Here is a 72,089-nt window from a genome sequence, read left to right on the forward strand (position 1 = left end):
GAGTCTCTCTCTGTCACCCATGCTGGAGTGCAGTGGCACAATCTCAGTTCACTGCAACCTTTGCCTCCTGGGTTCAAGTGATTCTCAGCCTTCCAAGTAGTTGACATTACAGACATGAGCCACGGCACCTGGCCAACAACACACTCTTGGACAACCGTTGAATCAAAGGAAAAAAAATTTGATTAGAAAATACCTCAAGACAAATGAAAAAGAAAACACAACATAGCACAAGTTATGGGATGCAGCAAAATAGTACAAACAGGGAAGCTCATATTAAACACCTACATTTTTTAAAAAAAGAAGATCTCAAATAAAAAACCAAACTAACTTTACATCTCAAGAAATGGGAGCCCAAAGTTAGCAGAAGGAAAGAATTACCAAAGATTAGAGCAGAAATAAATGAAATAGAACAGAGATTAAAAAAAAGATGAACAAAATTAAGAGTTTGTTTTTTGAAAAGAGAAAATAAATGGATAATTCTTAGGTAGGCTAACCAGGAGAAAGAGAAAAGACAAAAATAAATAAAATTAATAAAGGGGAGACATTACAACTAGTGCACACAAATAAAACATCATAAGAGGCTACTAGAAATAATCATACAACAACAAATTAATTATCTAGAATAAATGAATAAATTTCTAAAAACTATGCTCTACCAAGACTAAATCATGAAGAAATAGAAGAAAGGTTTTCTTTTAATTATTATACTTTAAGTTCTAGGGTACATGTGCACAACTTGCAGGTTTTTTACATAGGTTTACATGTTGGTTTGCTGTACCTGTCAACTCGTCATTTACATTAGGTATTTCTCCTAATGCTATCCCTCCCCCATCCCCCCACTCCCCAACAAGCCCCAGTGAGTGATGTCCCCCTCCCTGTGTCCATGTGTTCTCATTGTTCAACTCCCACTTATGAGTGAGAACATGTGGTGTTTGGTTTTCTGTTCTTGTGATATTTTGCTGAGAATGATGGTTTCCAGCTTCATCCTTGTCTCTGCAAAGGACACAAACTCATCCTTTTTTATGGCTGCATAGTATTCCATGGTGTATATGTGCCACATTTTCTTTATCCAGTCTATTATTGATGGACATTTGGGTTGGTTCCAAGTCTTTGCTACTGTGAATAGTGCCACAATAAACATTTATGTGCATGTGTCTTTATAGTAGCATGATTTATAATCCTTGGGGTATATACCCAGAAATGGGATTGCTGGATCAAATGGTATTGAAGAAATGGAAATTTTAAGCAGAGCTATAAGAACTACGTAGATTGGAAATATCAGGGGATCATGGCAGACAGGAGGCAGGACTAGATTGCAGCTCCAACTCGGACGGATAGAGCAGCATGTGGAGTCTTGCATCATAAATTTTTGCTCCAGAACGACTGCAGTAATAAATCAAGAAACTTGAAGGGACCCACAGACCCCCTGAAGAAAGCGGATTGCTCCTTCAGGACCCAGGAGACACCTCAAATACTCTGAGTACCCAAACTATGAAACTGGGAAAGGGAAATTGTCCACCCCCAAACACACACTCCCACTGGGGAAACTGAAGGCCTAGATTACAGAAGACGATTTTGACCTTACCTGGAGCTGAGTGAGTTTAGAGAGCCAAGAAACATACAGTGTTAGGAGAAGCAGCAGGAAAAGCACTGGGAGCTCACTGGGTCCCCTAACAAGCCGTTTTTGCCTGGCCTCACAGAGGTCTTTTGGGAGGGCAGACAGAGGCATTGGGAAAGGCTACAGGGAGAAGGAAATCTCCAGCTGAACTTTGTAACAATTTGAAGTGACTGAGAAGCCTCCTAGCCAGAACTCGAGGGAGGGCATGAATCTGGTGTGCAGACTCCACAGGTGGGAGAAGAAAAAAAAGCCATATTTGCTTTCACAGCTGGGAGGTGGGTAGCCTGGGGCAAGTTCTCAGACCTGCTCACCCACTACGTGGAAACAGACTCAGTGCTGTTGGGTGGAGGTCATGGTGGGAGTGAGACCGGCCCTTCAGATTGTGTGGGAGCTGGGTGAGGCCTGGGACTGCCGGCTTTCCCCCACTTCCCTGTCAACCTGCATGACACAGTAAAGAACATCATAATCCTCCTAAGAATGTAACCCTGTTGACCTGGGAACCTCACCCCCAACCCCCATAGCAGCTGCAGCAAGACCCACCCAAGGAGAGTGTGAGCTCAGACACACCTAACCCTGCCCCCACCCAATGTTTCTTACCTACTCACCCTGGTAACTGAACACAAAGGGCATATACTCTTGGGAGTTCTAGGTCCCTGCCCATCGCCTGTTCCTCCCCATAGTACCACAGCTGATGCACCCTGGAAAGCACCACCTACTGGTAGGAAGCCAAACAGCACAAAAATAGTGCATTAAATCACCAACACTAATAACCTTCACAGAGTCCATTTCACCCCCTGCCACCTCTACCAGAACAGGAGCTGATATCCACGGCTGAGAGACCCACAGATGGTTCACATCACAGAACTCTGTGCAGACAACCCCCAGTACCAGCCCAGAGCCTGACAGACTTGCTGGGTGGCTAGATCCAGAGAGAGATAACAATCACTACAGCTCGGCCCTCAGGAAGCCACATCCATAGGAAAAGGGGAAGAGTACTACATCAAAGGAACACCCCACGGGACAAAGGAATCTGAACAGGTTCTAGCCCTAGACCCTGTTCAGCCCCAGATCTTCCCTCTGACAGAGCCTACCCAAATGAGAAGGAAACAGAAAACTTACTCTGGTAATATGACAAAACAAGATTCTTTAACACTCCCCAAAAATTACACTAGCTCACCAGCAATGGACCCAAACCAAAAGGAAATCCCTGATTTACTTGCAAAAGAATTCAGAAGGTTACTTATTAAGCTAATCAGGGAGGCACCAGAGAAAGGTGAAGCCCAATGTAAGGAAATCCAAAAAACAATACAAGTAGTGAAGGCAGAAACATTCAAGAAAATAGATAGCATGAATAAAAAGTAATCAAAACTTTAGGAAAAATGGACACACTTATAGAAATGCAAAATTATCTGGAAAGTCTCAGCAATAGAACTGAACAAGAAGAAAGAAATTTAGAGCTTGAAGACAAGGTCTTCAATTAACCCAATCCAACAAAGACAAAGACAAAAGAATTTTAAAAATATGAACAAAGCCTCCAAGAAGTCTGGGATTATGTTCAATGACCAAACCTAAGAATGATCAGTGTTCCTGGGGAAGAAGAGAAATATAAAAGTTTGGAAAACATATATGGAGTAATAATCAAGGTAAAATTCCCTGGCCTTGCTAGAGACCGAGACATCCAAATACAAGAAGTACAAAGAACACTTGAAAATCTGTCATAAAAAGACCATCACCTAGGCATATTGTCATCAGGTTATCTAAAGTTAAGACAAATGAAAGAATCTTAAGAGCTGTGAGACAAAAGCAACAAGTAACCTATAAAGGAAAACCTATCAGATTCACAGCAGATTTCTCAGCAGAAACCCTACAAGCTAGAATGGATTGGGGGGCCAGATCTTCAGCCTTCTCAAACAAAACAATTGTCAGCCAAGAATTTTGTATCCAGCAAAACCAAGCTTCATCTATAAACAAAAGATACAGTCTTTTTCAGACAAAGAAATGCCGAGAGAATTTGCCACTACCAAGCCATCACTACAAAAACTGCTAAAAGGAGCCCTAAATCTTGAAACAAATCCTGTAAACACGTCAAAACTCTTTAAAGCACAAAACACATTCAAAACTCTCTAAAGCATAAATCACACAGGACCTATAATACATGATAAAAAGCAAAAACAAACAAAAAAACAAAGTACACAGGCAACAAAGAGCACAATGAATGCAATGGTACCTCACATTTCAATACTAACATTGAATGTAAATGCCCTAAATGCTCCACTTAAGAGATACAGAACCACAGAATGGATAAGAACTCACCAACCAACTATCTGCTGCCTTCAGGAGACTCACCTAACACATAAGGACTCACATAAACTTAAAGGGGTGGAAAAAGGCATTTCATGCAAACAGACACCAAAAGTGAGCAGGAGTAGCTATTCCTACATCAGACAAAAAAATTTCAAAGCAACAGCAGTTAAAAGAGACAAAGAGGGACATTATACAATGGTAAAAGGCCTTGTCCAACAGGAAAATACCACAATGCTAAACATATATGCACCTAACACTGGAGCTCCCAAATTTATTAAACAATTACAAATAGACCTAAGAAATGAGGTAGACAGCAACACAATAATAGTGAAGAACTTCAGTACTCCACTGACAGCACTAGACAGGTCATCAAGACAGAAAGTCAACAAAGAAAGAGTGGATTTAAACTATACCTTGGAACAAATGGACTTAACAGATGTATACAGAACATTTCATCCAACAACCACAGAAAACACATTCTATTCAACAGCACATGGAACTTTCTCCAAGATAGACCATATGATAGGCCATAAAACGAGCCTCAATAAATTTTTAAAAATTGAAATTAAATCAAGCAGTCTCTCAGACCACAGTGGAATAAAGCTGGAAATCAACTCCAAAAGGAAACTTCAGAACCATGCAAATATACGGCAATTAAATAATCTGCTCCTGAATGAGCATTGGGTCAAAAACAAAATCAAGAAGAAAATTTAAAAATTCTTCAAACTGAATGACAATAATGACACAACCTGTCAAAACCTTTCAGATACAGCAAAGGTGGTGCCAAGAGGAAAGTTCATAGCCCTAAGCACCTCCATCAAAAAGACTGAAAGAGCCCAAACTGACATTCTAAGGTCACACCTCAAGGAACTAGAGAAACAAGAACAAACCAAACCCAAACCCAATAGAAGAAAAGAAATTACCAAGATCAGAGCAGAACTAAATGAAATTGAAACCAAAAAAAATACAAAAGATAAATTAAACAAAAAGCTGGTCCTTTGAAAAGATAACTAAAATTGACAGACCATTAGCAGGATTAACCAAGAAGAGAGAAAATTCAAATAAGCTCGATAAATAGTGAAACGGGAGATATTACAACTGACACCACTGAAATACAAAAGACCATTTAAGGCTACTATGAACACCTTTACATGCATAAACTATAAAACCTAGAAGACATGGATACATTCCTGGAAAGATACAACCCTCCTAGCTTAAATTAGGAAGAATTAGATACCCTGAACAGAGCAATAACAAGCAGCGAGGTTGAAATGGTAATTTAAAAATTACAAAAAAAAAAAAAAAAAAAGGCCAGGACCAGACAGATTCACAGCAGAATTCTTCCAGACATTCAAAGAATTGGTACCAATTCTATTGACACTATTCCACAAGATGGGGAAAACGGAACCCTCCCTAAATCATTCTGTGAAGCCAGTATCACCCTAATACCGAAACCAGGAAAAGACATAACCAAAAACGAAAACTACAGACCAATATCCCTGATTAACATAGGCGCTAAAGTCCTTAACAAAATACTAGCTAACCAAATCCAACAACGTATCAAAAAATTAATTCACTATGATCAAGTGGGTTTCATAGAAGAGATGCAGGGATGGTTTAACATATGCAAGTCAATAAATGTGAAACACCACATAAACAGAATTAAAAACAAAAATCACATGACAATCTCAATACATGCAGAAAAAGCATCAGACAAAATCCAGCATCCCTTTATGATAAAAACTCTCAGCAAAATCGGCAAACAAGAGACATAACTCAATATAATTAAAAGTCATCTATGACAAACTCACAGTGAATATAATACTGAATGGGGAAAAGTTTAAAAGTATTCCCTCTGAGAACGGAACAAGACAAAGATGCCCACTCTCATCGCTTTTGTTCAACATAGTACTAGAAGGCCTAGCCAGAGCTATCAGAGGAGAGAAAGAAATTAAGGGCATCCAAATTGGTAAAGAGGAAGTCAAACTGTCACTGTTTGCTGATGATATAATTATTTACCTAGAAAATCCTTAAGATTCCTTCAGAAAGCTCCTAGAACTGATGAAAGAATTCAGCAACGTTTCCAGATAAAAAATTAATGCACGTAAATCATGTAGCTCTTCTATACACCAACAGCGACCAAGTGGAGAATCGAATCAAGATATCAAGGCCTTTTACAATAGCTGCAAAAAAAAGTAAAATACTTAGCAATATACCTAACCAAGGAGGTGAAAGACTTCTACAAGTAAAACTACAAAACACTACTAAAAGAAATCATAGGCAACACAAACAAATGGAAACACATCCCATGCTCATGGATGGGTAGAATCAATATTGTGAAAATGACCACACTGCTAAAAGCAATCTACAATTCAATTCCCATAAAAATATCAACATCAGGCTGGGCATGGTGGCTCAGGCCTGTAATCCCAGCACTTTGGGAGGCTGAGGTGCGTGGATCACTTGAGGTCAGGAGATCGAGACCAGCCTGGCCAACATGGCGAAACCCCATCTTTACTAAAAATATAAAAATTAGTAAGGCATGGTGGCACGTGCCTTTAGTCCCAGCTACTTGGGAGGCTGAGGCAGGAGAATCCCTTGAACCCAGGAGGCAGAGGTTGCAGTGAACCAAGATCATGCCACTGCATTCCAGCCTGGGAGACAGAGCAAGACTGTCAAAAAAAAAAAAAAATCATTCTTCACAGAATTAGAAAAAAACAATTCTAAAATTCATATGGAACCAAAAAGAGCCCACATAGCCAAAGCAAGACTAAGCAAAAAGAACAAATCTGGAGGCAACCCATTCCCTGATTTCAAACTATACTATAAGGCCATAGTCACCAAAACAGCATGGTACTGGAAAGAAAGAAATCAAGGGCATCCAAATTGGTAAAGAGGAAGTCAAACTGTCACTGTTTGCTGATAATATGATAGATGATATGATTGTTTACCTAGAAAATAGGCACATAGACCAATGGAACAGAATAGAGAACTTAAAAATAAACCCAACTACTTACAGCCAACTGCTCTTTGACAAAGCAAACAAAAACATAAAGTGGGGAAAGGACACCCTATTCAACAAATGGTGCTGGGATAATTTGCTAGCCACATGCAGAAGAATGAAACTGAATCCTCCTCTATCACCTTATACAAAAATCAACTCAAGGTGGACTAAGAACTTGAATCTAAGACCCGAAACTACAAAAATTCTAGAAGATAACGTTGAAAAAAAAACCTTCTAGACATTGGCCTAGGCAAGGATTTCATGACCAAGAACCCAAAAACAAATGCAATAAAAACAAAAATGGACAGATGGGACTTAACTAAACTAAAGAGGTTTTGCATGGCTAAAGGAACAGTCAGCAGAGTAAACAAACAACCCACACGGTGGGAGAAAATCTTCACAATCTAAACATCCGACAAAGGATTATATCCAGAATCTACAACAAACTCAAACAAATTAGCAAGAAAAAAACAAACAATCCCATCAAAAAGTGGGCTAAGGACATGAATAGACAATTCTCAAAAGAAGATATACAAATGGCCAACAAACATATGAAAAAATGCTCAACATCAGTAATGATCAAGGAAATGCAACTCAAAACCACAATGTGATACCACCTTACTCCTGCAAGAATGGCCATAATAAAAAAAAAATAGTAGATGTTGGTGTGGATGCAGTGAACAGGGAACACTTCTACACTGCTGGTGGAAATGTAAACTAGAAAAACCACTATGTAAAATAGTATAGAGATTTCTTAAAGAACCAAAAGTAGAACTACCATTTGATCCACCAATCCCACTACCGAGTATCTACCCAGAGGAAAAGAAGTAATTGTACAAAAAACATACGTGCACACACGTTTATAGCAGCACAATTCACAACTGCAAAAACGTGGAACCAACCGATATACCCATCAATCAACGAATGGATAAAGAAATTGTGATATATACATGTGATATATATATTTTATATATATAAAAAATATATATATATATGATGGAATACTACGCAGCCATAAGAAGGAATGAATTAATGGCATTCACAGCAACCTGGATGAGATTGGAGACTATTATTACTCATGAATGGAAAACCAAACATCCTATGTTCTCACTCATAAGTGGGAGCTAAGCTATAACGATGCAAAGGCATAAGAATGATACAATGGACTTTGGGGACTCAGAGGGAAAGGATGAGAAGGTGGTGAAGGATAAAAGACTACAAATAGGGTGCAGTGTATACTGCTCAGGTGATGGGTACACCAAAGTCTCACAAATCACCACTGAGAACTTATGTAACCAAATACCAACTGTTCCCCAATAACCTATGGAAATAAAAAAAAATTTATAAAGAAGTATGAAAATTGGCTCAGTAATAAAATATTCTCCATAAGGAAAAGCTTGATATTGGATAACTTCACTGATAATTTCTACCAAACATTTAAAGAAGCTATAATGCCAATTCTTTTCAAATTCTTCCCAAAAAACTGGAGAGGAAGGAACACTTCCAAAGTTTTTATGAGGCCAGCATAAAACACACAAAGATGCTATAACAAAAGAAAGCTACATGCCAATGTCCTTGAGGAATATAGAAGAAAAAGTCCTTGACAAAACACTAACAAACCAAATAAAAATATATTCAACACTACATTAAAATGATCATACAGTATGACCAAGTGGGATTTATCTCTGGTATGCAAGGACATTTCAACATACGCAAATCTATAAATGTGATATGCCACATTAACAGAAAAAACGATAAAAATTACGTGATTATCTCCATAGATGTGGAGAAAGCACTTGACAAAATCTGACACTTTCATAATAAAAACTCTCAATAAAATAGAAATAGAAGGAATTATCTTAAAATAATAAATTCCATATGTGAAAAGCAGCTAACATCATATTTAATGGCGAAAAAATTGAAAACTGTTCCTCTAAGATCAGGAACAAAGTAAGGATGCCCACTCTTTCCACTTTTGTGAAACACAGTATTTGGAATTTTGGCAGGAATAATTAGGTATTAAAAAGAAATAAAAGGCATACAAATGAGAAAGGAAGAAGTAAGACTGTTGCTGTTTGCAGATGGCATAACTGTAAAAACTCAAAAACAAACTACTAAAACATAAATGAATTTGTAAAATTGCAGGATATAAAATTAACAGACGAAAATCAGTTGTTTTTTGTTTTTTTGTTTGTTTGTTTTTTTGAGACCGAGTCTCACTCCGTCACCCGGGCTGGAGTGCAGTAGCGCGATCTCGGCTCACTGCAACCTACACCTCCCGGATTCAAGCGATTCTCCTGCCTCAGCGTCCTGAGCTGGGACTACAGACGTGCGCCACCACGCCAGGCTAATTTTTTGTATTTTTAGTAGAGACGTGGTTTCACGGTATTAGCTAGGATGGTCTCCATCTCCTGACCTCATGATCCGCCTGCCTCAGCCTCCCAAAGTGCTGGGATTACAGGCATGAGCCACCGCACCCAGCCTGTATTTTTATACACTAACAAGAAACTATCTAAAAAAAATTAAGAAACAATTCCATTTGTAATAGCACCCAAAAGAATAAAATAATTAGGGATAAACTTAACTAAGAGAGTGAAATACTTTTACACTGAAAACTACAAGACACAAATGGAAAGACATCTCGTGTTCATGGACTTGAAGATTTAATACTGTTAAAAATGCCTATATTACCCAAAACAATCTACAAATTCAATGCAATTTCTATCAAAATCCCATTAACATTTTTACAGATATATAAAAAAACAATTGATTCAAATAGAACCATAAAAGATCACAAATATCCAAAGCAATCCCAAGGAAAAAAAACAAATGTTAAGGCCTTGCACTTTCTGATTTCAAAATATATTACAAAACTACAGTGATTTTAAAAGTATGGTACTGGCATAAAGACAGACATATAGACCAATGGAACAGAATTGAGAGCTGAGAAATAAATTCACACATACACAGTACTGATCTTCAAAAAGGGTACCAAGAATACACAATGGGGAAAAAACAGTTTCTTCAACAAATGGTTTTGGGAAGACAATATATACTTGCAAAATATGAAATTGGACCTTTATCTTACACCCTATGCAAAAAATCAACTGAAAATTGATTAAAAACAAATATTAAGACCTGGAACTCTAAGACTCCTAGAAAAAAATATAGGGAGAAAGCTTTATGACACATTGTTCTTGGCAATGATTTCATGAATATGTCATCAAATGCACAGGCAACAGAACCAAAAATAAAGAAATGGGACTACATCAAACTAAAAAGCTGCTGCACAACAAAGAAAACAATCAACAGAGTGAAAAGGCAACTTAAGTATAATGGGAGAAAATATTTGTAAACCATATACCTTAATACAGCTTGGATCTGTGTCCCTACCAAATCTCATGTTGAAATGTTATCCCCAGTATTACAGGTAGGACCTGGTGGGAGGTGTCTGGATCATGCCAGTATTTCCCTTATGAATGGCGTAGTGCCCATCCCCTTAGTAATGAGTGAGTGAGTTCTTGTGAGATGTTTTTTTTTTTTTAAAGTCCACACTCTCTCACTTGTTCCTGCTTTTGGTTTGTAATGTGCCTGCACCCCCTTCACCTTCTATCATGATTGAAATCTCCCTGAGGCTTCACCAGAAACCAAACAGATGCCAGCACTATGCTTCGTGTTAAGCCTTCAGAACCACGCATGAGTCAATTAAGTCTCTTTTCTTTATAAATTACCCAGTCTCAGGTACTTCTTTATGGCAATGCAAGAATAGCCTAAGACACACCTAATAAAGGGTTAAACTCCAAAATATATAAGGAACCCTTACAATTTAGTAGTAAAAAAATAATAACCCGACTTAAAAATGGGCTAAGGACTTGAACAGACATTTCTCCAAAGAAGACATACAAGTGGCCCACAAGTATATGAAAAAAATATTCAACATCACTAATCATCAGAGAAATGCAAATCAAAGCCATCTCACACCTGTCGGGATGACTATTATTTTTTCAAAAAGACGTGAAGTATTAGTAAGGAAGTGGGGAAATTAGAACCCTTGTACACTGTTGGTAGGAATGCAAAATGGTACAGCTGCTATAGAAAATAGCATGGGGTTTTCTCCAAAAATTAAAAATAGAACTGCCATGTGATGCAGCAATTCCACTTTTTGGTACTTTTCCAAAAGAACTGAAATCAAGATCTTGAAGAGATATTAGTACTCCTATGTTCATTGCAGCACTGTTCACAAAAATCAATTGTGGAAACAAGCTCAATTGTCCATTGGAATATGAATGGATAAAGAAAATGTGGTGTATACACACATGAAATACTATTCAGATTCTTTTAAAAGAAATTCTAAAATGTGACAAGATGAATGAGCCTTGAGGACATTATGACAAGTGAAATAGGCCAGTCACAGAAAGACAAATACTGCATGATCTCACTTATATGAGGTATCTAAAATAGTCACATTCATAAAATCAAACTGTGGAATAGTGGTTTCCAGGGACTAGGGGCAGGGGGAAATGGCGAGTTACTAATCAACAGGCATGAAGTTTCAGTTAGGCAAGATGAATACATTCTAAAGATCAAAAGATGTACAACAACATAACTATAGTCACTGATACTGTATTGTACATTTAAAAATTTGTTGAGGGTAGATCTCATGTCATATGTTCTTATCACAATAAAATTAAAAAGAAAAAATAAAATAAAAACATTCTGGTAAGTGATTTGCTGTCTCCAGCTATACAATGAAATAGTAGGCAAATCTATCTGATAGACCCAGCCTCAAGATACAGGACTTAATATAATTGTATAGGACCACAGAATATCATGGAAGTTGTCACAGTAGGTCTAGAAAATGAGTGGTTTTTACCAGGGTTATCTGATGTAATGCTTAAAACGTCATTATGAGTCAGGTCTCATCACTCTCATAAAATAGATGAAGAAAAAGGCTCAGTAACTTATCCAAGATCATAAAAGATCTCTTTCCACTATACCACATGATATTTAATCAATGTTCAAATTAGCAATCATTGTCTAAGAAAAGACAATGACATAAAAAGAACCATATTTCAAAAATCTGCATAGATCTGACTATAGACAATATTCATGCTAAAACTGGCACAGCAGGGAAGGAAAAAAAGAAGAAGAAAAATTCTGCATAGTTAGTTGGGCCTAGAAGATTGGCAGTGCACCCCAGTGGGTAATCTTCTGTTACTAATAGAGATGCAAAGTGCTGGTATAGCAGAAGCAAGACACAGTTTGTTCTGTTTTCCAGCTCCAAAGCCATAAGCTTCTTCCTTGCTAAGGTGTGTATCTATCCTTGCCTCTTTCTCTCATCTGGTGCCAAGAGTGTTTTGTGTAAACATCTTTCTTCTTTCTATTCAGCACTATTTTTTTAAATATCGGAGTATATATAGTGGTAGAGTTTAGTTAAAAACATAGGTTTTCTATATCAATTTGAAAACAAATTGTATCTAATCATCTCTGTAACATTTCCTGCAAGGTAACAACTTTTAATGTTTAGATAAACACCGAAGAGCCTGTTTACTCTACCACCTAGTACCCAAGTGTCTTCTGACTTGTTTAAACCTGAACAACAGGGAGGACCATGAGTCAAGATCTGTAATTTTGTGTCCTTTTAAAATGATTAGAACCATTGCCAAATCTTTTAGCAGATTACCCTTAAAAGGACACAGTCCATACAGGTAATATATGTTTGTTGTAATCACCTTTTCCAAATCCATCTTTTTCAAATCAATTTATTCCATCCACCCACTCATTTATCTACTCACTCATGTGACTATCCATTTATTTGTTCGTTCATTCATTCATTAAAATATTATCTGTGAAGTCCTTACTTTATGTTAGGCAACATTGTTTAATTGTTCCCTACATTTCCCAGTCTATCCTCTGCCTTTCTGTCTCCTTTACTTTTTCCTTTTTCCACTCAAATTTCTGGATCCACCTCAAAAATTTCATACCTCTTTTTATCACCTCCAGTGCCTTGCATGAAATAGGCGCTCAGTATCTACTGGTTGATTGATAAGAAAAGTTTAGAGAACAAGAAGCAGGACATCATGGGTAAACAAACTGAGACAAAGATTAGAAAGCATTTAAGACATGACATGTGAAGAGGTTTACCTAACCTGATCAAATTTCTAGGAATACACATTTGAAAGAATAGTATGTAATTTAGAGTCCATGGAATAAGAGAGAAAGAAGGGGAACGTTAATTTTTTGGCAAGATTGGCAGCTTTCCAAAGGCTAAGTTGATGGTGATTACTTTGTTTTCTCAATAGATGCCTATTCAGAATGATAGAAGTTAGCAGCATGTAGTAACCCTTTGATATATGCCAAGTGACATGAATTTGTTAAAGTGGTCCCATCTAGATCCTTGCCAGGATTCACTAGATAGCATATACAGTTTTAGAATGAGATAGACCTAAGTTCAAGTCCAAACTCTAACACTTTCTACCTATGTGACCTTGGCAAGTTATTAATCTCTCCAAACCTTTGTTTCTCCATTAATTTAACACGAATAATTCTCTTCTCTACCAAGCTTCAAAAATTAAATGATACATGTTAAAAATTGTAACCCTGACCCAGTATATAGTAAATGTTTCATTGTAGTAGTTATATATAGTATCATCACATGGATTTTATATTTCTAATCAGCATTCCTAGGTGTTTCACCTTTTTCATATTTATACTTCTGCTTTTTTAATGCGAAGGGTAATCATCAATATAAAAAGATGTACTAGTGTCAGTTTGCAAGAATGTATAATTTAACAGATATATTTCACCTCTAAAAGAAATCCAAAACTGCTTGCTGTATTGATGATGAGTTCTAAATTTAGAAATAGTAGCCAGGGAGAACTAAAATACTCAAAGTAAATAGTATGAAAAATAGTTTATACTAGCATGATCTGCTTCTGACCAAGTCCATGGCATCCTTTATTAAATAATCACTTCTCCCTATCACCTTTACTGTACAACATGTCATAACCCTGCAGAAATTAATCTTTTATGTTTGAAAGATAAATTTTTAATGCACAGCTTTTGGCCAAAAGGTAATAAAATGTGAATCAAATAAGATTATGGAGGAGCTATGCTAATCATGAGAATAACGTTTTTAAAGTAATCTAGAAGCCAGCTAGGGTCACCCTACCTGTTAAAATCAAGACAAGAACTAAACCTCATGCCCTAGCAGTGGGAAGTTCAAACCTCTTCAAGATTCCTGCAAATAGCCTGGGAGCCTAGGTTCTTATGGTCATCTAGGTCTCCCATTATCTGCTTCTTCAAAAGTAGCTTAATTTATGAATAATTTTACCATGACACTCATATTCTTACCTTTTTCCAATATTGTATTGATCCAGACTTAAAACTTGGACTCTTCTCTTGATTTCTCCTGAAGAAAAAAAAAGTGTAGAACTGACTTTACTGAAGCTTTAGAGAGATGGGCAGAAAAGGAGGTATTTAAGTAGCACAGTAATACAAAAAAAGTTAAAATTGATTATAAGGAAAATCTTCCTAAAGTTCTTGTGTTGACTTTACTACTACAGATTGCTCACCCTCTGCCATTCTCCAGCTCATGCCCCAGCCTCTACCAATTTTTTAAACACCTCTCTTCTTAGTTCTCTTTCCTCAATCCTTCTTAAAATGCCCCTATAATCCAACAATTTTTCTTAGAGTATTTTACTTCTCTATTTACTTAACGTATTTTAGTTCTCTCTGGCTACTATTTCTAAATGTACTGCTAAGTCTACTTTATATTGGATGAATCCCTAATTGATCTTGAGTTAAACATAACAAACGGCAAGTCTGTTCTCTTGGCAGCATTAAGACTAGTAGAAACCTTAAGGTTTCCTCTACAATGATCCTCTCTCCTCAAAATTTCTCATTTTAAATAGTGATTTCTTCTCGTTAGGCAAGTATATAAATACATAAATTGGAAGTGAACCAAATAAACAAAAAAAGGCTAGGAACAGATAATATTATAATAGAATGATTCTTCAAAAGTTATTAGAATGATCACAGAACGTATTCAATGGAATCCTTCATTGAGACTAATGTGGAGAAATGTTTACGCCTTTCCCCAATCTGATATGTTATTTGCATAAACCAAGAATTGACTGAGACAGACCTTAATTGATTTAGAGGTTTATTTTGCCAAGGTTAAGGATACAAGTAGGAAAAATAAATACAAGTTACTGAAGGATCTGTGGCCTGTTTTTCAAAAGAGGGTTTTGAGGACTTTAATATTTAAAGGAGAAACAGCTGGCAGGAGGAAAAGGAGAGGGGAAAAAAGAATAGAGTGGAGTAGAAGGTGAGGCAAGTGTTACATTCATGTGACGCTTTGATTAGTGCCCACTGAATCCACATTTTACGTGTGAAAAGAGAGAAAAACTCAACATCTAAAATTTAATATACATAGATAAAGTAAACATGTGAAATTACAGCTATCTAGCAACAAAAGGAAGGCAGTTTTTGCAGATTCAGCTCCTACGCTTAATTTTCCCTTTGGCATAGTGAGTCTGGGGTCCTGATATTTTATTTTTCTTTCACACTTGAGATGTGGACATTTTATTGGCTTAAGATACATAAATTTGCTTTCAACTTCTGCTTATACCAATACAAAGTCCTGTGACTTTGAACAACCACCACCACCTCAAAACCTAATGGAAAAAGAAAAATCAGTTCCAGCTACATTCGTGAGCTGTTATGAGGAGCCAATGAGAGAATAAATGCTTAAGAGCTTTACAAACCTGGAGACATAATTGAAGTCCTTTCTTTAGCTTTTTAAAATATGGAGACCCATGAAAGTGAGAGATGACAGCGTGCTGGCAGCCCTTGCTCTCAGTGCCTCCTCGGCCTCGGTGCCCACTCCGCCCACGCTTGAGGAGGCCTTCAGCCCGCCGCTGCACTGTGGGAGCCCCTCACTGGGCTGGCGGAAGCCAGAGCCGGCTCCCTCTACTTGCGGGGAGGTGTAGACGGAGAGGCGCGGGAGGGAACCCGGGCTGCGCGCGGGTGCTCGCGGGCCAGCGCGAGTTCCGGGTGGGCGTGGGCTTGGCGGCCCGCACTCGGAGCGGCCGGCTGGCCGGCCCTGTGGAGGGTGCGCCGGCTTCCCCAGCAGTGCCGGAGCGCCGGCGCTGCGCTCAAATTCTCGCCGGGACTTAGCTGCCTCCCCGCGGGGCAGGGCTCGGGTCCTGCAGCCCGCCGTGCCCGAGCCTCCCTCCCGCCGCGGGCTTCTGCGCAGCCAGAGCCTCCCCTACGGGCACCGCCCCCTGCTCCGTGGCGCCCAGTCCCTTCGACCGCCCAAGGGCTGAGGAGTGCGCATGCACTGCGCGGGACTGGCGGGCACGTCCGCCTGCGGCCCTGGTGCAGGATCCACTAAGTGAAGCCAGCTGGGCTCCTGAGTCTAGTGGGGACTTGGAGAACCTTTATGACTAGCTAAGGGATTGTAAACACACCAAGCAGCACTCTGTGTCTAGCTCAAAGTTTGTAAATGCACCAATCAGCACTCTGTATCTAGCTAATCTAGTTGGGACTTGGAGAACCTTTATATCTAGCTAAAGGATTGTAAATACATCAATCAGCACTCTGTGTCTAGCTCAAGGTTTGTAAACACACCAGTCAGCACCCTGTGTCTAGTTTAAGGTTTGTAAATGCACCAACTCTGTGTCTAGCTAATCTAGTGGGGACTTAGAGAACCTTTATGTCTAGCTCAGGGATTGTTACCACACCAATCAGCACCCTGTCAAAACGGACCAATCAGCTCTCTGTAAAACAGACCAATCAGCTCTCTGTAAAATGGACCAATCAGCAAGATGTGAGTGGGGCCAGATAAGGGAATAAAAGCAGGCTGCCCGCGCCAGCTCTGACAACCCGCTTGGGTCCACTTCCACACTGTGGAAGCTTTGTTCTTTTGCTCTTCGCAATAAATTTTGCTGCTGCTCATTCTTTGGCTCCACACTGCCTTTATGAGCTGTAACACGTACTGCAAAAGTCTGCAGCTTCACTCCTGAGGCCAGCGAGACCACGAACCCACCAGAAGGAAGAAACTCCGAACACATCCAAACATCAGAAGGAACAAACTCCGGATACGCAGCCTTTCAGAACTGTAACAGTCACCAGGAGGGTCCGCGGCTTCCTTCTTTAAGTCAGTGAAACCAAGAACCCACCAATTCTGGACGCAAAAGGTACAACAAACTTTTTGAGAGGAACAGAATGGTCAGCTCTAAAAATGTGTACTGGATATATGGCAATTGCACACTAGTTTTTTGCATCAGGTTAATTCATGTTCAATGCTTCTTGGTACGTGACACAAAAACCAGAATGTAAAGGAAGGTAAATATCAAAGTAGAGTCAAAGAGAGTGGTGGACAAACAGGATATCAATTATTACATTTACAACAATGTGCATTATTTTTATTCAGCCTAGAATATCCAATACAGTATTCATATAATAAGCACATTTTCTTTCAATATGTAGAGTTCCAAGAAAAGGCAAGTCACAGACGATTTCTTGATGTGAGTGGGACCAAGGTAGAGAAATTAATTGTATGATTCTTTGGTTATTACCAAATTGTAATCCAAAGTGTCCATTTTTCACAAAAGGATCACACATACATTTGGTACCAAGTGGTCATGTTAGTTGCCAAGATACGGTGTTTTGTTTTTTTTTAACCCTAGAGATTATTTGCATGGATAGAGTACCTCTGGATTCCTCCTTTCCTAATTAACCAAGTTGACTGGCCACTTCTCTTTGTTACCTTTGTTGAAAATATGCGAACACTTTCAGTCAAGACTCATAACCTATGGGCTATTTAATTTTTTTTCTGTTTTTTTTGAGACAGAGTCTCACTTTGTCACTCAGGTTGGAGTGCAGTGGCTATCTCAGCTCACTGCAACCTCCAGGGTTCAAGCGATCCTCCCTCATCAGCCTCTGGAGTAGCTGGGATTACAGGTGCAGGCCACTATGCCTGGCTAATTTTTGAATTTTTAGTACAGATAGGGATTCACCATGTTAGCCAGGCTGGTCTCAAACTCCTGGCTTCAAATGATCTGCCTGCCTCGGCCTCCCAAAGTGCTGGAATTACAGGCGTGAGCCACCACCCCCAACCCATACAATTTTATTAAATTTATTTCACGAGGGATCCACTGAGTCACCATCCAAAGTTATCATTTTACTCTCCCAGGTCTATATATTAGTCCCTTTATTTCTATCTAAGTCATTTGAGAGGCACTTCACTGTTTTGACTCCCCTTCCCATCTCACAGACAAATAAATATGTTCAAAAAAGGAAATGTCAGTGCGCCTATTAAACCACCATCCACTTCCTCTCCAAGGTAGAAATTCACCTACACTTGTCTGTTGAAAAACCTGAGGGACCTCCCTCAGGCACTGAACAACAGCCTAAGAATAGCCTGTTTTAAAAAATCAGAAAGTCCCTCAGTAATAGCAAGGTATAAATCATAAAGATCTCTTAGAGGCTGGCCTCTGGAGGTTAAAAATAAAGTTTTAAGAAGTAGCAACAAAGAGACTATGTTTAGGTTTTTAAATTCTCCTTGTGCTCTACTTACTTTGCTCAAGATATTTCAAAATGGCAAAACTTTTAATGAACACTGTAGAAGTAGGAACATATTGACTAATGTATGTTTCTGAATGCCTGCTCCATGTCAGTTCTCATAACAGGCAAGCAAGATTAAGTTAAGGTCGTGGTGATGGCTTTCAAGAAATGTACATCCAGGATAGGGGACAGAAGAAACAAACTAACAATTGTGATAGACGGTGAAAACACTGGAAAGCAAAAAGTAGAGACTTCATCTTCTGCCTATCCTAATCCCTTGGGAAGGGTTTAACCCTCCTCAGTAGCAGAAAAGAATAAAGAATACAATCAAGGCAATGGACTTGATTCTTTCCCTGTTCTTATGTTTTCTCCCATCTAATGATGGCACAAGTTGGAACAGAAGAGACAATGAAAATTCACAAACATTTAATTTATTTATCCTGGTTATAACAACAGCAGGGAAAAAAAAGAGATCTGCAATATTTCTAAAATTTCCCAGTGCACACGCTTTATTCAACCATTTACTTAACACGCAAGAAATATTCCTCTTTGACTTATCCTTTGTGCATTGCATAAAACCCTCAAAAATTACTTCTGTAATTACATAGAGCTATTCAGAGCATTGCTTTTTCAGCCTCTTATTAGAGTTGTTTGCATTTCGCTTTTCTCAGTATATCACAAAATGAGGAGGACCTAGAACAACTAGGAGGGAAACCTATAAATTTCAGCCCCTTTTAGACTCTCTACCGCCTTAGGTTGAATGCAATGGTGCAGTTGGCTCATCTAATGTGTATGGCCACAAAATTGTAAGCACTCAATAATCTTACCCATATCATCTTTCTTTCTCCAAATGACCACCAAGAATTCACTGATTTAATATATTGTTTTGATATCAAATGCAATATGCTTTCTTCCTCTTATATAATAGGTTTCTTTTTTGATCAATTCTACCAATGGTAAGGGACTGTGGGGAGTGAAGGAAAGACATCTACCCCAGTCCAGAGAGGCTCCCAAAAGAGATGATAGCCAAAATGATTGTGGAAAGATGGGTGGAAGCTAGCTAGTTAAGGAGGAAGAGGAAGGGACATCAGACAGAAAGATGACAACAGAGACAAGAAGGATGAGAAACAGTTATTCCTTCAGGAAAGCACAAGTTTAGTAAAAATGGAGTATCTGGAACATGTGATAGAAGGTCAAAAGAAGAAGATATAAACAAACCTAGAAGCCAGTCAATGAAGAGAACTCAAAACACATGGTTATATTAATCACCATGAAAGCAATGACTATATACTGTTCACTGCTACAATCCCTAGGACGAGGCACAGCACATGGTAGGACCCATATGTGATGAATGTGTAAATGAATAAATGAACAAATTAACAAATGAATATAGGCTGTCCTTTATAAATAGCAGTCCTATATGTAACACTTCCAATATAGCAGTTCTATCAAGGGAAATGTGAGAGACAATGATAATGTATATTCATATAAAATACAGCACTTTCAATGGTCAAAATGCTTCTCACCTGGGCTGGGTAGGTAGTTAGATCGCAGGTCTACAACATTGGCTGAACACTGAAATCACTTGGGGAGCTTTCATAACTCTCAAAGCCCAATATCCAATTAAATCAGAATCTCTGGGGGTGGAATCCAGCATCAGTTTTCAAAGTTTCTAGATGGCTCCATTATGCAGACGCAGCTGAAAACTCCTGTTGTTTATGCAGCAACATCGTCCAAGGTTTATGCAGCATAAACCTTTATGCAGCATCATCTGTCCAAATCAACAGATGATTTTCTACTTTGGTATACATGGAAACCACCTGAAGACTTTTTCTCATAAGCCACATGCCTAACCCCAACTACTGATTCAGTAGGATAAAGAAGGACCCCTACTGTGTGTCCTGTGAAAAAGCTCACCAGGGGATTCTGATGGATGCCAAAGTTTAAGCACTGTATTTTTTTTATTATTATTATACCTTAAGTTCTGGGGTACATGTGCACAACGTGCAGGTTTTTTACATAAGTATACACGTGCCATGGTAGTTTGCTGCACCCATCAATCATTCATCTACATTAGATATTTCTCCTAATGCTATCCCTCCCCAAGCTCCCCCACACCCCGACAGGCCCTAGTGTGTGATGCCCCACCCCCTCCCTGTGTCTATGTGTTCCCATTGTTCAACTCCCAGTTATGAGTGAGAACATGCAGTGTTTGATTTTTTGTTCTTGTGTTAGTTTGCTGAGAATGATGGTTTCCAGCTTCATTCATGTCCCTGCAAAGGACATGAACTCATCCGTTTTTATGGCTGCATAGTATTCCCTGATGTATATGTGCCACATTTTCTTTATCCAGTCTATCATTGATGGGCAATTGGGTTGGTTCCAAGTCTTTGCTATTGTGAACAGTAAGCACTATATCTTTAGAAAAGGGATAGTGAGTCTTGGTCACCTAAAAGCAAAACTTAAAAAAAAAAACTTGCTCTTTTTTTCTTAAGTTTTCAATCGTTTTGATTTTTTTTTTTCGACTTCTAAGTTCAGGGATACATGTGCAGGATGTGCATGCAGGTTTGTTACATAGGTAAACATGCGCCATGGCGGTTTAGTGCACAGATTATTCCATCACCCAGGTATTAAGCCCAGCACCCATTAGCCATTCTGCTGTTTCTTTCGTCATGAGCCAGGCACTGTCAGAGGTGCAGTGATGAAGATAGAAGGTGACAGAAGACAAACGATTAAAAGTATCTCTTCATTCAGAGAAGTAGGTACGCTTATCTATGTATGTGACTTGTTTCCTGGGAAACACATCAGGAATTGAAGCCACCTGTTGAGCTTCATGTATAAGCCTAATACTTGATCAGCAACTTGACTATCTATATCTGTGCATAGTGGGTAGTGGTAAGAAGGGCCTCCAAGTCCTACAGTTAGTGTTCCTGGGCAGTATTATTCACATATTACACATCATCTGTTTCTGCATTGCTGACTGTGAGCATTGTACTTTCTTTAATTAAACCTCTTGGGTAAAAGGATCTTCCCAAACAGAACAAATTCTGGAATGCTCTGCAGAGGTAAGCACATTAAAGAGAACAAAAATAGGGTCAGCCAATTATTTGATAAGAAGTGGGAAGCAGGAGCTATCATGTACCTCTCTTAAAAATAGCATGAATCAGGGGAGTTTAAAAAAAATCTTAATAGTCATCTGCATTGTCTTCTCTATGAGGCAAAATTTTTTTACATTTTTTAAAAGCCTTTGAAGACAATCAATGAGCTTCATTGCAGCACAGAGACAAGACTTTCTCAGACTCTCAAAGAAAAGTTAGCATTCATTAGTATTAAACTGAGCATTTTCTCTCATCAAAGTCAGTATGCATTCACTTGTCTTTATAACACTGCACTTATTAGCTTGTCTACTTCTATTATTAACTAAATGGAAGTGCATACAGATTTAAACATTGTTTTATTTTTACACAATTTGTTCTTAATTTTTCACCTTTTCTCATAGAAAATGAGTCCGGGCCTGGCGTAGTGGCTCACGTCTGTAATCCCAGCAATTTGAGAGGTTAAGGCAGGTGGATCACTTGAGGCCAGGAGTTCAAGACCATCCTGGGCAACATGGCAAACCCAGTCTCTACTAAAAATACAAAAAATAGCTGGGTGTGGTGGTGCGTGCTTGTAATTCCCCCTACTCAGGAGGCTGAGGCACGAGAATTGCTTGAACCCAGGAGGCGGAGGTTGCAGTGAGCCAAGATCACACCAGTGCACTCCAGCCTGGGTGACAGAGTGACATTCTATCTCAAAAAAAAAATAAGAGAAGAAAAAGAAAAGAAAAGAAAATGAGTCTGGAGTTGAATTGTTCTTATTCATAATAATAATTATTAATGAAATTTACCTTTCACATCTGTGTATACAATACCATTTAATCAAGTTGTTTTGCCAATTTTAATACAAGTGTTTTCATGCTCAAGACCTGTGAGCCTGTCCCATATTAGAACAATTAATGAGTTTATGATACCTGTCATTTGCTCACATTTTCTCAGAAGAAAAAAACTGTATCATGCTAACTGCCCTAATATGCTCTTTTGTGTACTTCACAGCCCTTCTACTTCTAATGTCAGTAATTAATATTTGCCACGTTTAATGAGGATTCATTCAAAGAGGGGCAGCAGCCTTTTCAACCCTAAGAACCCCAGTGAAAGTGGCTATAGTTACTGTGCTATAGCAAAGTCATAAACAGGGAAAACAGGAAAGAGGCAAAAAAAAAAAAAAGATGCATACTGAATCTGATAATAAAAAATGCTCAATTTAATATTAATGAGTGCCAAATTATTTCCTTTTTAACAATTTGAAAAGAAAGTAATATAAGCAGTAAAAACTACTTATTAATAACAGATTGTCATATTTCTGTCCTTTACGTGGATTACCTTATTCTTAATCTTTTAACAATCTTATAAGGTAGATGTCTTAGTCCATTTGCAGTGCTATAACAGACTGTCATAGACTGGGTAATTTATGTAAATAACATATATTTATTCTCCCAGTTCTGGAGGCTGGGAAAGGCAAGATCAAGACACCAGGATCTGATGGCAGCCTTCTCTCTGTGTCCTCACATAGTGGAAGTCAGAAGGGCAAGACATAAATTCTGTGTCCTCCTATGGCAGAAGAGTGAAAGAGGGAAGACCTACTTACACAAGCTCCTATTATATCAGCATTAATCCATTTATGAAGGCAGAACCTCCATGACCTAAACACTTCCCAAAGGCCCCACCTCCCAGCACCGCTGCCCTGGGAATCAAATTTCCAACACATGAATTTGGGGGACACATTCAGATCATAGCAGTGTTACCTAGGTAACACAGAAAAGAAAACGGAGGCGTACAGAGAGTAAGTGGCTTGTCTAAGGTTGCACATGATGCAAATGGACAACCTGTAAGTAGAACCAGGGCTAACTCAAAATTTTCATGGTAATATCTTTAAAAATGTTCATGCCACTCATGGGGAGAGGGGCAGCACCCACTACAGAATGTACCTTCCCATGCCATATCTCATTTTGGAGAAAGTTAGTGCTGTTGCTAATTGCATTGTTCAAATATTGAATTTGTTAAGTGTTTTCTCTCTGACAAGTGAATTTTGATGTTTAGAAATCAACAAGCAATTGTCCCATATTGAAAGGTTCTGACATTTAACAGTGGAAACTACATTTTCTCAAAAGCTGACTTCTCTGGACTTACTGAGTGTCTGTAAACATTTGATTATTTTTCTCAATAGGAGTGATTGATCATCAGAAATAAGTTGCAACCATTCTCAGACATTCATGGACAAGCCCCTTTTAGTTGCCATGGACTATCACAGATACAGATTCTAATCATTTTCTAAACTTAGAGTTGATCTGCTTTTGAAGTGGTTAGGGGAAAAAAAATACTCAGCATCTGATGGCTAGGCTATATCAGTGGAGAATCAACAAAAGGTTTGCCAGATACCTGCTCTGTAATTTAAAATGTGATAAATGCCATGGGGAACACAAAGAAATATAAGCAAAGTCCTTCCCTTTGGAAATTTTACAATCTAATTGGTAAAATGAGACATGTATAGATGAAATGATTCATAAAGGAGAAAAGTATGTAATAAAATAATTATGTGGAAGAAATAATAGTGTGATGAAGGTGTTAAACAAGCATAGGCGGTATTGTGTATTTCTTCAATTATTGAATATTAATTTACTACTTTGGTCAGGTAATACGATATTTCAAAGACTAATTGGATATGAACTCTGTCCTCTAGACTAGAAGTTTATAATATAATTGGGAAAATAAGTACCTATAAACAAAAATAAAACTGTATTACAAAGCAAAATATAATGTGTCTTAAAATATCCAACATGAAAAATTAGAGAAACTCATCAAAAAGCTTCTGAAAGAGCTGATTTTGAGGGCTGAGGAGACTTTCAATGGGTGAAAAGTGGGTGGAGAGTTCCAGAACGGAATTATACATGTGAGTCTGCATGTATATACATGCATGAATGCATGCATAATTAAAAATTAAGAAAAGGCACAAAAATTTAACTGGTTATTTATGAGTTGGGAAACTATAGGGGCTTGTTTATTTTCTTAACCTGAGTTTTCTCTCAAAAAGCAGTCTGAGACAGGTAGTTATTTTGGGAAGTGATTCTAAGCAACAGAATTGAAGAAGACCCAGTGAGAGTGAAACAGAAAAGGAGAGAAAGTCAATGTAAGTGTGCAGTCTTGGCTTGGTCACTGCTGTGGGCACCTAGGCCTCAGTCCTGCTGAGATATTCTGAAAAGCCATGTGGAATATGCCTCAGAATTGAACACCTCAGGGACAGGAGACATTTATTCCCTGGCTACTATGCCCATTGATCAAGAGTTACCCCAGGGATGCTAACACCAGTGCATTTGCAGATTATCCTTATGCAAATACTAGGTGAACTCCCACAGCTTCACAGTTAACAAACAGAGTCAGAAAATTCTGCTGAGGTAAGGTTACACTGGCACAAGGCTGGTCACTCCAGGAACAGCTGGGGTAAATTGTGTGCCCAGGGGGTGTGAGGAAGGGTACAAGATATGTCAACTACACCTGTCAGCAAGCATTTCAACAGTAGTTCTCCTCTTCATTTTTATTTTCAAGAACTTGTTAAATAGTAAATTGTCAATTTGTATTGTTACATTTAAGATATCGCCCTATAAACAGGTCATTTACATTTTAACAGAAATTAAACCATAAAAAACCTAGGTAGATAAATTAGGTTTATATTGAGATAGTTAAAGAGGAAACTAAAGTGGTTTTTCTTTTTCTTTCCTCTGAAAGAAAGTTTAGGAAGAAAGAAAACTTACTTTTACTGATAAGTACTAAATGTCATGCCCTGTGCTAGATACTTTGGAATATTTTCTCTAACTATCAACTCTATGAGAAAAACATTGTAATCTAGATCTGACTTGAGCCTATTTGCACCTCAGAGATTTCAGTTTAGAGGCTTGAAACAGCTCTTTCACAGCCTATGCAAATCTTAATACACACTCCAAAACTCCTGTGACTCCCAACTCTACTTCAAAACCTTAGCTCCTTCATCTGGGAGTGACATCCTAATAAGATCTTTTCTTGTAGAGTAGATGCAACTTGTCCCTTTAGTAGTTAACACCAAAAAAATCCAGTCACACTCATGCTTTTGGAAGTTTAGCTTGGGCTTTTAAAGCTTGAGGAATAACGGAAAGAGATCACACCCGTCACCACCCAGGCTTCCTTCTTCTCTAAGTCGCCTCATACCCTACTCCTTTCCAAAAGCCTGCTCCACATTCACAACCATCCTGATTGCACACAGCCGGCCTCTGGGGCAGGGAGTGTTGTTTCTGGCTCTGGATGTGGCACTCATGGGGAGCTGCCTGATCCATCTTGTCAGCCCTCCTTATCTCCCTAGAGTTGAATAAAGTGACATCGTTTCCACAACACTATTTGTTTAGCCAAGAAAATGTGTACTGACTGTCTATTCTCTTACACATTAAGCTCTGTGCTAAAAACTACAAATTATAGGCACTGACCTTGCCCAGATGGTACTCAGAGTTTTGTGGAAGAGATAGACAATTAAAATCGTAATTCAGTGTGATAAGTTTAGTGGTAAACATTTTCAAGTAACAGAAGAGATGATTAACTCAGTCTAAGGCGATCAGCAAAGCTTCCAAAAGGAGTTGATACCTAAGACGTATTTTAAAGGATGAACAGGGGATTGTCCTATGGAGAAGGGAAGGAAGAGCATTCTAAGGGCCACATAATTTACAAAGGCACACAAGTAGGCAGCTCCATGCTATATTTGAGAGAAATTAACATAGTTTTAAATAAATAGATAATAAACATAATGGGAGGAAAGTGTGAAATGAATTTGGATAGGTAGATGAACACTAGATGATAAAGTCTGGAGTCATGCTAAGCACCTCAGACATCTCCTGTTGATGTTGAGGGCCAGAGAAAGATTTGAAACAGCAAAATAACACGGTAAATTTTCTGTCACTCTGGTTACCATGTGGAGGACCACAGATCAGTCATAATGGAAGCAGGAAGACCCATTAGACCAGTAGCCCAGGTAAATAACTATTACACCACAAACCCTGACGGTGACATTGAAGATGGGTATTTAAAAGAAAAAAAACAGGCTTTAGAACTAGTTAGAAAATGAAATTGACTGTATTTGGAGATTTGTGGGATGTAGAGAGTAAGGAAGATGTTAAAGTCAAGAATGATATCCTAATGTCTGGCTGAGTGATGAGTGGTGACTCCATCAACCATTAAAAGAAATACAGGACAAAGGAACAGGTTTATGGTGGGTGGTAGAAAGGGAGTTTAATTTCAGGCAAGTTAAGTTTTAGATGCTGTAAAACATTATATTGGCTAGCTATTGATGCAAAATAAACAATGCTAAAACTCCGTAGTTAAAAAAAGATTACTTATCGTCATTCACATACCTGTGGACTGACTGGAGTTTGGCTGATCCAGGCTGGGTTGAGATGGGCAACTCTGATTTAGAATTAATGAGTGGGTCTGCTTCTCACCACAAGTCTTGGGTTGGATGGTTGGATGGGAAGGTTCTGTTCTATGTTTTATTCATTTTCCTTGAACCAATGAGCTATTCAAGACATGTTTGGGTTTTTTTTTCCATAAATATAGCAGACGTGGGAGAGAGCAGGCAGAAACACACAAAGCCTCTTAAGGCCTAGGCTCAAAACTGGTATACTATCACTTCCCTCCATATTCCAATAGCCAAAGCAAGGCACATGGCCAAATTCAAAGTCAAAATACCTTTTACCCACAAAGAGACTATGGCACGGGTGTGGAAGCAGACAAGGGTGAAAAATTGAAGCCAATAATATGTTGGCTCAAATATCCAGGAGAAGATTTGGGTAAGGCAGTTGGATATGTATAAGACTAAAGCCTGCAGAAAAACTCAGGCATAAAAGTTATAGATTCTTGTTTAATTGGAGTATAGCTCATGAATAAAGTGATAAAAGGAGATTGTATGTAATACATATAGTAATAAGAGGCAGCCCAAAGACAGACTGCTAGGAACGACCAACATTTACAGAGTAAAAGATGGGATTCCTTGAAAGAAATTGAAAAAGAATTGGTCACTAGGGTTGTAGGAGGCACAGGAGGGTTTCCTCTTAGGGAAGCCAAGTAATTAGAGCCTTTCAAGAATAAAGTGGTTAAAATTACATCACACTACTAGAAAACTAAAATATTTATTGAGTTTCTACTAAAGGCTGAGTATTATACTAAATTCTTTTACATGAATTATTTCACTTAACCCTTATAAGGATGAAATGAAGTGTATAACATTATTATCCCCATTTATTGATATGGAAATTGAAGTGAATAGAAATTAAGAAATCAATGCAAATTCATACAGCAATTGAGGCAGTATGACTTCAGAACTTATTCTCTGGACCTTGATGAGAGACTGTGTCTTAAGAATGTTAAATGCCAACTTTTCACTCTGTAAGAAATAATACTAAAAATGGCCGATATTTACATTAAAAAAAATATTCAGAGGATCGATCTAATTTGTTTAAAATCATGCAATTTGCAAGTAGCAGAGGCAGGTTTTGAACCCTGATCATTCAAACTCCAGGGTTCTTATACTGATCACAGTACCATCAACGTAGTAGTAATTCTTCTACACCTTTATTTCACCCACAGCTCTTCTCCAAGAACATGGGCTTTTCACCAAGGCTTCACCTAGCAACATTGCTTTTGTTCTATCATTTAGTGAATGACAGCTTAAGAAAGCAACAAAAAAGTAAAATATATGGATCATGTACAACTTTTCTTTCTGATTGATGTGAATTTCAAATAAGACTCAACAAGTAGAAATCAAAATCTGGTAAATATCAGTCAAACTACTGTTACTTTTAGGAGCCTAGGCTTGCTCGAATAGATAACAAATTGAACATACGTTTATCTACTAAATACAGTTCAATTGTACTCTTTATGGATAAGGATAGATCTCTTCACAAAACCAAAGCATTTGACAAATTCATAAATTGAATCTACATGATATGAGATCTTTGAACGTATTACTTGGCAAGATATTATACCTTTCCAAGATACTATAGAGAAAGAAAGAAATTATATCCTATTCTACAGTTAAAACCACATAAATGACACCATATAAATGGGCAAAAGTGATAGAAATGATAGAAATTATTGAAAATAAAGATCATTTGTTGAAGAGAATTTTTCTTTTATAAAATTTCCATTATTTAATTATAATAATGTTCATTCAGTAAATTATTTTCTTTTTTCTGAAAGGTTTTGAATCTACCCTATGACCCCTCCTTCCTTTTGAAATGAAAAAAAAAAAAAGAAAAACAACAACCAAAAAAAAAAACCTTCTTTTTTTTTTGTCACTTGATTTATTGTCGTTCTTAGAGGCAGGGTCTCACTCTTGCTCATAGTTCACTGCAGCCTCAACCTCCTGGGCTTAAGCGATTCCCCCACCTCAGCCTTCCAAGAAGCTGGGAATACAGATACGTGCCTCTAATCCTGGCTAATTTTTCATTTTTTGTAGAGATGGGGTCTCACTATGTTGCCTAGGCTGGTCTCTTACTCCTGGCCTCAAGCGTTCATCCCACCTCCGCCTCCCAAGTGCTATGATTACACGCAGGTCGACCACACCTGGCCTTGAAAAAAAACTTCTAAACATAAGAAATGTTCTTATGATTCATTGACATCATGTAAGAAAATTTTGCCTAAAATATTCCTCAATGTCTTTTTAAAACAGAAAATAATTTATTTAATAAATAAACTGAATTAACGGAATCCACTACTCAGGTCCCCTCCCCAAATTTTACTTGGATCTCAAGGACACACATTCACAGATCAATCCAATTACTTACCCAGCCTTTTGGGTTTAAGAATAAGCCATTCAACCCAAATTAAAGCTTCTTATAAATCTCTTTCTGTATCAAGTTTGGGAGAAACGCATATATAATTCCAAACCTTAAAGAAAAGAGAATATCCTTTGATGATGAGGCTATGACTTCATGCACAGCGTGAACAGGGCATTCTTTCACTCATTTACCCTTCTGTCCTAGCAAGTCTGAACCTTACAGGTTTTTTGCTCAGTGGGGGCAAGTTCCCACTTTACACACTTCCTTCACCCAAACCCATAATTTGGTGGAAAAGAACATGATGCAGTCCCCCCATACTCTTACTTTATACCTTAGAACACAATCAGCTATGTCATATTAAAATTTATTGTACATGATCCCATTTCTACTGCAAAACAGAGAGTAATTTGAGAGAAGGAACTTCTTGTATTCATCATTATACCCACGATGTCTAGAGCAGTGCCTGCTGTTATCAATAGAGGTTGTTAAATGGGCATAGGTAATTGCCAATAGAAACCGTGTGTTGCTAAGGCCCAATCCAAGTGACTGGTGATAATAATAAATGCTAATATTTACAGTCTTCCAAGAATAATGTTAAAAATCTTTTATGTGTACCACTTTCTTTAATCATCACTGGAACTCTATGGAGTTGGCACTATTGTTTCCTTCATTTTGCATATAAGAAAACTGATTCAGAAGTAAATAATTTGTGTAATGCCCTATGAATAGTAAATTGGAAGGTCTAGATTCAAACTCAGACATTTTGACTCCGTTCTTTCCCAGTGTTATAAGCTTCCTATCTTCGGTACTAAGGACAGCATTCTCAAGTGAGAACATGGAATGTTCTCTTTCTTCTGTATCTAGAAGAGGCACACAAAGCACAAGGAGAAAATATAGTTTCTTTCAGTTCCTGGACTATAACTTTGAGTTCTCTGGGCTTGTCCCATCTTGAGGTCATGGAAAATAGAAAAGAAAGGCCCTCCCTGCAGCTTTGAGTTCAGGAAATTCCTCCCTCTTTTATCTTCTTTTCTCCTGCTCTTTGCCAGAATATATATTGACTCTCCATTCTGACCCATACTTTGCCTATTGCTCCCAATTTAGGCTCAATAATACAGTTCCATAGTGCCCCTTTACTGATTTAGAAACCCCATCACCAAGTGCTACTGCCACAGACCCTAGACTGAGGGCCCTATTAAGGCCAGGGCCCTATAAATCACCCCCTCTCCCAAACCAGACAGAAAATACTTCCAGAAAGGGACACCAGCCACTCAGAGTGAGTTAGTTTTCTTTGAGAATATTCATTCATATTTTCTTTGACTCTCTCCAAATTTTCTCACCTTTAAAATGAATAATAATAATTCTTAAACACTAAGCCAATCATAAAATTTGCATACACTTGATCTTTATTATACCAAGTATAATCTCCAGACCAGGAACTTGGAATGTGGATTCTTAAGCCCCACCTCAAAAATATGGAATCAGAGACCTCATTTAGCAAGATCCATAAGTGATTTCTCACACATTTACATTTTGTGAAGCATTACAGTAGATGACAACCACTCTGTATTGAAATTCTAAAATATTTTCTACTCTTTATTCTTACAAAGTACATAATTCCTGCAGTTCATTCCAACATATTCCATATGTTTCTCTGTGTAACTAGAGGAAAGATGCAGCAACACAAAGCAAGGGCAATATCATTATTCTAGATACTGACTTGGGCCTATCTTGAAATGTTTATTGATTTGAGGTTGTTATTCAGAGTGTTCTCTGTTACTTTAGAGTTATCATTTTACTTTTCCTTGCAGAGAATGCCTTTATATATCAAGGCAGGGCATTGATATATAATAATATTACATAATAATATTATTATAATAATAATACATAATAATATTATTATATTATAATAATAATACATAATAATATTATTATATTATAATAATAATATTGCATTAATCTAACCCTAGAGGCTACCACATTTGGTACACAGTAGGTAACAAATAGTATGCTGAATAAATAAATGAGACCATTTTGTATTGCACATATTTGTTTTTCTAAATTAACTCCACTGTGAGATTGTAGAACCCTTGGAGGTAGGTGGCGTGTCTTACTCATCTTTGCATTTTCTTCCAACATCCAGCAGAGTACCTTACATGTAGTATTTGGTGCATAAATGTTTATTAAATTGAACTAAATTGGTCATTGGGCATGAAAAACAAGAGGTCATTTACCAAATTGGAGGATTTAATCTGAGAGTGAAGTTCAACCTGTTGTCAAGGAAGCAGGATGGAGAAACCATTAACAAGAAAAAAGTAATTATTACCATTAAAATATAATAGGATAAAATCTTACCTAAGGGAAAAGAAAAAAAGGACGTTAATTTTCTGGTGACTTAGTGAACATTAATTTTTTAGTGACTTACTGAGTTTGGGATTACTTCTTGACTCAGATGTTTTTTGATGCTTATGCAAATGGGAGAAATAACTACTTTAAAAAACATTGTGATGTCATGGAAATGCCACAGGCACTTTCCTTGTGTGTAAAATGGGAACAATGGAAAAACATCTGTTTTACAGATTGTTGTGAGGGTCAAACAAAACTCTGTAGGTAACGGGCTCAACACAATTCTTGACACTTACTAGATACTGAATAAATGATAGTTTCCTTCTTATTGTAGTAAATCAAATGCGTTTACTATACCCTGTTCCTTCATTTATTCATTACACATTTAGTGGATATCTACTCTGGAATCCAGAGAGGTTTCATAGTATAATGGCACTTGTTTCAAGCCTTGAAAGATAAAAATGTTAATAAACAGAGAAAAAAAAAAGAGAATTCAGATTGAAAAACAACATGGATAATAGCACAGTTAGGTGTGTTTAGAATACAAGGTAAGTTGAGGAATAGTAATAGAATTTGAAACTGAAAAACCGCAAGAAAATGGATGTCTTTAAATGCCAAGATAAATATTTGGATTTGCATTCTGTAGGCTTTTGGAAGCCACTCAAGACTTTTGGCATCACTCATGGCTAACTTTTTATCCTCTTCTCATCTCATTCTACACAGTCTTCTCTAGATGACCTCTATTCCTATGGCACTAGACAACTTAGATTACCCAAATCTACATCTCCAGCCCAGCTTGTCTGAGTTCACACCCATACATGCAACTGCCTAAGAACATCTCCATATGGAAAGCTCACAGATACCTTTCAGCTAACCATGTAAAGTTGAACTCATTATTTGTCCCAATTGTTCCCTATGTCAGATTAATTCCATCTTCATCCACCCAGTTCTTCCAGATTAATAATTATGATCCATCATTACTTTTCTTTCTCCCTTATCTTCTATATCCAATCATAACATTCTCTAGAATCAAACTTGTAAACATCTCTTGAATTTTTCTATTTCTCTCATTTTAACTGAACCCATACTTGCCCAAGCCAATGTGGTATCTCACTTAAATGGGTATAATAGTCTCCTAACTGGTCTTCTGCTTCAGCTTTTGCCCCTCTCCAATTCATTCTCAACACAGAAACAAAGATTTTTTTTATAATGTCAACCTGAGCACATTGTTGCCTTGCTTGAAACCCTTCACTGGCTTCCCCATTACACATGAAGCGAAATTCCAACTCCTTAAAATGGTTTGCAAAGCCCTACACAATTTGGACCATATTCATCTTCATCTTTATTTCCTTCTACTTTCCCCCATGATTGCCACACTTCAGTTAGGCTCTTCTAAATCAGGGTCTTTACACATGCAGTCTCCTGTTCTTAAAAAGCTCACCTTTTCTTTCTCCAATTGATGTGACTAACAACACCCCTTGTGCATCAAGTGTACAGTGCATTGTGCAATGTCTGCCCTCCTGGGAAGAATGCACAAAACCAATCTTAACTCTCTGTGCCGTGGTGCCTAGGCAATGCCTGGCAAATGGTAGCTGCTCGATAAAGGCACAAATAAAAGGAGTGATATAACCAGAACTGTGTAGAATCCAGAATCCATTTGATGTCAGATGATAGGTTGTCTTGGACAAGTCAGAAACCAAATTCAGCAAGCTATTGACAAATTAGATGAGAGCCAGGCCTGAGTTAGATAAATAAGGGGAAAAAAGATAGATACAGTAAAAACTACTGATGTCCACAACAATATTCTAGAACTGAAATAAAAACTCACCACATGATGTCTACACAAAGACATGAAATGAGACCAAAAGTATCACCGTATATCTGGACTGCTTAGAAGAAATCTATTACTCTAACAGCTCTTCTTCCTGATTCTATAGCCTTTGCCATTCTCCCTCAGAAAGTGGCCTCAAAATGCAGCCTACGTTTTAGGACTTTACAAACCTATTCAATCTATAATAACTGCTTATAAGTCTATTTCCACTGCCTTAGAAAACAGCTTAGACAGATTTTCAAAGGCATTTTAATCTACCTCAAGAGAGAAACTGTTTACATATCCTTCTAGAACCACTACATTATTTCCTGTATTATATTTGATGTGAATAAAACTAGAGGGAAATATCTAGTAATGTAAAATAAACCCAACAATATTGTTCAGTATAACTACTGGTTAATATCTAATTTTGAAAGTGTATTTTTGGCTGGGCACTATGGATCACACCTGTAATCCCAGAACTTTAGGAGGTGAAGGTGGGAGGATTGCTTGAGCCCAGGAGGTCGAGGCTACAGTGACCATGATCATGCCACTGCACTCCAGCCTGGGTGACAGACTGAGCAAGACCCTTTAAAAGATGAAGGAACGAAGGAAGGAGGGAAGGAAGGAGGGAGGGAGGGAAGGAAGGAAGGACGGAAGGAAAGAAGGAAGGAAAAGAAAGAGAGAGAGAAAGTAAGTTTATTTTTTGCAGGAACATTTTTTGCTTGGTATCTCTATAACTATGGGCATTGATCACTCAGTGAAAATATCATTAGGATGTTTAACGGAAAAGGCGTATCATTGAATATGCTTTCAGTCAAACCCCAGCAAACTAAGAATCTGCCAATAAGCTGTTTTAAAGTCAATTTTAGAACTTTGACTTCTATGGTTAAATGTATTTCCAAGAAGCCAACTAACCTAAATATCAGAGTAAATAATAGGTCTTTATTCCTATCCACTACTCTGGACCCATCAACACCACTAAAGGAATGATTTTTTTTCTTAATCCAGGAAAAAGATAAACAATAACTTTTTAGTTTCTGTGAGTTAGGTTTGAAGGAAGCAGCGGTGTTGAACAAAGATTTATGCAATGACCTTGAACAAGTGCCTTCCCTGCCTTAGTTGTCCCATATTTCAAAAGAGAAAGGACAACCAGATGATTATTAAGTCTTCTGCTCTTGGAAAAATGTCTTATAGTCCAAGAGAGAGTCAAAGTGTCATATGATGGGATGTGTGCAACAATAATATTCAGGGGTAACTAGGCACTGCCTCTCCCTGGAGCTATTGAGAAAGAAAGTCTTCAAAGGAAAAAAGAAAGGCTCTTGAGCTGAAGCCTCCAATGATAAACAAGAGTTGAATCAATGACAAAAGGAGAGAAAGGCAAGCCAGGCAAAAGAGGCAGTTTGGACAAAGTCCTCAAGGTCTGAGAAAGCATGTGGTTACAGGAATCAGCAAGTGTTTTGTGATAGCTAGTGCACAGTATGCCAGAGACAGAACTGCAGGAGGTGAGCTTGGAGATGCAGGCTGGAACCAGAAGAGTTGATGTACATTGGGTAGACAACTGGGGAAGGGAAGGTGGGTGTTAAGGGATTTTAAGGAAGGATAAAGTGTGAAAAATTTTTTATCATACAAAAATTACTCTGGAGTAACAACAGAGGATGTAAAGAAAGTAGGAGATACCAGATACAGGAAGACCAACTAAGGCTATTATTGTGAAGTTGTAAAGTAATGAGTGGCAGTGAGGATGGAAAGGAATTTTTTTTTTTTGAGACAGAGTCTCACTCTGTCTCCCAGGCTGGACTGCAGTGGTGCAATCTCGGCTCACTGCAGCCTTCCCCTCCCGGGTTCAAGCAATTCTCCTGCTTCAGCCTCCTGAGTAGCTGGGACTGCAGGCATGCACCATCACGCCTGGCTAATTTTTGTATTTTTAGTAGAAACAGGGTTTCACCATGTTGGCCAGGATGGTCTCGATCTCCTGGCCTCGTGATCTGCCCACCTCAGCCTCCCAGAGTGCTGGGATTATAGGCGTGAGCCCCTGTGCCTGGCTGCGAATTTTTAACACACATCAAAGAAACCCTATATTGTGAGGGGCTAGATAGCTTGATAAATGATTGGATGTAGAGATAGGGTAAGCTGATGCTTTTATCAGGTGAAAGTACAACAGAAGTGCTAACATACACTGCTGGTAAGAATGTAAAATGGTGCAACCACTATGAAAAAGTTTGGCAGTTTTTCAAAAGATTAAATATAGTTACCAAATAACCCAACAATTTCACTCCTAGCTATATACCTGTTAAAGTGAACTAAATATGGCCTGAGAAGGACTCCATACTTCTATATTTGAGTCCTTGTGGACAAACTGCAACCTACCTTAATAGGTAGACAAGATTGAAAACCTAACTTTGGAGTATGCATCTGTAACAATAGCTAAGACTTGGCCAATCCTAGTGGCCATACTTCAACCATTCATACACTACTGAGTGTTCAAACTGTGTTCAAATAAGGCAAATGCTGAGCTGTATCCAATCCAGCCATTCTGTACCTCACTTCTGATTTCTATATGTCATTTCCCTTTTTTGTGTCTATAAATCTTCTTCCACCATGTGGCTGCACTGGAGTCTCTATGAATCTGTGTGATTCTGGGGGCTGCTCGATTCATGAATCATTCATTGCTCAGTTAAACTCCTTTAAATGTAATTTGGCTAAAGTTTTTGGTTTTTTATCAGATGGTGCCAGAAGTGGGATCTCAAGTAGAGCTTCCCATGACCCCCAGAAGTGCTGAATGAACACACAAGGTACCGGGTGCAGGACCACTTGTGTCCAAGGATTTCCCAGAGTGGCTCAGGATCTTGGGTAAGCTCCCTTTCAGATTTTGGTGCTCCACGAATTTGTGTTTTGAGATTCCCCAAGTTTCTTTGAGCAAATTCCTGACCCAAACTGGGTTTGGAAGTCATGACAGAAACTGGACTGGGTCCAGGAATGGATTTGATCCAGGAATTAATGGGCTTGGATCCAAGTAGAGGCCTCTTACATCTGACTGGGTCAGAAATGAACTGAGAGTAAGCAGTAATATTGCAGGGGTTATAAAAGTTGGCTTTTGAAAATTCACAGGGATTTTTGTGTTTATTTCATTTTTCTTGTGCACTTAGGTAGGAAAAAAAAAGATCATTGGCAAAGTTTATCAAGAGAACCTGAGAGTAAAGTCATTATTTTAAGACAGAGGGATCCTTATTTCTGGAAAACTGAGTTCCTTGTGGCTTATACATTAGGCCTGGAGGCAGCAAAGTCTTACAGAAATGGCAAAATCTTACTAAAGATAACTTACTGTGGAGCATTCCAAATAAACAACACCTTGAAGCGCATTTTAAAATGAGGGCTCTCAGTAAAGTCCCTTTCAGCTAAGAACACAGTTTGGCACTATGGGATGTTAACTGCTATTCTCTTTGCAATAATCTGCCTTGCACACTTTGCTGACAGCTATGGGTGACAGGATTAGGCATGTATAAGGGACCATGGGACATGGGGAGCTTTTTCCTCCCCAAAAGGGGAAACTTGAGAGCTGATGGGACTGCTGGAAAAGGTCCCTTCGTTACTGACAAGCGGCTACCTGAAATTTTCAGTGTTGCTGTAATGAGTGGGTGGATCTTTCTCTGGCCTCCATGAGCTCTTTGCCTTCAACACCCTGCCATAGGCAATGCTTTTCCCTCTCTCTTTTCCCTCTCTGATCTTTTCTACCACTCAGAGCGGCCATCTTGCCCAGAGACCACATAATGAAACTCCTATTTGGAGGTTGGACTAAAAATGATGGAGCCTATCTAAGGGCAAATTTAAGCCTTGCCAGTTCAATATTGGATGTTAAGCAGAGTGGTTAATGTCTATGTTTTGTCACTTGTATTTTACTCTGGCCGGAACAGAAAAAGATAATTTTCTTTTGTGTTGTGGCTTAGCCCCCAGGGCTACAGTGCAGTGAGCTGGGTCACAAGGGCCACTCAGGGAAAGGAAATCCAGAAGCCTGGCATGCTGGCAAGAGGGTAAGAATTTCTTACCAGTCAGACTTCTGGCCTCTCTCTCTCTCTGTGTGTGAACTGGTTAAATGAATGGTAAAAATCCCTGTTTATCTCCTTTGTAGAGTTTTGATTAATGGGAAAAAGGACTCACGAGGCTAATCTTAAGCTGTAGTGAATGTAGTGTGCTTTGTGTGTCTTTCTGTGTCCTATAATGGAGAAGGGTATACCTTAGGATAGAACATGGGCTTAGAATACCTGTAAGCCCACTGTTCAAGATGATCCAGCAAACTGGTTAGTTATAAACTTTGCTGCAGGTCCCTGAAAAAAAAAACTGGATGAGGTTTCCCTCTTGTCTTGTGTGTCCTTGGGAGCTTGACCTTGTGACCACATGACCATGCTTTCTCTTTTCACAAGAGAAAAGGTTGCTCAGGTTCAGGGTTCAATTCCCAGCTTGGAAAATGAGTCCTTTATCTTTTGCTGTCTATGTATTTATATATATTATATGTGTGATGTTTATATATGAAAGAGCTTTAATTGGTTTAAAAATAAAAGCTTAAATATTTTGTCAGAAAAGTAAAAAGTGTAATGCCTTTTTTTAGTTCATGTGACTTAAATAATCTTTGGGAAATCAAGACAGTTTTAAAGATTATTGGTAAAATAAAAATTTCTTCAAAAGTGTAAACATTTGGTCTAAATTATGCAGGTCAGATATTAAGTTTGCTAAATGCTTTAAGGTCATAAACTGCTTCTTTGACTTTTAAAAATTGTTCAATTACTTTTTGGAGCATTAAATTCTAGATAAGACATGAGGACATGTGAAATTAGCCATGCCCCCTAGCTATGCAAAAGTATTAAATAAAAGAGATTTTATACAAGAAAGGATCTTGTATGGTAAATTCTCATCCTAAGCTAAAGTAAAATGACTGGTTGTTTAAAAAAAGGATGTTTAGGACAAGTCAGAGAATCTAAGCATGCCGTAGGTGGTCTACGTAAGCCATGAAAGAATTCATGAAAGGGAATGTATGCAAGAAATGTTGTACAATTTAAAGGTGATTAGGCCTCCTAAATACTTTGTAAAATGCCACTGTGACTCTTAATGGTACAACTTGCTTGCTTTACAGTTAGGTAAGGCCTGGGACACGTGGAGTGAGATGCTAGAAAGAGTCAGACCTTATTTGCATTTTTGTCTGGGTCCTAGGCTCCACACCTACTATCTAATTAAAATCCTGAACTTACCAAGGTTTTTCACCAAAAGCAAAAGTTGCTAAGGCTTAACAGTGTAACATGTATTTGAAACTACTGAAAAAACAGTTTTACATGTGAAGTATATAAAGAAAGTGAAATGTGTTTTTGGTAAAAGATTATTAAAAGTCATAGGAACGTGAATTTTTTTGCCTAAGTTTAGAGGGTTAAAAGGATTGTTTTAAGTGAGATAGGAAAAAACTAAAGGTCTAAACAGGTTGTGGAAGGTTTGTAAAAATTAACCTTGTAAAAGAAATATCTATGTGTGAAAATATTGACTAAATTTAAAGGGGTATTATTCAGTTTTTCCATAAGTTGAACATAGAAATAAAACCACAACAGGGATTTCTTAAAGTAATAATCTGCTCTTTAACAAAAATTTGTAAAGAGTTATAAAAGGTTTATAAAAATCTTGCCTTACAGTCAAACTGATTAAGATTGGATATATTTGTCTATGAGGTTTTATTAAAAATTGGGGTTGACATTAATAGTTTACTAATGTAAGGGGTAAATTTGGCTTTCTCTCTTGAACAAGATTTTTGTGTAATATTAAAAGATAATGAAAATTTTTTGTTTGCCTTTTAAATACAGTACCAAAAAAAAAGAAGGGAAAGACAAAAGACAGATTGTTTGGAAAGCTAAGTTTTCTCTTTATCAATGAGCAAAGGTTTTTGCCTTTTTAAAAATTTTTGAGTCATCATTTTGGCTAAATGAATGATTTATATAATCTGGAATTCTAGTTCATAATATCAAGTGTTTTAAACCTTTAACATACTTAGTAGGCTTCCCAAAATCAAATTTCAGCTTCAAAATAGTCTTTTCTGACCTCTAACTTTGAAATGCTACAGAGGGTCCTTGAAGCATTCAAAAGAGAGGTAAATAGAATTATTTAACATGTTAAGTTAAATGGGAAGCATTGTCAAAATAAAGATAATGTTTAATCTTCAGGCTATATTTTAGTGAATATTAATATATATTCCAAAATTGTATAGGATTTCTAAAATTCTAATATGTCTAAGTATATGCTATCAATAATAATTACGGTTGCTATGTTAAGGTATTGTATACCACAGAAATAGCCAAATTTCCTTGTATAAAATTGCTAACCCAAGTAGAACAAAAAAATTAATTAAATACCAAGAAAATACTTTGCCAGAGTTTCATGTTAAACCAGCCAATAATGAAATTGTTTGGATATACAATTTGAACTCCATGATCTAAGTCAAATACCTATAATAACCCATTAGTTATTAGTGCTATGCACCTAAACTGAAGAAACAATTGGTATTCGAGAGGACGTAAGTCCAATGGTAAGCATAGACTCATGGAAAATCAAAACAGCCACCTTGTCCTTCCTGAGTCCTTAAAGCTTTTGTTATTAAAGTTTCTGCATTCCATGACTCATCATGGAAAAGATAAGATGATCCAAATTGAATATATTGATGTGGTGACTTATAAATTGCAAAAACAGTTTAACACCAATGTTTGTTTCCATATTCCTGGGAAGACAATCAAACCTTCAGGTACCTTTGGTTACCTGATGGGTCATTTACACATCTATAAAGGGATTTAATTCAATTGTCATTTTCAATGCATGTTTTATAACAGTTAATTATTATGCCTCAGTATATTTTCACCAGGTAAAGAAAGCATTTATGATTCACTAAGGACAGTTAACCCCTTCACAATCTAGAATCTGAAGATTGGATCTTCTGAAAACATCAGAGAAAGACTCTCCTTGCCATCCACACTGCAACAAAACTTTGGAACCTTGAACCTTGGATACATAATCTCACAACTGAGAAGGATCCCTCCACATTCTTGGAACTGTACACCCATTGGAACCCTTAAAGTAAAACTAACCAGGAAAGTTTCTCCCCAGAAGATGGCATCCTTGATGTGAACAGCTTTTCCCAAGATCACAGATCAACACTTCTACTATCATGAGACTCTTACCTTTGAATATTTTCCTTGTTTATGCCTCTGTGAACAATAGAAATGAAAAGGGGTCTATTATGTGCACTTACAGGGTATACTTTTATTTGTTAAGAACTTTGCAGCCAGTATTATACATGAATAACCTTATACTTAGATAGATTAAAAAATGAAGTCCCAAGGTAGGGGAGAAACTTTAATGGTACATACATTGCCTCATAATCCGTCAAAACTCCTTTTAACCTACATCATGGGTTAAAGAGAACATTGCCAGGAGGCCTTCACTCTTCCACAAGGACATCATTTGTTAGGTCTTTTTTCCATGATTTAGAATAAATAGGCAATAATTAGAAATGTATCCCTCATAATAGGCTTTATAGCAGATTCTACTGTGAAGGTTAAGGTTACACAACAGACTTTAAATTCTCATGTGAAAGTTACGTTAAATAATAGAATTGGCTAAACAGAACAGTAACTTTGCAGCTGCCAACACTTGTGGCCTATAGAGAAATACATCAAATGTAGATTATAAAAATTGAGTTGTAGGGGATTAACGAAAAGACTACTCAGTCAAGCAAGTAGATCTTCATCTAGTTCATTCTTTAATCTACTTAATTTTAAGTGGTTTGGTTTATGGGAACCCTGGGTAAGGAGCATACTCCAAACTCTTGGTATTATCCTCCCAATAGTGATAATAATAATCTCCTTGGTGCACTGTATTCTCTCAAAGGTTTTAAATGTTTGCATGCAGCCATCTCTAGAATGTCAAATGGTCTCTCCAACAGGAATGACAAAAGCTGAAAGAAATGAGTGACCATAAGGATACTGTAACCTACAAATGACGTGCTGAGACCAGAAACCCAAAATGATGGTAACAGAGAGTGACACTAAGGCCCTAAGTTTTGGTCACACTCTCACCTAAGTGAGAACCTGACCTGAAAGGGGGAATTTTTTAAACAAAATTATGGAAGGCCATTGTTTTGAACTAAGCTCTTGCACTAGGCCCCAACAGGCCAAACCAAACTAAAATGGAGTTACTCATGCTAAATGTGACATAAACAAACTAAGACTTGAAGAAAACACATAGATCATAAAACAGACCAGGTTTTGTTTTTCTCCTGTAAACAGGATGTTCCCGCATAAGGAGGTACCCTCTACTCAATCCCTGTGCCTACCTTTGTAAAACTCGCCGTTCTACTGTTTCCCAGTGGGTTTCAAGACCAAATAAGTACATTTACAATGGTGATAGTGACATCAATAGCTAAAGTTTTGGTCATTCTCTCGAAATTGAGAGAATGACCAAAAGTGGGGAATTGTTAAAGCAAACTAAATACGGCCTGAGAAGGACTGCATACTTCTATATTTGAGTCCTTGTGGATGAACTGCAACCTAGCTTAATAGGTACAAGATTGAAAACCTAACTTAGGAGTGTGCACTTCTAACAATAGCTAAGTCTTGCCCAATGCCAATGGCCATATGTCAACCATTCATACACTGCTGAGTGTTCAAACTGTGTTCAAATAGGGCAAATGTCAAGCTGTGACCTATCCAGCTGTTCTGTAACTCACTTCCAATTTCTGTACATCATTTCCGTGTTTTTTTTTTTTTTTTTTTTTTGTCTATAAATCTTCTTCCACCACATGGCTACGCTGGAGTCTCTGTGAATCTGCTGTGATTTCCCGTCATGAATCGTTCATTGCTCAAACTCCTTTAAATTTAATTGGACCAAAGTTTTTCTTTTATCATACCCCAGAGAAATGAAAACTTATGCCTACACAAAAATTTGTACAACAAATCAACATAATGAAATATTATTTGTCAATAAAAAGGAATGAAGTACTGTTACATGCTACAACATAGATGAACCTTGAAAACATTACACTAAGTAAAAGAAGCCAAGCATGAATTATACATTGTATGATTCCATTTATATGACATGTCCAGAATAGGCAAATCCAGGGACAGAAAGTACATCTATCACTGGTTTCATAGTGCTGGTAGGTTGAGGAGAAATGGAAAGTGACTGCTAAAGGATATAGGGTTTTTCTTTGAAATGATGAAAGTATTCTAAAATTGATTGTGGTGATGGTTGCATAACTCTGTGGATACACTGAAAACCACTGTGTTGTCACTTTAAAATGGGTAAATTGTATCGTATGTGAATTATATCTCAACAAAATTGTTATTTAAAAAGTGTTAGGAGCACCCACTCCCAGCTATAAGCCCCTCAAGGACAATGATCATACCTCGGACATAGTAGAAACTCAGGAAAACATTTATTGAAATGAAAATCACTTAAGTAGATCAGAATGCAGGCAACAGCTATTTATTACAACTCCACAGATTGCAACATCTTCTAGACCTTGGACATGCAGCTAGAATTAAGAACTACCAAAAAAATACAAAAATGGTGATATTTGTTCTGTCTTCCATTTCTCAGGTGTCAGCCAGCATCAGAATGTCCATGACTCCTCTCATTTAATTATACATGGAGAATGTTTCTCCAAACCTGCCTTTTTAGGTGAAACTAATGACTAAAATAAATTTCTCCCACTTAGATGTGTTACTCTAGAGAACTGAACTGAGAGGTAAGGAAAAGGTATAGAAATTAAAATCGGGCCAGGCGTGGTGGCTCACGCCTGTAATCCCAGCACTTTGGGAGGCCGAGGCGGGTGGATCACGAGGTCAGGAGATCAAGACCATCCTGGCTAACACAGTGAAACCCCGTCTCTACTAAAAATACAAAAAAATTAGCCAGGCGTGGTGGCGGGCGCCTGTGGTCCCAGCTGCTCGGGAGGCTGAGGCAGGAGAATGGCGTGAACCCAGGAGGAGGAGCTTGCAGTGAGCAGCGATCCCGCCACTGCACTCCAGCCTGGGCGACCGAGCGAGACTCCATCTCAAAAAAAAAAAAAAAAGAAACTAAAATTGGACATTTTTGTTTGTTTATTAACTGGTTGGTTGGTGTTTGGTTTGGCTTAAATTGGTTTGACTTGGCTTGGTTTTTGGAGGCAACAAAAACCATAAGGGAAGATTTTAACTTTATAAGAATGTAGTTCACCCTTCCAAATACTGATCAGCCCAGACAGTTTTGGTTTGGTTGATTTCTTTGCAGGTTGTGCTCTTTTGGTTCTGCTTGGCCTGGCCTGGCCTGGCCTGGCTTAACTTTGCTTTACTTTGTGCGCATTTACCTTTGTTATCCAGAAGTTTTATCAAGCCAGGCATTAGAATACTGAGTCCAGTCGTTATAGGAAAACAAACTAAGACCAAATTTAGCCATTCTGTTAACAACTGATGGGTAAGACCTGAGAGGAAAGATGACTACTCCCAGACATTCAAGGCATCATTTTAAGAAAATACCGAAGATCAAAAAATTACTAAAATAATATGGAAGTAAATCTAACCCCCTACACCCCCATATCAGTTCATGTCACTCTTGGCATTCTTTTATTTCACCAGAAAATTTGGGAATGTAAACAAGCTCAGGATAGTCTAAACGGGAAGGGCCTTATTATAGCCTCCAACCCTGGACCCCAGAATAGAGATATGGGAAGAAACAAGGTTGAAAGTGATCATTTTCATCACACTTTATCCCTTGGCAGAATTATGCAGATTTATTCTCCTTGCTACCATTCAGCACTAGTGGATATTTTCCCTTTAGGTTGTCATCTGTTCCTAGAGAAATGTGGCTAACAGAACATCAAGCCTTCCACATGTCAACCGTATAGGTAGAATGCTTTAGAACTCACTGCCAGTTTTATCATTTAGATCTCCAGGAACACAGTGGAAAGTATCAAACAGTAAAAGATGAGAGACTGAAAACAAGTGTCTGTGCAACCTAGCAGGAAGCATATGCTTCAAGAGGAAGATCATAAATGTGGCGAATTACATCCTATGTGTCTACATACTGAATCCAAACAGATTCCTTCTATACAACAGAAATATGTTTTATCTTTTCCCAGGAAGATGCAACATTGTGAAGGTGTGAATATACATTGTTTTAAATTTCATCTTGCAAATGTATATTTAAGCCCATGAAAAAAAAATGTCAATTTATTGAGTTCTAACCCTAGGTCTCCATTGTTTCACTGTTGTAAAGCATACCAGGAATCTCTGCCATGCAAAATAACAGCAGTAATGCAAAAATTTGCTTTTATTAGGTGCCTTGACAAGCCCTCTAAGGCTGCATACTGTTTAGAAGAGTAATAGCAACAACAATAATAATAATAGCAAATACTTATTAATGTGTACTCTATGTCAGGCACTACACCAAGTTCTATGAACACATTAGCTTATTTAATTCTTACAATAACCCTATTTAATAAATTATTGTACCCATTTCATGCTAAAGAACTATATCAAAGAGACAGTGAGTGACTTGTCCAACTCATTTTTGTACCTTTAACCATTACACAATACTATCTCAAAGTCGAAGGAAGTATATACAAGTGTCTAGGACTTGGATTAATAATGGTATCTTTGGAGTTTAAATACTTTAATTCTAAAACAACTCAATAACGCATAAAATATGCCTTTAAGAATGTAGAATAGATGTTACATTCATAAAAGTAATATTTTATAAGTATTACTTGTAAAGTGCTTAACAAAGTGCCTGATACAATTGAAAAATTCAATAAATGGTAGATAATAACCTCTGTTTTACAGATGAAGAAATGTAACAAGGGTCAAATAATTTACCCAAAATTGCTAGTTAGCAAGTGGCAGAAGCTAGATTGAATGAAAAGTCCATACTGAAGTTTCAATAAGAAATAAGCAAGTTTAAAATGTGTATATTTAGCTTACAAAATCTTTCATTCAATATAAATCTGTTAAACAAATGAAGTGAAATATATATCAAATATTTGTAATTTCCCATCAATCAAAACTCAGAGTTCATCTGAAAATGAGGTGAAAGTGTGACATATTATATAAAATGTTCATTGAATGAATACATTACCAATCAATTTTTGCACTAAAAATCAAAGTTGGCGATGCACACTTATTTCTTTACCTCACCCCACCCCCCACCCAACACACACATAAATATCATGGACTAACATGAACAAATAAATGATCAGGAAATTCCTAATGATTTGTGGTATCAGCATCCGTGGAAACCGGAAAAGGAGATGATGCATCCACACATCAATAAGATTAATGAGTGCTATCAGATTGCTCTTGCATCCTCTTTTTCAAATTTCTTTCAGCTTGTACATCTAGAGTATCTTCTGCTCTGTATAAATGGCCTTTGTTTCATAAAATCCATGAGATTTTTACAACTTGAAATAACTTCTGAATCCTGTGTGAATCCTATGCCCCCTTGATGTCTATAGATTGGATCACCACAATAATGGCAGTAGGTGTCAGTAGCACCAGGGCTCCAAGCATCTGGAGGTTTCCAGATGCCACACATGTAGCAAATCACTGTTCAGTTATTACAATGAGATGATGTTTTAAATGCATAGTTGTTTAAAAGTTTCCTTGAGAACTAATTCCCTTATTTAAATACTTTAGTATTTAGAGTTCCAAATAAACGATCTTCTACCAAATTAGTTACATTTTAAATAATAGAAACTCAGATAGTGCCCCAAGTAGCCTTCCAGCATGTTCACAGAAGACAGTCACCATTTTCAAACTATCATGTTGGAGAAAGAGAACTGTATTTAAAACAAAAAGGTCCTGGACTTGAGTTCAAGGGTCATGAACAGTTTATTTAAGCTCGCTCAGTCTCAGTTTTTTATCTGTCAAAATAATCATTTACAGGGTTAGTGAAATAATTATATGAGATAACATGATCTATAAGCTATAATGTTCTTTCTAGATATTTATTGTTGTTATTGACAAGATACATTGATCCAGGAAGTCTTCCTTGAGTCTTCAAGACTGGATTAGGTCTTCCTACATGTTCCTGTATCACCCTGTGCTTATTTTATATAGAAGATCCATTGTAACCCAACCTGCATCCCCTTTGCAGCTTCAGTTTCCATACACAGCCCCTGCAACTCTCTGTCTAGAGCTCTCTTTGTCCACAGGAAATGTTGATTAGCTCAAACACAGGAAAGGTTGAGAATTGCCAGGTGGTTATCCCAGGAGTAGCCCTCACCCAGTGACTGACTAAAGGTGGTAGATAAATATATTAGCTCCCTCCCTACTGAAAAAACTCTGAGTGTATTCTTCAGTTTCCAGGAGGAAATCAGGATTCAACCCCAGTTGATTTGAATGGAGATCTGCCCTTAATATGGGTGAGCACTATACAACTGGCTGGGGCCCCAAGATTGAACAAAAAGGCAAAGGAAAGGTGAATTTTCTCTCTTTCCAGGAACAACTTCTGCTGGAAGTAGTTCCAGCAGAACTTCTTCTCCTGCCCTTGAACATCAGAACTTCAGTAATGATCTCTCCCAGTGGTAATAAGGTGTTCACAGGTGTTAAATCAGGAGAGGCCTCACAAAGATGCAGTCATTAGAGGACTTCAGGGTATGGTTGCTGATAATAGATATGTATATCCCAGATCTGGATATGCATGGTTAAAATATTCTGTAAGCCTCAGAAAATTAGGAAGCCAGTTAAAGCCACAGTTCCCCTTTGACAGCAGTGATGGATGAGCTGCCAGACGACTGTGAGAGTGCCAAAGAGAGATCATAGTATCAAGCATCAAAAGTTATTAGCAAGCATCAATGTGCATTATCTCCTTTCATTTTAGGGCTAGATGTATCAAAATATGCTATGTTGGCAAACGTGGTGTTTTTAATATATATCATCTGTCTACCTTTCTATAATACTTGGCAGAGAAGGCTATTTTTCATAGTGAGTGAAATTATAGGTTGGGAACTAGACCAATAAATGTAAATGCCAATTTTCCTTCTTACTAAAGCAAGTCATTCAGTCTATTTCTTTTCCTATCTGTAAAATGAGGTTTATATTCCTTCAGTAGATGTTGAAATAATTAAACTATACATATGTGTATATATGTATATACATGTATATATATATATATGTCTGTAGTTTACAATTAAAATATATATATATATAATGTTTGCATGTGTACACAGTGTTTAGTAGAATACCTAATAGTTCTAAGTGTACTGAAAACATATGTGGTGGTTTTGGCACAGTTTCAACTCAGTGGAACTAGAATTTTGCCTCCCAGAATTCCCTCCTGTGTATGGTTCTAAGCTAGGATTGGCCACAAGAGAAATTCTCACGAGATTTGGAAGATGGGAGTGAAGCAGCAGCCATTGCCCTTGCAGGCGCTGTGGCAGCCCACACACATCATCACTGACCTCTGCCCCATTTGGCTGGCGTGGAGAAGTGCGTAGATCTGGAGCTCCTCCGGCTCCCACTATATCTCCTCCTTTAGCTTCTCCAGGACCTGGGCCAGATGCATGTGCAGCTCCACAGTGAAGGGTGTCAACTTCTCCTACAGTCACCCACATTGTCAAAATTGGTGGTGGGTGAGAAACAGTCGTGGGTTCTAGTTCATCTTTATGAATTCCCATTTGTCCTTGCTGTCATTCACATCCAGCCTTTCTTCCTGATCATAGGTCTAGCTGAACCATAGCAACATACAGATAAAGATCAGATGCAAAACAACAGCCTGCATAGCCTGTCCCACCAGCTCCCACAATTACTTAAGGTCTAACCCCAAGATAGATTTCTTATTCTATGTCAAGAGCTGACTGATACAACATGGTAGCTTTGTGACAAGATGTGAAAATGAAATTATTTCAGATTCAGTTGTACCTAAGTGGTGCCATACACAAACCTTAAGAGAATAAATAATGTGAGGTATCCTGAGATAAATGACAGCAAAAATGATTGTCATTCTTCTGTTTATAATCTTTCAGACCTTTCCCCCTGCACCCGAGATAAAGTTTAAACTTGTTTACATAGCACAGAAGAACCTTCATGGTCAAAGTCCACTCTCCAGCCAAACCGGAGCCTCCTTCAATTACTCAACTCTTTTTCTCTCTTCTCCTCCCTCCCTCCCCCTCTTTCTCCCTCCCTCACTTCCTCCTTTCAAACCTTCTCATAAGCTCTCTCGTCTATAATACCCCACTCTCCTACTCACCCCAAACACATACACACTCCTTTCACCTGACTAGCTTTGCTGATTCCTCATATCTCAGCTTATACCTTACTTCTTTTAGAATATCTAACCATACTTTAAGAATCCGGTTTGGAAGTTGTTCCCTAAGCATTACCTACTTTCTAACCTCCTAGCTTTCCAATCTCCCCTCTTCATTCACATTTGTCTCTCTAATTCCCAGTAATCTTTCAGAATTTATCTGCTGCTCCTTTCTCCTCTCTAAACTACATTAAATTCCCCTGTATGAGACACTCACTCTTATTGTAGTCCTTATCACACAACATTGGAATTAGATTTTTACTCATCATCTCTACTAGACACTTAATTTTCTGGCCACCATTTGTGGTGGATGCTGTGATATGCTCCCCAGATCTCCCTTTAAGAATAAAGGACTTATCCTGGGACTTGGCAGAATTTGAGGGAAAAAAAGAATAAGAAACTTAGTACTGTAGTTTCTGGGAGAGCTGCTGGAGGAGAGCCCTCGGCTACCAGCGGCTTTGGGGACTGCAAAAAACTGAAAACTGAAAAAAGTCATTTTGCCAAGGTTGTACCCCCTCCTAGGAGTGGCCAGTATTGATGCAGATGTATAAAGGGCCAGCCCTTCTTGCCCCAGTGCAGAACATATCTGAAAGGTCATTCTTCATTCTTCTAAACTCCTCATATGGTTGCCTGAGGCTTCCATTGAAACTGCATCACAGTTTAACCTCTCCATCTACCCCATCCAGCTTCTTTACCTTCCCTTCCACAGGTGCTGATCCCATGAGCACCCTCCAATATACCTCCTACACACTAATATCTGTCTCAGAGTTTGCTTGCCAGGGAACCTAATCTGTGACACCCTTGTCCCCACCACCCTCAGCACAGGGCCTGGAATAGATAGGGTAGTATTCAGTAAATACTGGTTGACTTAAAAGGGGAAGACCTCAACAGTCCAAGGAAGGAACACAGCTGGGGGACTACTAGTCAGCTATCTTAAATACTTCAAGTGATCTCTAGAAGGCTTATACACTTACCTACCACTTACAAACCTTCTGGATGTTGCTACAACCTCAGCCACTGGCTCCTTTGAGATAATTTAATTATGTAGGGAATTCAGCCACTGGCTGAAGGAAACAAACTCTGGCCTAGGTAATTCATGTTACTAGAAAATTACTAGCAAATTAATTCTCTAAATTATTAGTGTGTGTACACAGTGTTTGGTAGAATACCTAATAGTACTAAGTGCACTGAAAACGTGTAGTGGTTTTGGCACAGTTTCATCTCCATGGAGCTAGATTTAGAATTCCCTTCGGTATATGGTTCTAGGTTAGCATTGGCCACGAGAAATTCTCACAAGATTTGGAAGGTGGATGGATTCTGTATGAGAATCCATTCCTAAATTACAACAAAAGAATAGGACATTCAAGGAAGAAAAAGATAAGAATGTATTCTTTACATTATAGAAGAAATAAAAAGTTCAATCTGTCTGAAGTTCACAGTGAAAAGTGATAGAGAATGAGGTAAGAGTCATATGGGCTATAGAGAGAGCGGTTATTTGTAAAAAAAAAATTGTATCAAAATACTTTAAATTTTTACTGAAGCTAACAATGGTATTTATTTACTAGTCACAATGGATACTTTTAAATTTTTATTCCATTTTCCAATAAAATCATTAAATTTATGTTTTTTAATTACTCCCTCTAAATCTAATCTACTCCCAAAGATTGAGTTATCTTCACAGCACTTCAGGCTCAGATACTTTCTTACTTGTCACTTAACAGAAGAAATTAGTTCTGTTAATAAGGGGAAGGTAGGAAATATGATAGATGAGTGAAGACAAAATTTTGTTGTGCTGTCTAAGAGAAACCAATATGAAATAGTCTGATTCTAAATATTGTGAATCCTGTTGAAAGATAAGTGCTTGCAAGATAACTTGACATTCTTCTAAGAATGTATAGACGCTTACTTTGAAAATTTTAGCCATGTAGTTGCATCCAGTTAGATAAACAGCATTCATGTTATCTACATCGTAGCAGTTACCACAATCTGAAATTATTTTATTACTATGGGATAGGGGGTGAGATTGGGGAGATGTTGATAAAGGACACAAAATTTCACTTAGAAATAAGTTCAAGAGATCTGTAGTACAAGATGATGGCTAAAGTGTATTATATTCTTGAAAACTGCTAAGAAAGTAGATTTTAAGTATTCTCACTACAAAAAAAGATAAGTATGTGAGGTAATATGTATGTTAATTACATCAATTTGGCCAGTCCAGAATGTATACATATTTTAAAACAACTTTCTGTGCACAATAAATATGTACAATTTTTATTAGTCAATTTAAAAATGAAATAAAATTATCTTGTGATTATTTAATTATTTATATTTGTCTCCCTTCCTAGAATGTTAATTCCATGGGGGCAGAAATCACGTTTTTATTGTTGTTGTAGCTGATGTTGTTACCCCATTTTATCTCCAGCACTTAGCATAGCACCTCTCTCACAGTTGGCACTAAATCATTAATTGGGGAATAAAAATGAATAAGTGATGAATAATTGTGAAGTGAAAAAAAGCCATTCTGGAGTATTTGAATTACATTGGTAGCAACCTTAGAGATACTGATAAAACTGAGCTAGAGCCATTGAAGCCCTGGTTTAAACCACTGAGCACTCCTTATCTGGTAGAATGGCGAAAAGTAACATTTGTTTACTTCTCTTATGCTATTTGTGTGCCTGTATCAAAATGCTATCCCATCAACAGGATAGGGTTGAGGAAAGAGAGAATAAACTATAAATTAAACAATTTTGTGAGTTAGGGTTCTTTGGTGACAATTAACAGAAAAACTTCTTGACTAACTTAAGTAAAGGGAAATTAGATTACCAAAACAAAATTGCAACAAAACCAAACCAACAAAAAGCACTGTTGGGATTTTGACTGGAACACGTTGAATATATAGACCAATTTGAGAAAAGCAAACATGTTGACTATACTGAAACCCTAATCTTTGAAAAGGTATCTCTTCATTAAGAAGTCCTCTATAATGTATTTCAATAAATTTTTATATATTTCTCCTTAAAGGTGCTGCATGTCTTTTGTTAAATTTATTTCTAGATTTTTCTACACACACATACATACATGCACGTGTGTGTCAATATTTAATATTGTTTTAAAATTACATCTTTTACTGGTTATTTGCTGGACACATGAAAATTAAGTTGAACAAGGTATATTGATTTTATGGCATATATTATGCAGGCTTAGGTGTGTAAAAAGCCACCCCAGATTCAATGGCTTGTGTTCTTGTGCCTCTGTTATGAGAGGAAGATACATACAATCTTCCACATCCATGAGACATGAGTTTGTTTGTTCACTGTCTTGTACAGAGTATAAATCTGAGTAACTGGTGGGTGGATATGACTCTCCAGGCAAGTTGTAACACTGATTCCTAAGCCCTGCTCTAAGTAAACAGAAACATAGACAATTGCATTTTTGAAACTGGCCACAATAATATCTCCCATTTCTCATGCTCTTCCACATTGTAACCTTACCACAAACTCATTAAAAGGTGGTGCCTATGTTCCTTCCTCTCAAATTTCGGTGGCCTATGACTGCTTTGATGAATAACAGATGGCAGCAGTGACACTCTGTGACTTCTGAGGATAGGTCATAAAAGATGACACAGTTTCTGCCTTGTTCAGCAAAACACTCACATTTAAAGCTCTGAGCCAGCCTATAAAAAGTCCAGCTACCCCAAGGCCTCCATGCTTAGCAGGAAGGCAAGCTCTGCTCCATGGAAAATCTGCACACAGATGCTCAAGTTGAGCTGCATAGCCAAGGTTCCAGCCAGAAGCCAGCACCAACATCCAGACGTGCAAGGGAAGAAGCCATCTTTGGAAGTAGATTGTCCAGCTCCCAGCCATTTGAGTTTTCCCAGCTGAATGTCCAGACATCATGAAGCAAAGAAATCTGTTTCCACCATGCCCTTATTAGATTGCCAACCCAGAGAATTTGAAGGCATAATGAAATTGTTATTTTATATCACTAAGTTTGTGATAGACTGCTATACAATAGTAAACGGAACAGAGGTTTAACCAAATCATTTTGAGACCTCCAGTAATTTCTAAATTCTGCTGCAAAGTGAATTACATCAGAGCAGGGCTATACAGAACACTACTATCTAAATCCCAGTCCTTTAGTTGGAGGTTGAGAGGACTCACTTGTTCTCAGAATGATGAATAATTCAGAACCAAAGCTTGTCCACTTGGGGCTGTCTTTTTTCAGATCTCTGTTTTTCCGGTCAAGGCCATAACATCTTTCTAGCTACAGTGGAATACAGGATCAAGGGAGCTTGCAGAAAAGACAGCCGTGCTCACTACATCTTTAAGGAATTGATACAGCCAGACTTTAAACTGAGCCTGGTTCAGTTACTTTAGCTTCACTTTGGGTTTCCTGAAAGTATTCTTTGCTCAGCTGCTTTTGTAATTTTCTTTTTTACCAGGGAAACTTGAGATAGAAACACACACACACACACATACTCACATGGGTGGGGTGGAGAGGGGGAGGGCTGTTAAAAACACCCATTGTGTTGAATAATTAATTGCTCCCCAAAATACAATTCAGCTGACAGAAGCTGAACTGAATTCAAACCTTCTATTGTCTTCCATTTTTCCATGTTGACTGCTCCTTTTGGGGCCCTAAAGCAGCATTCTTCTCTGACAGCAACAAGGAGAAAAACATCCACAAGCCTCCATGTTACATTTCTCTCTTTCAAAGGAATTGCTTAGAATATTACCCTAGTAAATTCAGAAGATTTTCTTTAAAGTGTTATTTCTTATTTCCAACATGAGTAATTCACACAACTATAAAAGCCCAGCTCACTATAAAGGATGCTCATGTATTAAAAAGACATTATTTGAAGTCTGAAGTTACTGAGTGGGGTGTGGAAGGGAGCCAAAAGAATCTTTTGGGGGGAAATGTGTTTCCTGTCTTTGCCTGCACTTGTTTGTTTTCACTTTGGAAGGAAGATGCAAGTGTCCCAGCTTCACTGTAAGGACTTTACCTTACAGGCAAGAATTCTAGCTATCAGAACCCTAGCATTGGAGCACTTATTCAAAAGGCCTCTGATTGGGAAATATAAGCATCCCCATGAAAGATAAGAGCATCAGTTCCTTGCATAGCCTCTGACAACCATAGTTCCCTCTTGGTGGAATAAGAGACCATCCCAGGTTTTTCAGAGATCTACTTATTTCTAAAAATCAAACCCAGGTAACTTTTTTTTTTCCATGGGAATGTTCCAGCAGCTTACAGCTTTGCATTGAAAGCTTTCAAATCTCACAGAAGGATGCTTTGAGGTGGGAGTGAGGCAGGAGAATAGGATCTGAAGGCAGGGAGCCTAAGGCCAATTCATGCTGACTTCCTAGAACTAAATCTAAAGGAAAATCTCAACTTTCCATGCCCAAGGAACAAAAAGACCAGAGGCTACTCCCGTTGAATGCCCCCATCCCCCGCCACCTTTCCTTTGTGGCAGATGAAAAATTGAAACTACCTCTGATCAGTCCCTTCCCACAACCAATCAGTCTGGTCATGCAGGCCAAGTCTTTATTTGCATGGGAGTATAACTTTGTAACTTCACTTCGGCCTCTGATTGGTCACCTTCCACAACCAGACGTTTGCATAGGGTATAACTTTGTAACTTCACTTCAGCCTGTGATCGGCCACTTTCCACAACCAATCAGACTGATTGCAGGACACTACTTCATTTACATAGGGTGTACACCAAGTAACCAATGGGAAACCTCCTAGAGGGTCTTTAAACCTCAGAAAATTCTATAACCAGGCTCTTGAGCTCCTATGCTTGGACCTGCTCCCACCCTATGGAGTGTACGTTCGTTTTCAATAAATCTCTGCTTTCTTTGCTTCATTCTTTCCTTGCTTTGTTCACATGTTTTGTCCAACTCTTTGTTCAAGACACCAAGAACCTGGACACCCTCCACTGGTAACAGGAGAATTACTACAAAAGGAACCATAGTACCAGGAAACTCATGTCCTGTAGAGACAGTGACTCCATATGGTAGCTAGTCTCCAAAGATGTCCCCCAGAAATCTCTCCCTCCTCTGTTTTCCCATGCTATTCCTGCATGCAAAGGCAAAACTTATACCACCACTCCTTGAATCTGTGCTGGATTGTCTATTGCTTTGAGCAACAGAATGATGAGAAAGTGGCATTTTGATACATCTCAGACCTCTTCTTCCCTCAAAGATGTTTGAGCTGCCGTGGAAAAAATCCAGGTTATCCTGCTGGAGAAAAGGATGAGACACCAAGTGTAGAGAAAGGTGCAAAACATCCAATTTTTATAAGCTTATGTGCATCATTAAATTATTAAACTTGGGCCAGGCATTGTGGGTCACAACTATAATTCCAGCACTTTGGGAGGCTGAGGTGGGAGAATTGCTTGAGGTCAGAAGTTCAAGACTAGCCTGGGCAACATAGCAAGACCTCATCTCTACAAAAAAAGTAAAACTTAACCGAGTGTGGAGGCACATGCCTGTAGTCCCAGCTACTTGGGAGCCCGAGGCAGGAGGATCTCCTGAGTCCAGGAATTGGAGGTTGCAGTGAGCTTGGATCGTGCCACTACACTCCAGCCTGAAGAACAGAGCAAGACCTCATCTCTACTAAGTAAATAAATAAATGAATATTATTGAACTTTCCTGAAACTCAATTTCCGAATTTGTAAAAATGAAGATAAATACCTATTTTGCAATGTTGTAAAAATCAAATAAAATTATTCTCCCTCCCTTTTTTAAGGTTTATTGAGAACCTACCATGTTCCAGGCATTGTGGATACAACAATAAATAAATTATGAATTTTATTTTACAAGAGCGCACAGTCTAGAAGAAGACACATACAAAATCCTTGAGCTTTGTTCTGGAGTAAGCTTTGAAAATGTAACAATAATAGAATGATCCTTGAGTTGAGCAGGGCACTAAAAAGCTATAAAACTGAAAAATACGATTCTTGTCCACAAGAATCTCTTAATATAGTTAAAATTCTAGAGTTAACATATAAATCATGAATACTGACTACATATCATTGTATGCTAAACTTTACAATTGCTGTTCAAGAAATTTTAAAACTAGAAAATGCAGTGTGGAGCAGTCTTGCAGTGCATGGTGGAGGTGAGAGTGAGCCAAGCATCAGGAAGGCCACTAGGATTTGCAGAGGGGGCGATGTGGGAAGCTCATATTTCTGGCTGGAAAACAACTTAGGCAAACTGATGACTGCAGTAGAACTGTCCATAGGACTTTCTGCCACAGTGGAAATGTTCTACATCAGTGCTGTCCAGTGCAGTAGCCGCTGGCCACATGTGGCTATTGCATACTCAATATGTGGCCAGTGTGACTGAGGAATTGATTTTTTAATTCATTTAATTTTAATCATTTTTTATTTAAATATCCACAAATGTCTAGTGGCTACTATGTTTGATGGCACATGCCCGAAAGACTTAGGGAAAACCAGCCATGATATTTTTCCATTGCTTTCAGAGATGTCACCCAAGTTCAGCTGACATATTGTGACTATTTATCTGCCACTACTCTACTCCAACTAAGGTATAAAACAGACTGAAAAATAGTGCTTCTTTGCAACATAATTCCAGGGCAACTTCATGGGCTGCCAAAGTCTATTCACTCATCCTCATCTTGAACCAGTCATTTCTCCTTTCAAAGGACTGTGGTTCCCTGTAAAATCCAGAGAAGAGGGAGGGGAAAAACAACAGCCAGCAGTGAAAAAGACAATGACAGAAAGTGCATTTACCAGAAAGTTTTAGTATTTTTCAGTTTCCTTGGTTACAAGTAATAGAATAAGGTGGGAGGAGGAAATATTTGAAGCACAAATCACTGGAATAAGAAACCAGACAAGGTTTCAAAGCTCAGAGTAACATCTAGGGCACTAGCAAAGCAGAGTGGAGAAATAAGCCAATTATTCTGATGGTCCAAGGCAAAATGAAATCTTTCACCTGGAAATCACCAGATAATTCCAAATGAAAGGATTTTTTTTGGTTGTTGTTTTCTGTTGAGTTGAGCTGATAGTTACTAGAGTTTATTTTCTTAATATACTCTTCAGTATAGCTATACAAAGAAAAGTTCAGATGAACTTATTAGGAGCTGGAGCCTGACTATGATGAATCTGATGGACTCCTCATCCCTTGTGGAATTAAACCAAGGGTAAATAGGAAAAATAGAAAAGAATAGAGTACACACAAATCCAGAAGCCCTGAGGAATATAAGATTAGGGGTTTTTCCCCCCTAAGAGACTTGCGGTGCGGCTTCACAACTAGCTGTCAATACTGGGTTTAAGGCATGAGTTGCAGTGGGGAGAAGGAGGTCGTAATTTCAGGAGCAGCAGCAGCAGCAGCAGCAGCTCCCATCAACATTAGTGCTTATGTTTGCATTAGTAGGCATGGGCTGGATGTTCTGTCAGGATTTCTCCTATTTCTCTCACAGTAGGCCTAAGAAAAAGTCTCATTATAGTGTGGGAAACATGCATATGAATGTCCTGATTCAGGGAAATGTCTCTAAAGGAAAAGTACATTCATTAAATTAGTGAGGGAGAGAAATAAACCAAACTATAAGAAATAAACTTCAGAATCAGTTTAGATGTATTACTATGAATTCTAAATGCTTCTCTGCCAAAGACCCAGCAGACCTTAAAAAAATCAGAGTAGATGCTATAGTATATTACGCTAGAGAAAACTCTCAAGTGATGAATTAACTTTGGTGTAAGGCAGCTGAGACCAGCTTTGCTCTCCAGCAGGTTAAAAGGCTGATACAGTGTTGAAGCGCTCTCTGAGTGTGCATTAGACACAAAAGGATCCCCCCACTGTTCAACATATTGTGCTGGAGCAATGGAATTTCCAGAAATAGATTCGCCCTAATCACCTTTCTTATATTTTCTAGGGCTGAACCTGAACTTTCAAGGGGCTTGACTTGGCTTTTATTTTTCACTCTTCTTTTCATAGATGATTTAATTTCCCAGTGTTGCTTTCAGATCAGATGTTATTTTGGGCACAACTCAAAGAAAGCCATCCATATACATTGAGAAGCAGTGGGTGGCAGAATGAAGTTCAGCTTCATTCCTGATTAAGCAAAGAGGCACATCAGGGGGTGCAGGAGAAGGTGGAGGGAGAAAAAAACCACTAAAGGCTCCAAGGTCATTGAAAAGTACAAGTATTTGACTACACAGGATGATGCTGGCTGATGCTCAGAGTCTACTAAGTCTCAAGGGGGGACTTGCAGTTTTTTAAATACCAGAGCTATTGTTCACATTTACTACTATCACAAACCATGTATTTAATTATTACACCTTGATATTTAAAATTTTAACAATAGAAACTGTATAAAATCACAATGGAAAAAACATCATTTGATATAATTAAGGAATTTTTGTCATTAAAATCTAGCTTAACCTTCTCCTGGTAACATAACTATTCTCCAATCCTAGTTCACAACCTACCCTCAAAACCTCTTCCTGACCTCCTCTTTCTCTTCCTCCCTCTGACCTGCCAGAAATAAAGCAGGAAATATATGTTGAACCCAAGAACCTGTACAAAACTATTTGCCTAACTGTTTCACTTAATTTTCCTCATAAGACTATGAGAGAAAAGTGGGGCTCATGTAGATAAATAACTTGCCCAAAAATAGACAGTTCACAATCAGATCTATCTGATTACAAAATTTACACTCAAAAAAAGTTCTGTTTGACCACAAAGAGAGCAGAGCATTTATCTTAAATTCAATGTTTGAAGATTTCAATGTAATGATGTGAGGAGGGAAAGCCTGATATTTCCAGTGACTTCACACTAAGGCATCTCAAGTCATTATTTTCCTCTTTGTTGGTTCCAAAGTGTATTGGGGAAGCAATCTGATTTTAATATACTCGCTAGGGAGTACATTTTTAAAACATGTTGGTGTCTTCAACTTGCTGAAAGAGAGTGGGAATTATTTTTTGTCATCCCTTCTTTCTTTGAAATTCTAATTCATTAGTAACCACCTGGGACAGCACCCACACACACTTCAGCATCACATGTCAGCGGGCCCCTCCCCTACAAGCTTCTAACTTGGATCCTAGGCAAAGAAAATGTGTTTGTGCTTAGGGAAAAAAATAACAGCAACAACAAAAGAAAAAAAACCATAGCACCCCACCCACACATCTGTTTCATGGGGCTGAAATCAAATGAGGCAAATAACTGAAAGCAGGATTAATATATTCAGAGAACTAGAGGTATTTTTAATTGATTTTCCACCTACTTCATACATTCCAATGAAAGCATTTGAGGTCTCATTGAAGATGTCTTAAAACAAATAAAAAATTAAAAAGCATTTAAGCCCAAAATGTATACCTACTTTGTTGTCCTATCTTATCCTGTCTTCCAGAGAAACTTATGGAGATAAGAAACTTATGCCCACGCTTGACTCTACTTGGTAGCAGGATCACAGACTGAAGATTAAAGACAATTCTCTTGTTTTGAGCCATTTTTAATAAGATCAAATATGACACCAAAATGCTATAATCTAGGGCATGAGGGGAAATTACATGGATAATTTTTATCATTTTTAATGATCTCTATTTTGTCATTTTTAAATGATCACTTTCCTTATATTTTTAAAGGTTGTTTTATCTAGAAAGAAAATGAAAAGCCTGCATGTTAAAAACCATAGACAAAAAAAAATCTGATGTGCTCCTATTTCAGACATTGCTAGGAAAAAAATATTTTTTAAAGGCTTCATTGGATCCATACAGTTCTCAGGCTCCTTTGCCTTTAGGAATTCAAAGCTTGATTATTAATAAGGTGTAGTGGAAATCCCCCAGAGCAGAAGGCAGGCTATATGAATTCTAAATCTCAGCAAGTCCATTCAGTAGTGGGATGACCTTGGGCAGATCATTTAACCTCTCCAGTTCTTAATGAGCTTTTTAGAAAAAGGAAAGATACACTGGACACCCTCTAAAGACCTCTTACAGTCCTAACTGTGCTCAAAATCTAAAGCAATATGCCATATTTAAACTGTAATGAATGTTGCTGCTGGAGGTAATTAGGTATCTTTGGGGATTGCAAGATGGTAAATGGATGCCTGTTTCTCTCAAAGGATATTATTCCCCCATCTGCCAATTCCCTTAGGCCAGGATAATAATCATTAGTCCCTTCTGAGTTTGTTCTTGTCTCTTTTACTGAACATATAGTTTACAAATGATGTACACTCACTTATCCCTTGCTGATAACAAAGCACACATTATCCTCTGTTCTCTCAGCATTTCTATAGTCAAATAGTCATCACTTTTAACCTGCTGAAAAACACCACAGAACCTCAAAAGAACTCAAAAACAGAGTGGTTAGATAGGATATCATAAAGGCTATAGTAGCAAATGTCTGGAGAAGGTCTGTTCTATACATGGTTGCCAAAAAAAGCCTCTTTGAGGAAGAGAGATTTGAGCTAAGATGTGTTAGATAAAAAATAAAACATGAAAAAAGGCAAGAAAATAACTTCCCAAGTGGGAGGAACAGCATGTACAAAGGTCCTGAGGTGGGAAAGAGATTGCCATATTCCAGGAACTTAAAGTAGGCCAGTGTGATCAGCTGGGGGGAAAACTACACAAAATGAGGTTAAAGAGCTAGGAAGGTCTGGTTCATACATGCGGCAGGCTGTGCTAAGGTGTACTGCTAAGTGAAGTGCGAGCCATTGCACAAGGGTATAACATGATCTGATCTAAGTATTTGAAAGAGAAAGTACTCTGGCTGCTGTATGGGAAACAGGTGTTCAAGGTGTGAGGCAGCAAGAACTAAAGCAGAAATAAATATGGGAAGAGTTTTGCAATAGTTCAAAAAATAGTTGGCTGGACTATGATGGTGGCAATGAAGACAGAGTGCATGAAGTTGAGATGTATTTTGGAAGTAGAAACAATGGGACTTGTTAATGGATTCAATGTGGTCAGGGAGGTGTGTGGAGGAGGGTAGTTGAAAGATACAATGATTACTGTTTAGATTCTGGCAGCTCAAGTACCAAAGAGATGGGGAATTTAATGAGATGGAAGAAAGCAAATAGCCCTGCTTTTACAGCACAAGCTTGGTTTTCTTCTAGAAAAAAAAAACCTATTGTAAAAGCAAGACTATCTGTGTACAGATGATATTTAAACCGTGAAACTAGATGAGCTCACCTAGGGAGAGAATGTAGACAGGAGAGAGTACCTGTAACCAATGTCAGAGGATTGTAATGTTTTCAACAGAGAATGAGAAGGAACAGAGATGTAAGAGGAGAACCAAGAGAGGGTGTTATCATGGAGCCCAAGAACAGAGAATATTTCAAGAGGTAAAAGAGTAAACTGGGTCTAATGCTACTCAGAAGTTTGGTAGAATGAAACCTGAAAAGTGACCATTGGAAATAGCAACCTGGTGACCTTAACAAAAGCAATTTTCATGGCATGCCAGGCAAGTCAGCTTCAGTGTGTTGAGGAATGAATGGGAGCTGAAAGCAAAGGCAACCCACACACACAATTCCTTTTGTTTGTTTTAATTTAATATTTTAATAGGAAATACATTAATAGAACTCAAAATTCAAACAGTGCTAAAGAGTATGCAGAAAGAGGATTCCCTCCCACACGGATCCCTCAGCCCCACTGTTCTTCTTGAGGTATTTTGTGCATAAGTAAGCCATATTCTTGTCTTTTTATTTCTTTTTTTAATACAAATGACTGTGACCTATATAGACAGTTCCATGCCTTGCTTTTTTCACCTAAAAACATATCTTAGATCACTTTATATCACTATATAGTTTCCTTTATCATTTTCAACTTTTGTAGTGCTTTATTGAATGAAACTAATAGTTTAGTCTCTACTTGACTTTCTGTCATTGCAAACCGTGCTGAAACAAATATCCTTGTGTATATGTCCTTTTGTAAATGTGCAGGTGTCTCTACAAAAGAAACTTAAAAGTGGAATTGCTGTGTCAAAGAGTGTGTTCCTTAGTTATTTTGATAATAACTGTCAAATTCATCTCCACAAAGGTTGTACATCCACGAGCTGTGTATGAGACTATGTGTTCCCCACACTTTTGCCAAAACAATATAGCAAACTTTTTTTTCTAACTTTCAGGCTCAGGATGTACATGTGCAGTTCCGTTACATGGGTAAAATGTGTGTTGCTGAGGTTTGGTGTAGACCCATGTAGTGAGCATAATACCAGATGGGTAGTTTTTCAACCTCACCCCATCTCCCCAGGTCTTGGGACTCCTAGTTCAGATGCACACTGTAGTCTTAACTCCAGAGCGCCATGCGGCTGAGAGCCACAGGGAACATCTGTTTTGCGACTCTCGGCGAGAGTGGTTTCAGAGCATAAGTTCATCACTCAAACTGATACAGATAGCTTTAAGGTCTCTCTGTTCTCCCATGTGGCAGTGCTGCTCTTCTTGTAAAGGAGGGTAGGGCCCACCTTTGGGCCCCTGCAAGTGGGTGTTGGTTGTGGTGGTGGTCAGCTGGTTGGCTCCGCCAGCTCTCAGGCCCCAGGGAAACTGGTCAGGTGCCAGCATAGTCGGAATGGGGCAGGTAGTTCCCCAGTTCCCAGGCCCCCATATATCCCACTGGACAGCAAGTATGAGTCCCGAAGGGACTAAACCCTAGCCCAGAGTTCAAGTGCTGGCTGTCATGGGGAAGCAGACAAGCTGCTCCCCAGGTCACCCGCCAAACTCTCTGGCAGGGGCAGGAAGAACGCTTAGGTTGTGGGAGCCCAAGGAATATCACAGGCCTGTGGGGGTGGGTTTTCAGAAAGGCTCCGGGCCTCGGGTGAAATGATGAGGCAGGGGCAGGGTGGCTGTGCCATGGACCTTTCACTGAGGAGGGCCGGAACCCTCACGCAAAAGGTGCCAAGCGTTGTCTGTTCCCTCTGGGAGTTTTGCCCCAGAGGAAGGCAGAGCCACAATTACATAACGGTGCTCAGGCGCGGGCAGGGTTGCTGCGGGGAAGTCCAAATCTGGAGCCTCCCGGGCTAGCAGCAGCAGGGGTAGAGGCCGCACGTCTGCCAGTCGGGCAGTACCCTGGGGAATTGCTGTGCCTGCTTGCAGTGTTCAAGGGGGTGGGTTGCTGCGCTGGAAGCCCCAGGGGAGCCTTACCTGGCAAAGAGGAGCGGGGCAGTCTGACCACTCCTCCGCATGACAGCTGCGGCCTCTGTGGGGGCTCTGGCACCTGGTCGGCTGTTCAGGGATCCATGGCCTGTGGGGCTCCACGTGGGTTTGAGGGGTGCCTCTGAAAAAACTCCACGTGGCTCTCTGTGTGGGTCTAGATGCCCAAGGTGGTGAGGGGAGTTCTCCCGGGCCCAGGATGGCAAAGGTCCGCGTGGGAAGTGTGGATCCCCCGGGGCCTCTCACTCAATCGCCCCTTCCCCACCGTCAGGAGCTTCCCACAGCTCCACCGTCCCAGTTGGGTGGCTTCCCGGCTTTGCTCCTCTCTGTTCTCTGGGTCCCCTCGCTTTCTTGGTGAATCCCAACGTGGTCTCCTAGAGGATCCACTTGAAGAGCTAATATTTTGTCGCCACTTTGTTTCCACTCCGCTGCTTTCTAGTCGGCCATCTCGAACCTCACGAATTTTTTGATCTTGGTCAATCTGACAGATGAGTAAGGCTTCTCAGTGTATCTTAAGTGTTATATTGACATTTTCATTGTATTCTTAAATGTCTTGATATTTTTTGCATGACTAGGTAATGGATTTCTTCATCTCTTTCAGTAACTTTCAGTAGATACAAACTAATGTTGGCCACTCTGGATTTTTTTTCCTAGGACACGGTATGCTCTCAAAGTATTTATAATAGATTCAAGATCTTTCTCGTTTCTGTAAAATTGTCTGGGATGAGGTGTGATGGCTCACACCTGTAATCCCAGCACTTCGGGAGGCTAAGGTGCGAAGATCACTTTGAGACTAGCCTAGGCGACATTAGTGAGACCCTGTCCCTACAAATGATTTTTTTTTTAATTAGCTGAGCATGGTAGCTGTGCTTTTATTCTCAGCTGTTCAGGAGTCTGAGGCAGGAGGATTGACTGAGGCTAGGAGTTCAAGGCTGCAGTGAGCTGTGATTTCACCACTGCACTCCAGCCTGGGCAGCACAGCAAGACCCTGTCTCAAAAAAAAATGGAAGTTCAATCTTTAAATATTTGTTTTATTTTATAATTTTGGTTTCTTCTTTGGAGACTCAAGTTTTGCAAATATTGTCTCTCCTAAGCCTGCTCATCCATTCCTCTTTTTTCCTGACACTTCACTGATTATTTTTCTTTCCTTCTTACTTGTCTTGTTCTTCTCTTTTATATCACTTAATGTTTTGATCTGACTCTACTTCCCTGTTTGCAACTTCCAATTTCAATTAATCTCTTTAATGAAGAATTACTATTAGTTCACTTTTTCTAGAACTATGATACCTCATGTTTCCTCTTCTTACGCAGTCTCATCCTCTTCTACTTGAGTTATTTTTTCTTTAGTTTATGCTCTTATAACATAAATGAGAGGATTTCATGATTTTTCATAATTCATGAAGAAATGTTTACATATAATTTTCTCCTTTTTACACAAATATTCAGAGCAGTTTTATTCATAATTGTAACAATATGGGGGCAACCCAAAATTTCTTTGATGGGTTAATGGTTAAATAAACCCTCCTGGGAGAAGCAGTAACATCCATAAAGGTGTGGAAGTTGAAGCAATTGATCAGAGTAGACTGCCTTCCACTGCTCCCACAGCCTGTGTTACTGATGTGACTGTTATGGAACAGAAGAAAATTTTGAACGACACTCCTCTCATTTCTATGATTTTAATCTTTTGAAATTTATTGATAAATATTCTTCATCCCTAGCAATCTTCTTGCCTTAAGTCTATTTTGTCTGGTAGTAGTATAAACACACTAAAATTTCTACTAGTATATATGGCTTATTATTTTTCATTCTTTTACTTTCAACTTTTTTGTGCCCTTATATTTAAAATATGGCTTTTTTAGGCAACATACAGGACTTTTGAAATCTGATTTAACCATTGTTTTGCCTTGAATTGGAGTACTTATTCAATTTTCATTAAATGTAACTACTGATGTAGCATGGCTGACGTCTTCCATCTTGCTGTTTGTTCTCTATTTGCCCCATCTGTTCTATATTCCTTTTTCTCCCCTTTCTCGTCTTCTGCTATACTCATTAGGCATTTTTACTTCCATTTTCCCCTTTATTAAACAATTAGTTATATGTTTTTAATGGTTATAGCTGTTGCAACATGCCTTACATACCATAAGGTTAATTCGACTTCTTCCTTTCCAATTTGGATACACTTTATTTCTTTCTCTGGGCCACTTGCTCTGGCTAGGACTTCTAGTACTATGTTGAATAAAAGTGATGAAAGTGGGCATCTTGGCCCTCTCTCACCACTCTTATTCAACATAGTGTTGGAAGTTCTGGCCAGGGCAATCAGGCAGGAGAAGGAAATAAAGGGTATTCAATTAGGAAAAGAGGAAGTCAAATTGTCCCTGTTTGCAGATGACATGATTGTATATCTAGAAAACCCCATCGTCTCAGCCCAAAATCGCCTTAAGCTGATAAGCAACTTTAGCAAAGTCTCAAGATACAAAATCAATGTGCAAAAATCACAAGCATTCTTATACACCAATAACAGACAAACAGAGAGCCAAATCATGAGTGAACTCCCATTCACAATTGCTTCAAAGAGAATAAAATACCTAGGAATCCAACTTACAAGGGATGTGAAGGACCTCTTCAAGGAGAACTACAAACCACTGCTCAATGAAATAAAAGAGGATACAAACAAATGGAAGAACATTCCATTCTCATGGGTAGGAAGAATCAATATTGTGAAAATGGCCATACCGCCCAAGGTAATTTATGGATTCAATGCCATCCCCATCAAGCTACCAATGACTTTCTTCACAGAATTGGAAAAAACTACTTTAAAGTTCATATGGAACCAAAAAAGAGCCCGCATCGCCAAGTCAATCCTAAGCCAAAAGAACAAAGCTGGAGGCATCATGCTACCTGACTTCAAACTATACTACAAGGCTACAGTAACCAAAACAGCATGGTACTGGTACCAAAACAGAGATATAGACCAATGGAACAGAACAGAGCCCTCAGAAATAATGCCACACATCTACAACCATCTGATCTTTGACAAACCTGACAAAAACAAGAAATAGGGAAAGGATTCCCTATTTAACAAATGGTGCTGGGAAAACTGGCTAGACATATGTAGAAAGCTGAAACTGGATCCCTTCCTTACACCTTATACAAAAATTAATTCAAGATGGAGTAAAGACTTAAATGTTAGACCTAAAACCACAAAAACCCTAAAAGAAAACCTAGGCAATACCATTCAGGACATAGGCATGGGCAAGGACTTCATGTCTAAAACACCAAAAGCAATGGCAACAAAAGCCAAAATTGACAAATGAGATCTAATTAAACTAAAGAGCTTCTGCACAGCAAAAGAAACTACCATCAGAGTGAACAAGCAACCTACAGAATGGGAGAAAATTTTTGCAATCTACTCATCTGACAAAGGGCTAATATCCAGAATCTACAATGAACTCAAACAAATTTACAAGAAAAAAACAAACCCATCAACAAGTGGGCGAAGGATATGAACAGACACGTCTCAAAAAAAGACATGTATGCAGCCAAAAGACACATGAAAAAATGCTCATCATCACTGGCCATCAGAGAAATGCAAATCAAAACCACAATGAGATACCATCTCACACCAGTTAGAATGGAGATCATTAAAAAGTCAGGAAACAACAGGTGCTGGAGAGGATGTGAATAGGAACACTTTTACACTGTCGGTGGGACTGTAAACTAGTTCAACCATTGTGGAAGTCAGTGTGGCGATTCCTCAGGGATCTAGAACTAGAAATACCATTTGACCCAGCCATCCCATTACTGGGTATATACCCAAAGGATTATAAATCATGCTCTATAAAGGCACATGCACACGTATGTTTACTGCGGCACTATTCACAATAGCAAAGACTTGGAACCAATCCAAATGTCCAACAATGATAGACTGGATGAAGAAAATGTGGCACATATACACCATGGAATACTATGCAGCCATAAAAATGATGAGTTCATGTCTTTTGTAGGGACATGGATGAAGCTGGAAACCATCATTCTCGGCAAACTATCTCAAGGACAAAAAACCAAACACCGCATGTTCTCACTCATAGGTGGGAATTGAACAATGAGAACACTTGGACACAGGAAGAGGAACATCACATACTGGGGCCTGTTGTGGGGTGGGGGAAGGGGGGAGGGATAGCATTAGGAGATATACCGAATGTAAATGATGAGTTAATGGGTACAGCACACCAACATGGCGCATGTATACATATGTAACAAACCTGCACATTGTGCACATGTACCCTAAAACTTAAAGTATAATAAAAAAATTTAAAAAAAAATGGAAGTGGGCATCTTTGTCTTGTTCCAGATTTTAGTGGAAAGGCTTCTAATTTTTCCCCACGTCATATGATACTAGCTGTGGATTTGTTATATATGACCATTACAGTGTTGAGGCATGTTCCTTCTGTACCCAATTTGTTAAGAGTTTTTATCATGAAGGATGTTGAATTTCATTGAATGCTTTTCTATCATCAATTGAAATTACCATTTTTTGTCCTTGATTCTGTTGATATGATGTTATCATGTTTATTGATTTGTGTGTGTTGAACCATCCTATACACACAATTTTTATCTGTTCCACGGCAAATTTTCTTATATTTTTTTCTGTCCCTAATGCCCCTTTTTATTAGGGACATGTGGTGAGAACATGCGGTGTTTGATTTTCTGTCCTTGTGATAGTTTGCTGAGAATGATGGTTTCCAGCTTCATCCAGGTACCTACAAAGGACATGAACTCATCCTTTTTATGGCTGCATAGTATTCCATGGTATATATGTGCCACATTTTCTTAATCCAGTCTATCATTGATGGACATTTGGATTGGTTCCAAGTCTTTGCTATTGTGAATAGTGCCACAATAAACATACGTGTGCATGTGTCTTTATAGTAGCATGATTTATAATCCTTTGGGTATATACCCAGTAACGGGATGGCTGGGTCAAATGGTATTTGCACTGTTTTTGTTTAACTTCTGCTTCTCTTTCTTATTTATTTATTTATCTTGGAATATTCTTCCTCAAGCTATGGGTAAATTGATTGTGTAGAAAGAAACAAGGCCATGTTCCAGGCTAGGAGAACTTTCCTTATGACCTGCAATGGAACATATTCTTCAGTCCTATACTTCTCCCCTGCCAGTGGAGTGAAGCAGCTTTCTGAAGACTCAGTGTAGTCTCTCCCCACTACCCTGCCTCACTAATAGTTTCCTGCAATATGGATTTTCTCTGTGACATGATTTGTTCAGCACAAACTTCACTTTCAAAACCGACCATATTAAGGGAAGCTTCTGCACCTTCTCCTTTCACCTTGCTTCCCTTGTTGCAATAAGGAATTCGGATTTTGAACTTCAAGAAGGACCTTTCAGTTTGAAAAAGAGTGCCCTTGTGCTCTCTGAGGTCTATAAGTTGTAGGTATCTTTGCTCCACTGTCCCCCTTGTTCCTCTTTGTTTTTGGCAGCCCATCCATGTATTTTGTGATTTTGTGTTTCTGTTGTTCTCTAAGATGAGTTTGCATTTCTAGTCCCCTCTCTTAGGGGGAAGGACAACTAGGGATTTCTAGAATGAAGTCATGCTGCCTTTTCTGGTTTTGTCAAACCAGAAGTACAGACAATTCTTTTATTATTATTATTGTTTTTTATTATTATACTTTAAGTTCTAGGGTACATGTGCACAACGTGCAGGTTTGATACATAGGTATACATGTGCTATGTTTGTTTGCTGCACCCATCAACTCGTCATTTACATTAGGTATTTCTCCTAATGCTATCCCTCCCCCAGCCCCCCACCCCACGACAGGCCCTGGTGTGTGATGTTCCCCACCCTGTGTCCAAGTGATCTTGTTGTTCAATTCCCACCTATGAGTGAGAACATGCGGTGTTTGGTTTTCTGTCCTTGTGATAGTTTGCTGAGAATGATGGTTTCCAGCTTCATCCATGGCCCTACAAAGGACATGAACTCATCCTTCTTATGGCTGCATAGTATTCCATGGTATATATGTGCCACATTTTCTTAATCCAGTCTATCATTGAGGACATTTGGATTGGTTCCAAGTCTTTGCTATTGTGAATAGTGCCACAATAAACATACGTGTGCATGTGTCTTTATAGTAGCATGATTTATAATCCTTTGGGTATATACCCAGTAATGGGATGGCTGGGTCAAATGGTATTTCTAGCTCTATATCCTTGAGGGATTACCACACTGTCTTCCACAATGGTTGAAGTAATTTACACTCCCACCAACAGGGTCAAAGCGTTCCTATTTCTCCATATCCTCTCCAGCATCTGTTGTTTCCTGGCTCTTTAATGATTGCCATTCTAACAGGCATGAGATGGTATTTCATTGTGGTTTCAATTTGCATTTCTCTGATGGTCAGTGATGATGAGCATTTTTCATGTGACAGACAATTCTTTTACAAGTTTAGCTGTGAAAAGGAATTGAACATGGCTTGTAGCTGGAGAAGAATGTGGGAGTCAATGGAGAGTTTTCGTTTAGATAAAGGATCCAAAGGTTATTGGTGTTGTTGGCTGATGAGAATATTGAGTGGAAAGGAAGTAATGATAATGGAAGAGAGAGAGAGGAGTTAGAGAAAGAATAAAGTCTTTGAGAATTTCACTTTTCCTCAGGTATAATAGGAGCAAAGATAGAGAAGATGGGGCTGATGCAGGTATGCTTATAGATCTGGTGGAAGGTACATGAACACCTTCCCATTTGATGACTGCCATACCTCATTAAAATATGAGCTGAACAAAAGGAGACATACAAATGGCCAAAAAAAAGTATGAAAAAATGTTCCACATCACTAATCATCAGAGAGATGCAAATCAAAACTGCAGTGAGATACCATCTCACACCATTCAGAATTGCTATTACTAAAAAATCAAAAAATAACAGATGCCAGGAAGGTTTCAGAGAAAATAGAGCTTATACACTATTGGTGGGAATGTAAACTAGTTTAGCCCCTGTGGAAAGCAGTTTGGAGATTTCTCAAAGAACTAACAATGGAATTGCCATTTGGCCCAGCAATCTAATTACTGGGTATATACCCAAAAGAAAATAAATTGTTCTGCCAAAAAGACACATGCACTAATATGTTTCTTGCAGCACTATTCACAATAGCAAAGACATGGAACCAACCCAAGTACCCATCAACGGTGGACTGCACAAAGAAAATGTGGTATATATATACCATGGAATACTACACACCCACAAAAAGGCAAACAAAATCTTGTTCTTTGCAGCAACATGGATGCAGCTGGAGGCCATTATCTTAAGTGAATAATTGCAGAAATAGAAAACCAAATACTGCATGTTCTCACTTATAAGTGGGAGCTGAACATTGGGTATACATGAACATAAAGATGGGAACAATAGACACTGGGGATTTCAAGAGGGAGGAGAGGAAAACTACCTATTGGGTACTATGTTCACTATTTGAGTGATGGGATCAATAGAAGCCCAAACCTCATTATCATGCGGTACACCCATATAACAAACCTGCACATGCACTCCTTGAATTTAAAAAAAAGTTTTAGTTAAAAAAATATGTGAGCTGAGGACACCAACCTAAAAGAAGGAGGAGAAAAGAGAAAAAGTCACAGAGAGAGAAGATGGTAGGAAACAGTAACCTTGGAAGATGTATAATTCCAAGAGACACATTGCTGGACATTTGAGTCTTGAAATCAACCTTTGTATACTTAATTGCTTTTATGTCGGAATAGTTTTTTTTTCCAACTTTTAAAAGCTGGAATCCTTATGAAGATAACCTATATAGCAATGCCAATAAAAGCTTGACTGGTGGGAAAGTTTTTAACACAGAGAGGCAGATAGGAAGCATTCCTGGCAAGGGAAATGCAATGAACAAAAAAGCACAAAAACAGGATGCCATGGAGCATGGACAGGCATCATGGAAAATATATTAAACCACACTTTAAACTCTTGGTCTTTATTGATTAAACCACCCTTTTCAAATGTGAAATTATCGTCTACCAGGCCACAACAAAACTATTGTGGCAATATGAAATGCAGACATGTATAGAATTCTTGAGCTGTGATTGACGTCATGCTGACCAAACACACACACACACACACACACACAAACCAAAAAAAAAAAAACAAAAAACAAAAGAATGCTTTATTGCCCATTGTTGTACTAATGGCACTCAAACACATCTACAATACAATTGGTGTTCAAAGCAATGTGACTAGAGCCATATGGTTACTCCTGCACTTACCATCCAAGGATCATTGCTTTCCCACTACTGTGTGACTTCTAAGCCTGAGTCATAAAAATTCACTGTTTCCACATTGTTCATTGGAACACTCAAATTTTGATCCCTGAGTCCACCTATCTTGATGACATTATGCTGTGAGGAATTCAGACCACACAGAGATGCCACTCCTGCTGTAGTCCTAGTTTTTGAGTCATTCCTGCCTAAGAACCAAACATGCAAGTAAGCAAGCCTTCAAATAATTCCAACCACCATCCATTAAGTCACTTTCAGCCTTATAGTCCTCCCAGCTAAGGCCCTAGTCATTCTGGACCAGAGACAATTTATTGCCATTAAGACCTATTTGAATTCCTCACCCATAGAATCCAAGGGCACAAAAAAAGAAAAAGTTGTTTTAAGCTGTTAAATTTTGTAGTAATTTCTTATGCAGAAATAGTAACTAGCATAGTAATATTTTAAACAAGCAAGTGATACACATACAGCAGTAAGATATCTTTAATTAAGCCACCATTATGTGTAAAATTGCCGTGTTTTTGTTTTTGTTTTGAGACAGGGTCTGACTCTGTTGCCCAGGCTGGAGTGCTGGAGTGCAGTGGCGCGATCTCGTCTCACTGCAACCTTGACCTCCCTGGCTCAAGAGATCCTCCCACCTCAGCCCCCTGAGTAGCACATGCCACTGTGCCTGGCTAATTTTTTTTTTTTTCCCTAGAGACGGGGTTTCACCATGCTGCCCAAGCTGGTCTCCAATGCCAGAGCTCCAGGGATCTGCTCATTGTGGCCTCCCAAAGTGCTGGGATTACAGGTGTTAGCCATGTGTGCCTGACCTGTGGTGGGATTTTTAAAATAAGCAAGACACCGAATCCTTACTTTT

General features: G+C 38.4%; 1 long non-coding RNA gene across 2 annotated transcripts; it reads left to right on the top strand.

Moving 5' to 3' along the window:
• The first annotated feature begins 16,990 nt into the window (after window positions 1-16,990).
• Window positions 16,991-42,309, top strand: LOC105376984 (uncharacterized). Of its 2 annotated transcripts, none has more exons than XR_940642.1 (3): window positions 16,991-17,128; window positions 36,265-36,391; window positions 40,414-42,309. It is a non-coding gene; the product is annotated as an uncharacterized LOC105376984 (long non-coding RNA). The 2 variants fall into 2 exon arrangements; XR_940643.1 differs by having other exon boundaries at window positions 40,481-42,309.
• Window positions 42,310-72,089: the final 29,780 nt, after the last annotated feature.

The sequence above is a fragment of the Homo sapiens genome, chromosome 3, assembly GCF_000001405.40.
Source record: "Homo sapiens chromosome 3, GRCh38.p14 Primary Assembly".
Lineage (NCBI taxonomy): Eukaryota > Metazoa > Chordata > Mammalia > Primates > Hominidae > Homo > Homo sapiens.